We start from the raw sequence: 72089 nt of genomic DNA, 5'->3' as shown, positions 1-72089 counted from the left end.
TTATGAGACTGTCCCCGAAAGCGCTTCACACGCACTTCTGGCACATGACGTACTACCCGTGCTCTCCGAGGGTGGGGCGGTGGTGATTTTGTACGTCATTTTGACGTCATGATCATTCGAAGTGCATAGGATAGGCATCGGATAGCAGAACTCGGCCCGAGCTCTCTAGGTTGAACGTAGCCAATTCAGTTAAACAATACACACACACGCGGGCTCTTGTTAACGAATCGTTAAAGCGGCGTTCACAGCTAAAAACGACATCCAGTGACAAGAAAGGCGGCAAATGTGACGAGACAGCTTACCTGGCAGGAAACGACGCAGAAGAGCCAGCGACGTTCAGGGGTAAGCGCCAAACAAAATTAGCCATCTTTAGGTGGCAAAGTTGTTCTGAAATATTTAAAAGCGAAGTCTAACGCCAAAGACATAACCAAAGACGACAAGCGGAACAATTATTCATGACAACTGCGATTGTTTAACGGCACACCACAGCTCACAATCGACGCCATACGGGACACGGGGCTATTCGAGATAAGTGTTCCCGCCGCGCCGCGGCACGCCGTACTCAGGGTTTCGGCCATTGACATAATGTTGCGTAAACAAATTAAAACAACCTAATAAATAACTGCCTCTTTTACTGAATAAAGCAGTAACTTGAAGTTTTATTATTTATTGTGTGTGTGTTATAATAAAGAAGCTTAGATTTTTAAAGTTTACAAACACAAAACACGAGCGGGCGCTTGATTTGGACGATAAAAAAATCAGCAGATGGCAAGATACCACTGTGCATTTAAATTTGGTAGTGTTTTAGGGTAAGTAATTGTGGTGTTATTTGGCGTCTGTTTATTTAGCGCCCGATTTCATGCTCCCTCTCTCCCCAAATTTTCTTTTCTTTTGATATCTGCCTTGTTATCCAGCTTTGTTTGTGCAGGAGAGACTAAGTGGTCTGTTCCTTAAATTTGTACACATTATTAATGGTCGCTAACAATATTATTGTAATAAAATTGTGATTGCTACTTCTTTATAACTCCACTGAGCGAAGAGAATGACTGTTTTCAGAGGAGGCTATGATTGTGCTGGTGGGGCAGGAGAGGAACAGGGAATGACGGAATGTATATACAAATGTCACAGCTCAATGCTGTGCAGTGGTCCTTGCAAGTCTGTAGAAAAAGTGGGAGACGGAGTGTTATTGTGTCGATGTTCGTAATTTCCTGTTGCAACGTCGGGGCCGCCGCTACTATATATTGAATTTGGCAAAGAGAGATCCCATAGTAAACGCCTTCCTTTTCGGTTGTATACTGTTCCATTTATTTTCTATTTTCCATTGTGAAACAACATTTTCATGAACATTAAAAAAATAATTCGATGGTTGTTTGTTTATCAAAAAATGTGAAACCCTCATTCAAAGAGTGCGCAGATTTGCGTCAGCAGTGTTAGTGCATAATATTACGAGAAAAAATTCTTAGGTAAATTCAATTTCGTGAAAGATATCGATGCCTTGCGTAAAAGTTTTATGTATAGGACTACAAGAGGCATTTAGTAGAGTTCCGTTCCCGTATACCCAGACATCGAAATAAACCTTGTGACGCACTCGAAGAAGTAATGTAGTGCAGAGTGGGACCTAAACATCCCGCATGTTTTGTGCAATTTCGCACCTTCTACTAGCATATTTTCACCCTTTCTTTAATACCCAATCCATAGGGTGCTGTGATTAACAACCTAATCGGCCATAAATACCAATCAGCACCCTTTTCAGCTGCTGGTGCACCCTTTTAAACGGCTATTTACACCCTTTATTTTGAAGCACCCTTATTTTAAGGTACCGGAGCTAAATTAAGGTGCTTAAAAGGTGAAAAAGCGGCGTAAAATGTTGAATGCATCCTTTCTGCGCCATTAAGGGTGCAAAAATGTTTAGTGTGAGGCTGAAAAACGAGAGAGGTCAGTTCCCGTAAAATGGGCCATAATGACAAAATGCGAGTTTGATTCACTAGTAAGAGTGCCTTGTTAGAGTAACACAGACACCAATTTTAACAGGTGCTTCACTCAAAAAAACTAAATAATGAGAAAAACGGAGAATTGGTATGCGCCACCTTAGGTATTTGTTTGCACTGTAACGTTATGTAATGTGGGCAGACGCTTGCGATACGCTGAGGCCGACAAAATCCAACGCTAATCACAGCAAGTATAACCTCAGAGATCGAGACATCAGCGTTAAATTTAGTGGTCATATTTTATAGCCGTAACCAATGGGGGTAAATAATGGAAGTTACAAACAAATACGGAAACATGGCACGAACATTATTGTGGGATTACTAGCGCAAATTCTAGCCTGGAGCCTTAAGGATCTCGCTGTGTCTACGCGGCTATATTCCGTGCAAAAATAAAATTCTGCCCACCTCTCTACATCCTCCTTGTCGATTTTCTAATACATTTTGTAGGACATCAAAACGAGATAGCTTGGCTTGACTGGCCGATGCATGGTTAGTTGACCCTCCGTTAAAATCTGTCGGCCCACCATTTAGTCGGCTCTAAGTCGACGTCGCTCCATTCCAGCGCGCATTCGACTCTGACTGGTACGCCAGTAGAAATATCTAAGGCCACTTGAAGGTGGGAGAAGCGTCAGCGAAGTTATTGTAACTACTAAGGAATTGAAATGTGCAAAAACCTTTATAGTATGGCGTAATGCCGAATTGCGGGAAGCACTTTTTGTGCTGGGGAACTGCAACAGCGGCCAGTGGCACGGCTACACATCTGCGACACCTTTCTGCCAAGGGATGCAGCCGCTAGAGATGAAATATTTGTGTAAAATTGAAGAAGGCTTACTGCATGAGCGTTATGCATGATATAGTCATCTAAGCTGCTTGGAACGCTACAACTAAATCAAAATGTAAAACTGGCTACACATTATATGCTTTGTATTTCCACCCGACACAGCGTCGGCCGAGTGGTCTTGCGCACTAGGTAAATTGTTTTCAAATTCGCAAGATCGAATACCCGATAGCGCATGCTTGCTTTTTCAAAGTTGATTGATTTGTTTTTGGTCAATGTTTTCTATGCAGAATTCACCATTTTTGCACTGTAACAATCATTGCTCAACGAGGGAGTTTGCAGAATGCGTGCAGACTGACACTGACGCGCTGTCGAGTTCTCCTTGCCATGGTGTTAACACGAGCACCGACTGCTGCGGGAATTGCCCGATCGGCCTACCCTTCGCCTGGTGGGAATACACTTCGTACGATAGAAGCACAAGACAGGCAAGTTCCAAAGGTGGGGGAAAAGCGCATCGCATCTGAGCGTCTCCGGCGACGCGGAGGGCTATAATGCGCTGCTTGCGCCTCGGCTATTGATCGCTACGATTCCAAGCCGAGGTGGCAGGTGTAACTGGCTCATTTTAAGCCGACAACATGGCAGATGCGCGGTATGCCGAGTAATAAGATATCGAGTATGCCAAGTCCACGATTCGCGAAACCGAAACCTAAACTGCTTTGAATTTTACTCTTGGACATCGCCCAAGCATATTACGTCAGCGCTTTAGTTGATGGACCGCCACAGCCCGCGCATAATAGTTTTTCTTCTTTCAGATTTTATTAAATGAATATCGCCCTATCGACCGAAACAACAATAAAAATAGTGTTTATTCTAACCTGTGTACACAATGCAACCAAGAACTTAAAAATTGACAAATTTTTTTCAGTGCTCCTTTAAAATAAAATGTTCGTTGAAAAAATTTGGAATTTTGAGTTCGGGTAAACCCTCCGATTTAAATTAAACTTCTTTTGGTTTGCGGGGATTTACAAACCATTTTTACGGTCTACCACATAAGGCGGGGGTTTCGGGGAGTGTCCTAAACCATTTGCATAAAATAATGGTATTTGTTTTGTTTTTTCATATCTGCGTTAAGCTTGTTTCTGATGATTTTAAACATTTTAGAGTCATTTTCTTTCTGGGTGCTCAAAACACTTTGAAGGGCTCATTTAGAGGCTTTATTTGTTCATATATATCACAGGTTACCCGGGGTGTACGGGTCTTTTTATGTTTTTTTCTGAACGTGGAGTTGAAAACATTCTTTATAGGCCGACATAAAACCCAATCGAAAAGCACCGTGTGCCCTATCCGCGTCTGTCTTATTTAAAACCACATGCAATTTTCAGTAAATATATTACTACAAAATTGGCTATATTCTTCATCGAGCAATGTCTCATCAAACTGTCTTGTTTCGATTTGTGTGGTATTCTACGACGTAATAGAAAATATATAGGCAGGTGATCCGTTAAATTACATATAATAACGCTCGCGCTGGTAACATCCGGCAATAAACTTATCAAGAAAGATCCAAAATTGTCTAAGGCTTAAGAGTAGCTCGAGTTGCTTCAGCAATCGCATTAAAACACCCATATAAATGGAATATTTCTTGGAAACGCAAGTACGATAGAGTTTCCGAAGAGGCATGCATGTTCAAGCCACCGATAAGGAGTATTTCTAAATTTGACTGTATGTTCAACTGCAACAGTTTTTCTACACGGTCAGAAAAGCTCTCAACACACTGGTTGGGGAGCGACATAAACAGCCAAAAAGTACGGTAACATCCCACAGCAATTCATTCAAAGTCATCATGAACAAAATTGAATTCAGAAAGTATATTAAGGAAAATCTTCCGGAATGTAAATAGCAATTCCCCCACCAAGTGCATTGAAGTGCCGTATTCATATACAGTCATATCCGGCAATACGAAAACAATCATAGCCAGCTGTGAACCACGTTTCAAAGAACCAACGTTAAATTTTAGGGTAAACATTACTAGAAAAAAGGGTACATCACCCAGCCTGTTTTTCAAACTGTGCGCACATAAGTGAAACATTAAGTGTCGCTAGTCGCTTTTTGCAAACTCAGAAAGGTGGGAGAGAATAGAGGATAAGACCACCATGAAAATATTCACGTCCAATCACATTACTTGGCAAAGAAACAGGAAACACCCCTTAGAAATCAGTTGAGCGTGACCGAAAATATCACGATAATCCTTCCGTTTGATAAGTAAAGGACAAGCAGTTTGGGCATCCAGATTTTCCCTCTATGACAACAGGACACAGAAGAACAAGACCAAGAACATAAAACAATAGGTGGCTTTTTTTTCCTTTTCTTTGCCGACAATCCCTGCGATGAGATTTTGTACGTGATAAAACTGTTCGCATGGACGCTTTCCCTCGGTAGCCTTCGACGGTGCTGTCAACAACTGGCTCCTTGGTGCACTAGTTTTGCCAAAGTGGCAGCTTTGTAGTGTACTGTGATAGGTACGTTTCTCTTATTAAAACGGAGTTGTTTTGTTGGTACTTCAACATTATAAACAGTGCTAAGGAATTTCTCTACTGATCTCCGCTATGGAATAAAGCTACGATAAACCAGCCCATAAGAATCTTTAGAATAGAAACAATATTTCCTTATTAGGTGGTACATCACTTGCTTCAACAGAAAGCTCTCCACAATGATATCGAACTTGTTTAAGCTGAAATTTTATCAAGGTCCCACTTTTCCAAATGAGACAGATTTTCCCCGTCCTTTCTTCGAACGCGAATTAATTTGTTTCTGTACCATGCGTACGCACAATTGTGGTCCTTAGCCCAACGTTTTACCTCAAAGAGGAGTGCCCAAGTGAGCTTTCCTAAATTTCCATGCACAAACCCTTCAGGTACGGCTGTTGTTAGTTCACGTCTCTTCTCAAGCAATTCGTCTGTTGTTTCTAGACTAGCAAAAGCGAACTATGATACCTGGTGCCCTCTCAAGCTTTGAAAGCTACTCTATCACCTTTAGACAGTACTGATTTAGTTAGCGTCTGAACAACATCCTTAACATTGGCCCACAGGTTTTTATTATTGGTACGTTTGACAACTATCAAGTGAAGGTTGAGATCACTGTTTCGCCATTCTATTTCCTCAGCTATTCTTTCACAAAATGTATTTCGGGGCAGTTCATCGACTCAAGATCCCGAGTTCTAGTGTTCATTTACTTAAAGCTTTTTTCATGGCGTGACGTAGCAACAAGCACATCATCGTGTTTATCGGACATAAACCCCTCTGTTTGTTTGGTTTTCTCTACAATGTTATTTGGATTCATTAGGGTATTTATCTTAATCAAAATGTCAAGAGAACGTGCCTAATGTCAATTTCTTGTTCCACATCGTCTCCTTCAGCCGTGTCAGATTTAGGGTTGCCCTTAGAGTCACTTCGACTTCAGCCAGCCCGCAAGTCTGGCACCGCCACGCTTTTCTAGTTTTTTTCGCATAGATAAAAACTCGACTTCGTAATACTAGAACATGTTCCTCCATAGTACAGGTAATTGCAATCGCTACACTCGAGAAACAAGTCATAACTGTCGAACTGCAGGCCACAAACAAGGCATTGCAAGTATTTAGGGTCTGACATATTTTACAGAAGCACTGGCAGTGCAGGACACAAAACGTTTCAACGTCAACGCATAGGTTTTTGAGTCACAAAAAGCCAACCGGCATAGTTTGGGCAGAAAACTGAGGCGCGATGTCGTCGTGTCTCAGCTGCTTCCCAAACAGCCGGATACAGCTGCTGACGCCCCTTTTAAAGACTCTTGGCCGTCAGTGGTTGTGACGTAAGCCAGGATGTTCGCCCGGTGATACAGCAGTTCATTAATAAAATCGCACCTTTATTACATCGCCAGGCGTGCTGTCGCCGAGTTTTCTGCTTTCTCCGAGCAGCAAATGAAGCAGTCCAGCCAAGTTGGTTCACTTGAAGTGGGCAGCAACTGCAAAGTTTGGGCGGCAGACTCAGGCGCGATTTCTTTGTGTCCCCTCTGCTTCCCAAAGCTACATCCTAGTGTGATAGAATTTTATCAGTGTTTGAGACATTTTTTACCTTTTTGGTTCTAATATTCTCTTATGTGGTTTCACCATTACTCTCGTAGTTGCAACACCCCTCGATCTAAATCAAACTGAAGCAAAAACAATGTTGCGGTTGTGCTATCTCAGGACTGAACTGGCCTTTCGAACTCAGGTGCAGCCACCGGAAATAAAGTCTTCTTTATACTAAATTTTTCAAAAACACAAGCGTAACGACTATCCACGTTCGGAGCAAAGTTTGGATTTGGTCTAGCTGGTAGAGGTAATTAATGACTTTGTGTACCGCAAAGAATGGCCAGGGACACGAGGACTTTGTGTAGCGCAAAGAATGGCCAGGGACACACGCAGGCCCAGGGAAGAAGCGCTAACCTACAACTAAGCATGCAACCGACAAACTTAAAGAGGGGCACACAACCGCGATCGCGGTAATGGATGCTAAGTTATTCTTCACAACCTTATGAACGTTACTGTCGTGCAGTTGTACTTTCACTTGTGTTCGACCTCGTGGAGAGCTGTGCCGTCATTGCTCGACACGCCAACCAGAATACTAGGGAAATAACTGAGGCGGCCGAAATAGCACACCTGGGGAACCGTTGCGTGTCGGCACCGGCCATGGCCTCGTCTGATAAGGAGATTGACTGTCTAAAAGAGGGGTGGGTGCCACCTTATTTACTGCCTCGTGCTGCGCTTTGTCGGCGTCACACCATTGTGCGAATAATTTTTGTGCAAATTTCATAATGCGTTCTTCTCTTGTGTTCTTGGTTTATGACAGTGTCTCGCTTCCATGTTTAAATTTGCGCATTTGTTCAATAAAGCTTAGTTAAGGAGTTAGCGCTTGTGTCCGTGCCCTCCTTCTTTCCTTGTCCGTTTTTTGCGCTACACGAAATCATGAATCCCTTTCATTGCCCATAGTTCAAAAAGTAAAATCTGAACCATTACGCATTTTTAACCGCAATTTTGAATTGTAAATTGGAACGCACGCCAATTATTGTTGATAGATACACGTTTTTTGAGGTAGTGGTTTCTTTGGGTTAATAATTCTTTTAGCAAAAAAACATATACCATCATGTTTAATCAAATTTGCACGCTGTTTTTTTTGTAAAAGTATAACGGGCTTTGCATCGTTGCCGAGTGTTGTTTGATGCTAAGGGCCCACCCCTCCCCAACCGAGTCTGCCCTCTGCTAAGGCATTTGCATGTGTTAATCGCAACCGCTGAAATTGCTCGGCTCACTCCTTTGGAAAAAAGTAGGCAAGTTTAAATTCTGTGCCAGTCAGCGTATTTATTATCCCTGTGTCTGTGCCCTATAATAGCTTGCAACATCTAGCTGTACCCTGTTTATATATCATCAGGCGAATCTCTAATTTCGTTTTAGCACAAACCCCAAAAATGTGTTTCTTCGATTATATATTTTACAAAACGTGGAAACGGAGTGAGTTATTGTAGCACATACACTGGCAATACCGCCTCTGTTTGATTTACCCATTTGATGTTTGTTAGGTTTTGCTGATATTCGCCTGTCTTAGAGACTCTTTGTTGCACCCATTCCATTTACCAAAACTTTGAGCAAGCTGTAGGTTGAGCAAGCTGTAGCTATTATGTAAAACAATTTTTTTGTCTCAAATCTATTTTATCCTTGTGCATTAGAGAAAAGCGAAATGCACAGAACAACACCAGTTATTAAAGTGTTATATGATCACAGGGAAAAATTTTACACTGCTGCAGCATCAGACCCATCCACCTACTAAGTTTCTTTCAGGCACTGTATTGTTAATCGACCAATGTCTTCTATTATTTCAATTTACAGTACCCGAAACTTTTTAGCTAAGTGGCGGATTGCTCAATTTCATATGAGATTTTTTTATCTGCTCCAGTAGCTTGCGTGTGAAGGCGTTGAGACAAGAAAGGTTTCGAACAAAGGTTTTCTTCCTGTGTATCCCTCAGTTTCACAGGATCCCCGCTCTTCTTGGATTTCGCAACAGTCTGGCTCAAAAGGCGACTGTGATAGATTGAAAAATCAGGGGTTCTTGATCGTTGAAGTTTTGTTTTGACCCAGTAATATTTGGAGCCATGCATGTAGTGAGTTTAAGTTGTGCAAGCAGATATCATGCAAACCGTGATCGTGACTGCAACATTCGGAACCGATTTTCAATGTTTCTAGCAAACAATAATTGCAATGAATAGAGGTAATCAATATATATGCAATTTTTTTTCATCTGGGTACAATATAACTCTGAAAATTATGAATACATTATCAAAAACGTTTAGAGTCTATTATGTAACTCACCCTTCAGCACGCCTATTGTTCTTTTGTTTTTTTTTGTACTGTTTGTAGGTGTCATATCTATCACTGCCTTCTGGAAGTTGTTTCTATACACCAAATATGCTTTGGCGATAGATCACCTGGGCAGTGTATTTCCTCTGGCAGCAAAGTTACAAATCTTACAGACACAGGCACTCTCAAGGAAATAAAGTTTTCACCAAAGCTACCACTATTCGTTAATGCATTTATGGTACATTGTCTAATGAACTTGAGTCATGCTCTTCAGTTGGCTGCCGTCTACTTTCTATGACTGATTATTTGTGTGCTGAATTTGTCTAGCCCTATTTTCCTTATCCATTCACGATGTCCAATTTGATTCAATCTGCCGCATTAGGCTTTCTACATACTAAGGCTGGAATATTTACCCTACCACGGCCGCTTGATGGAAACAAGGCCCGCCGAGCCGAATGGGCCTCTCCGTCGGTAACGGCGGTAGTTTCTTTTTCTCACCACAGCGTCGGCCCTGGTGCCGGTCCTAGGTGATAGAGCCGCGGCGGCGGCCGGCCGCGGAAGCTGCTTCAAAGCGCCGATACCCGCGTAGACGAACCACCGTAATTAATTAAATCGTATTTTTTTTAAATTATGTGGTGAGTCGTGAGCGTTTCAAAATGACAGATATTTCAAAGTAGTCCCACAGTCAGTTTTTAAGTTCTATCAGTGAGAGCACTTCATTTCATTTTCGTCACAGCGCGACTTAGCAGCATGCGGCGTATTGAAGACGTCCCGTCCGCGGCGGCTCATTTTTCAACATTTGTCAGGGATAATACATGTGATGTTTCGCGCGTCATGGTGTTTTTTTATGAGCACTGCGAGTAACCATTCTTCTCTTGACAATTCACGCACTGCCTGATCATATAACAACGAACAGGGAGTACCACAGCCAATTGGTTACTTGCGAGATATAAAAATCAGAAAAATATTGAATTCTCTGACGTACCGCCAACTTTTTACAGCGCGTTTTACAACTGTGACCACATTATTCCCCTTCTCCCTTCATTCTCGCTTTTAGAAATTTCGCTAATAGTCCGTGGGATTTTTATTTTTAATTTCTCCGGTTGATAACCAAAAATTAAGAAGCAACACTTTTTATTAGCGTTAAATTGCTGCTAATTATTAAGGGGGGGAATATGACAACAATAATAGGACCTCCATGATTGCTTTATTTTTTTATTCAATAATACCTCTTTAAACCCCGTCCGGAGGCATTCGGACGAATTGTTTATCGTGCGGCGCATTGTCTTTATACCGGGCGCACTTGCAAAAAAGTAGTCAACCGTCAAATGAAAGTTTCGGTGTAGCGCAGTTACAGAGCCCTTCGCCAGAAGGTTCACCAGTGGATCTTACAAGCAGTAGATCTGTTTGGGGCAGCATAACAGGAGGCGAGAGAGGAGGAAGAAAAGGAGGAAAAACTTCGCCTAACAGGAGATCTGGTTGCAAGGGTGTTTTGGTTACATCACCAGTCCAGGCTCAAGCAGTGACCTTAGTAGTTTTGTTAGGAACAACTTACATATTTTAAGGCTGGGTTGTGTGTGTTCCTGCTTCTGGCGCACCACTTAAGCTGACAGTCTTCGAGTGGCAAAAGACGGCGTCACAAAAAAAGCCTGCAAATATTCCCTGGCTGCTGTAGGCATGAACTCCAAGATTTCTCCAGAGATGTGCGTACTAGTTTGCACAGCCCGACAGCTAGCGCATGTGGCTATCTAAGCTTGCCTTTCTGAAGTACACTGAAATTAGCACTTCCGGTCATGGTATATATATTCACTGTCAACCGCACCTTGCATTTAGTGCACATCACCGCCAATTTTCGCTCGAAAAGTATATTTTTCAATTGTATATTCTTGCTGCTAGTCATCATCCCCGCTCACAACAATTGGTTCAAATATTAAACAGGCTAATCGGGGTCAACGAAAAGCTTAGAAGCCTCAAGTGTGTCGACAAATAAGAGGCGCATTTAGGGACGTTCAGCGACAGCTCAATACCGATGTAGAACAACTGGTCAATTACACCACCAGGTTTCAAGAAGGAACTGCAGGCTACACTTCCATTGGGTCTTTTTTACGAACGCGGCGCAAGTCGGCGTCGTCGAATACTGTTGCTCTGTGGTCGAGACGCTCGTTTCGGCCATCGAATACCGAAGGCCGCTGAAGACTATCCATCCTATTTCCGTTGAGAAATCTTATTAATTTAAAAATTCATAAATAAATATCAATGAGGAACAGCAACTTTTGTATTTCGATTGATTGTGGCGGTCAACGCGCCGAAACTACACCGGCGACAAGGCGGGCTGAACTGAAGGGCTTCGGGTATTTTTTACCACACGGGCAATGTGTGCCGAAACGTCTAACACAAGCGTGTTCGCTTTTCGACTCCACCAGAAAAGCATCCGACACTGCCGGGAATCGAACCCGTACCCTTGGGCTCAACAACGCCATAGCCACTAAGGCAGAGTGGTGGGTTAACTTTGAACTTCGGTATTTCATATGTGTGTGTGGGGGGGGGGAGGGGGTAGAGGGGTGACTGTATATGTGAGCAAATGAAATAGTATGTGGAACGTTTATACGCGACGAGAATGTATATACTATAGTGAGCGTCGTCTTTATTGCCATGATGATTGCTTCGCGGGTCTTTTTGGTTGGACACTGCATACTAGCCTTGGTTTATGTGTTTCATATGTTCAATGTCAACGTCGATTGACGCAAGCCTCTAGTCGTCACTTTAGGCAAAACACAGTGCATTGTTTTCCGCCCCGCTCTGGTTTTCCACTCTGTCGGGAAGGTCGTGCCACAAGGCAACGTTTTTTTTTTACAAATACAATTTTTGCAAATACAGTATTTTGATTTCTGAGTCACATTAACTTGCACGGCGAGACAGCTTAAGCCTCTAGGCAACTCAAACTACATTGGTCAAGCTTATAATACGTTTGTTTTCAAATTGCGCTTAATAATAGCTTGATATAATTTAGCGTAATAAATGCCAGCAGTCATAGTTTAGTTTTAGAGCATACACCTAAAAGAGATTTTAAAATCAATTCGCATTGCAAAAGGGTGCACAGCCATTTTCCCAAACACCGTGTGGCGGCTGATAGGCTGCTGAAGCGTCGTCGTCATCGCAGCCGTCTTAAACCACGATTGACATTCACTGACAGCATTTCATAACATCACCTTTTTTTAGGGATTGCAGAGTCACCTGTCCCTTCACTGGTAATAGTACTACTTGCCATATGCGCGAAACAGGATGTTAGTTGAAGCCGCTTTCATGCGCGATGATCCCGGCAACTCCGAAGGCTCTCCGATGCATGAGCCGTCACCGATGAGGGGCGCCGCCGCCGAAATTAGCGTCCGCAACTGGAAACTCCGCAGTCACGCGCTCGCCCATTGGCCCATTGCCGATGCACGATTCGGCAGGCGGGACCTTGTTTCCATCGAGAGGCCGTGAGGACAGTTGCCAGGGTGACGTGCTAACCTTGCTGAAAATCACCGCTGCACTGTCCACAGCTTTTCACCTGATTTTGAAACAGCGGTTAATCACGACGGGTTGTAAAAGTTGTCCCGAAGAGGCATTTCTGCAAAATTTCCTGATAGAAGCATGAGTTTGGGATGCGGCGCACGTCCCGCTTTACCAGTCGGATATAAAACATTTGCAACTGAAACATTTTGCAGAACATCTCTAAGCGTATTCGTATTAGATAAAAGCACACGTTTGTGGACTGCTAATAGCCTACCTGCGCGAAAGCATATAGGCTGGGAAACAGTCTAACTGCCATTACTTACTCCAGAATCACAATCGATGCTGCTGCGACACTGCCTCCGCATTAGCCAAAGGCCAACCAAGATTGCTGGCGAGACTTGTGATGAACCAGGTTTTCCCTGTGCGTCATTGTTCTGCTCCACACGCTGAAAACACGTGGAATTTATTACAAGTATGCACGCGCCGAGTGTTATTTTTGTTTTATTTTTTTCGAGTGACGCCATAGAACCAGGGTTAGAAAATGGTTCTTCGTGATTTATTTTTTCATGTGCGTGCCGTGCTGTATGTTTCTTTGCACTCAGTTCTTTGGGTTGCACGACCCATTCCTGCAGCACATCGCAGCCTTGGGGATCTGTTTTAGACATTTTCATAAACACTAGCCTGAAGAGCATTGTGTGGAAGGCGGCCGCTGCTATATCTGGGGTCGAGAGACAAGTGCGTGCTGGCGCCAAGTTAGCCAACTAATGCTTTCGAGTTACAAATAACCGTGAGCTGTACTCAGCTCTGGTGCTTTGCAGTGTTGCCATCGCTGGGCGTCAGACATCCGCTGAAAAGCAATGAGAAATCCGCCAGATTCCCCTAGATTCTAAAACACGTCCTCTAAATTTCCCGCTAGGGCCTATTTAGAAAAAACAGTGCAATTTTGTGTGATAAATACATTCATCATTCTTACAAGCTCCCCAAAACTACGACAGCTGAAATAACTTGTAAAAGAGTCTTCCAAGGAGTCTAACTAGAACATCTGAGGCTTCAGTGCTCCTGTGGTCGTCATCGGTCAACCTCATCACAGATGAGGCTAAAAGTTATCAATGTTCTCACTGATGAAAAAAAAGAACTCACAGGTCAAAGAAAAACCCACCGAGGTCTTCGTCGCCGCTGTCGTCGTCTGACACCATCTCCAGAGGACCGGTGATACTTGTTGAGGGACCAGAAAGGTGACTTGGTTGCATTACGTTGCAGATGTCCCGATTGCACTAACGACTTCCGCGGGAAGTTCGTAATCAAAACAACTTTTCTTGTGTCGCGTCAGCCCCGCTCTTGCGACGAGGATGGCGTTTGTTGTTTCAGGCTTCAGCTTGTTCCTCAGCTTGGATTTTACTATGTTAAGCTGAATAAACGTCCTCTCTACTTCGGAATTTCAATACGGCAGCACGAGCATCGACATGGCAAATTCGGCCAGCTCGGCGAACGAATTTTGGCCGCAGGCGTCCTTATACGAGTGAACATCACACCAGAACGACTGCGTGGACGATATTTGCTTTCAGTCCAGGAGGGTGATTTTGCTCCTCTGGTTTGAAAGTTTTTCGATTGTCGAAGGGGGCACTGCTATTCTTCCAGCAGAGCCATCAATGGCTCCTTCACGACGCACAAAGCGTTATCGACCGATAAGTGTGATGTTTTCTTGAGAACTGTGATGTTGTCGGGAAGTCACTGTCTGATTAGATCTACTAGCGTGGTAATAAACCTTATGCAGCTTTCTCGCATCACAGCTTCATCTGCGAGAGAGATAATGGGTAAATTTTACTAGCGCGAAAGACGCACCACACGAGTAAGAAAAACACAGGACGAACGCTAAACATCAACTGGATTTATTAGAAAATACACATACACACCATGACAGCGGTGCACGCGCAGGGGAAAACACAGAGAGAGAGAGAGAGAGAGAGAGAGAGAGAGAGAGAGAGAGAGAGAGAGAGAGAGAGAGAGAGAGAAAGGGACACTTATTAATCAACACGTTGGTGGGTTAATCTTTGCTGCAGGAACCTCAGTTCTTTAGTGGACAATGCATGGGAAGGGGTGCTGATACACTCGTCGCCTTCTTGATGGATAGAATATGCCTCATAGATTTCACGTTCACGTTGGGAGCGTGCCCTGCGCAGGACCTGTGTTTTTTTACTCCAAATTTTTTACTCCAAAATGTACTCCAGAATTCGAAAGGCGGATAAGGACGTTCTTAATCACGGAAGCGCACCTGTAGCGGCGAATTTGATACGCTCTTGCAGCTTCGCTGTCAGGAAATGACTTCTTATAGAGTTGGCACAAGTGATCGGCAGTCATAATTGAAGAATGTTCGGCGATAAATAGAGCAGTTCTGCCCTCACTGGCATTCCCTGGTTGGCATTGCCTTTTTGTAGTGAAGCCCAGTTGCTTCTGGATTGAAGAACTGCCAGCAGTTCCCTATGCTTCTTGCTGTTCGCATGATCTTTCACGTCTGCATATCTGCTGCCTAGTTGACAGCCGCAGTGCTTGCACGCCGCAACTTGTTTTCGTCCGCTTTGCATTGCAGCCATTTGCTAAGCAAGAGATCTTTCAACCACTCCGTCCTTAACTTGTGCGAAAATACCACTTTCGGCATATCTCAAGAGGAAGGGGAGTCAGGTTACACGGAGAGTAAACAGAGCCGTTTTTCTACACAAAGCAGTCGGACGTCTTCCTTTGTTTTCTGCAACTTCAAACGCAAAACACAAAAAGTCGGCGGCTGCTTCGCCAATCGCCTCGCTTCCCGCCGGGACTGCAGGCGCCTTCTGCCGCTTGCGGTGCAAACAGCGAGCCCGCTCTCTGCACGATAGGAAAATGAGGAGGAGGAAATGAAGAGGAGGAATAGACTTTATTCAAGCCATAAAGAACTTCGGGGGATAAATTTGGGCTTGTCCCTACGCCCAGCGGACTCACTGTTTGCACGGCAAGCGGCAGGGGGGGCGCAGAGTCCACGGATTGGTGCATCGCAGCTGCTTAGAAAGCCATCAGCGCTTTGAAACCTCACGGATTTGTTCGTCTCAGATTGGAGGAGCAAGTGAACGGGAGCTCTCGCACCCACTAAAGTTAAACAATTTCTGCATTTTTAGAGGTCACGGAAATAATTTCTGGCAGGTGATTTTGAATCGGTGCACTGCGTGAGGAATCCACCAGAAATCCGCTATGTATGAAAATGGCCCGTCAAAAAATCCACTAGCCGCTACGCTAATTTTTTCCCCGTCAGAATAAAGTGAAATCCGGCAGATTTAACAGAAAATCGGCTAAATTGGCATTACTTGGGATGTGTTTCGTATTGCACGTTGGCTACGTCTTATCAGGCTTTTTACCAAAAAGTATTTCACTTAGGAGATGTGTATGGCTAGGGTTCCACCTGTTTTTGGGCTCGTGCACAAATCTGAGGTGACAAATACGCCTTGTGTCAAAGCCATCGTTATAGTGAAGGCTCACGACAAGGCGGCTATAACTCATTTTAAAATGTTTCGCAAAAACACTGACATACAAAATTCGCCGCTGTGATGACCGTGTGATTACCATGAGCCTCATTTACTTGTCATAATTGCTTTTTTGCGATGAAGTTGTGAGCTTTATCAAATTCTAGTTTGGCGTCAACAGAGGCTCTTCCCCGGAAGTAGAACGAATAGCGAAAATTATCAGAAATATTTCAACAAATTGTGCAGTTAAGAAATGTTACAAATGGTTGCTAAAGCGACTCTATTATTACGTTGTGTTTTTTTGTTTGCAATGGATTGTTAGTGCTTAATCAAGTTGTGAATGTTACAAGTTCTCGTCCGCGGTCAACACCTGGGAATCAACTGGGGTAGTATGGCTAGAAAAAACCTCTCTATCTCTTGTTTTATGTACAACTTCCACACAACTGCGTTCGCGTTGTCTAAACAAAACTTTCTCATACAAAATGTTACAATTGGTTGCTAAGGCGATTCTATCATTACGTCGAATGTTTTCTTTGCAATGAATTGCTAGTACTCAATGAAGTTGTGAGCGTTACAGATTCCCGTCTGCGGTCAATACCCGGGATTCTACTGGAGTTGTATTGCTAGAGAAAACGCTATATACCTTGTTCTAAGTAAAGTTTCCTCACAAATTGGCGGCTGGGTTTCCTCTATCTTTATTTATTTATTTCAAAACAACCCTCAATGCCATTTCGCCAGGGTATTAAATAGGGTAATGGGGGTTACACTGGTGTCAAAAAACTAAAAAAAGATCAATATAAACACTAGAACTAAAAAAGGCAAAAATAAGATACATGCCTAGGGTGGAAAGAAATAGGAAAAATTCAGTAGAAACAATATAAACCTCAATTGGTAAAGTAACTAAAATGAACTAAGCAGAGTATAACTACGCGGAATAATAACACACGTCATTTGACAGCGCAAGAACTAAGTGAAAGGAGACAGAGCAATGATACCCATTATACATTGGTATTTTTGGTCAAGGCATTAGTATATTTCATGGTAATCGGTTCAGTAACAATGTTTGATGGTAGATTATGCCAGTCTATTGTGGTACGAGGAACAAATGATTCGGAAAAAGCAATCATACGACACGGGATGCGTTTGATTTTTCATGAATGATTTCGCGGTGGAAAAATGGCAGCGGGTTCGCAGATAAATTTGTTACGAAGGAACACATGGTAGCATAGTTTATTAAATAATGTAAAGCGAGATATGTTGCGACGATGCGATAAGGCTTCGAGTTCAGCCCAATTTTTAGTGCTGTTACGCTAGTATAGGGTGCGTAATCAGAAAATATGAAGCGGACAGCGTGGTTTTGGAAGGCTTCTAGGTCATTTATTAGATATGCCTGATGAGGGCCACAAATGGCTGATGCGTACTCTAGTTTAGGGCGTATAAGAGTAATGTACAATAACTTACGTAAACACGCGGGATGTTCTGTTTGAGGAAACCAAGTGAACGCTTAGCAGACGCGAGGATATTTTTAATGTGAGCATTCCACGTCAACTGGTTATATGCACGCCAAGGTATTTATAGATTGAAATTCTCTCCACGAGGCTGTCGTTTAATATATAAGATGCTGAATTTTGGGAGCCTTGTTTAGTAACGGACGCTAGTTTTGTTTTAGCAAGGTTTAGAGGCATTAGTCAGGTTGAGCGCCAAGTGTTTATAGCGTTTAGGTCAGGTTGAGGAACGTCGTGGTCATGGTTAGATTCAATTTTACGGTATAATGCGCAGTCATCCGCAAAACGTCTCACATTAGATTTAACGCCGTCTGGTAGATCATTAACATAAACTAGAAAAAGCAAGGGCCTGAGTACGCTTCCCTGAGGGACACCAGTTGTTACGGGGACTAGAGATTAACTGATGTAAATTGCACCCGGTTAGAAAGAACGTCTCTTATCCACGTGACAACAGTAGCGCCGATGTTCAGTTGCGTACGTTTCTGAATAAGTCGATGGTGAGGGACACGATCAAATGCTTTTGAGAAGTCTCGAAAAATTGCGTCACCTCTAATTCTAGCGTCGACAGATGAATGTAATTCGTGACTGAAGCCAGCTTGTTGGGTGTCACATGAAAAGCCTTTACGGAACCCGTGCTGATGCCGAAAAATAAGGTTCTGCTTTTATAGGCAGGTAAAGACCTGGGAGTGTATATTTTGATTCATGACTTTGCATATATTACTGTTTAAGGAAATGGGGCGATAGTTTGGGTGAGGTACGATCACCCGATTTCAAAAACGAAACAACCTTCGCCACCTTCCAGTCATGAGTTATAGCGCCACATGATATAGATTGCTGGAATGGGACAGATAATACTGGGAAGATGCTTTGTGCTATATTTTTTCAAATAGTATTGTTCAAACCATTGTTGTCAGCGGAATAAAAAGTCTTCAGATTAGTCAGAAGAGAATCAATGTCAGGCTCGGTTGTTGTTATTTCTGGCATGAACGCATCAGTGCGACTGCGTATGGTTGCCTCTGGGGGGAAGGATTCAACTGTAAATACCAAGGAAAATGTTTTGTTCAGCAGTTCCGAACAGTCACTGCCAGTTATTTTTACGCCGTTCTGATCAGTAAAGACAATGTCAGGATTATGCTTGGGATTAAATACATGCCACATACACCAGGGTTATTTGTTTGCATCGATAAGTCATGTTGGAAAAACTGTAAGCGCGTGGTTTTCATCAATTTTTGATATTCTCTGTCACATGCCTTGTACCGAAGCCGGGAAACAGATACTTTATTTTTGTCAGCTTGCCCGAATAATCTTTTCTTCTGGTTGTTTAGGTGAGGAAGTTTTTGTGAGAATCACGTGGCAGTTATCATTACGCTAATGTTCATTCACTTGTCATAGTTATGTAGTTCACAGTAAAATTGCAAGCTTCAAACAATTTCCAACAACACCACAAAGCAGGTGCACGACGACAACCCAGACACTTAACCAGGCGCTAATATCCAAATAGTTTATTTTTTAGCGTACAACCTATTTGGTACGGCAGACACAACAAAATATCCTAAGAAGATGTAAAACTTAAAACACTTGACAGTGGCAGTTGAGCATAGTTACAAGATTAGGAACTTTTCTTCTTCACAACCACTGACACCGACCATGTGCTGATACATTTCTCACGTTTTGTATTTATGTTGTTCATTCGATAGTATCTCTCTGGGAGTTATCAAAGGCTTTGCTTTAAAACATTTGCTTTATTAAGTTGCGGCATGCATTCAGATATTGCCCACTGATGGCCCCAGTGACCTCCTTTGTCGCTGCGCGCTGCACTTTTGAACTCGCGGAGCAGGTAATTAAACCACTATCCTTTCTGCCTTATTTAGGATAACCCGTAACTCTGCGGCATTTTGCAAACAACGTTACGTGTTCGGTGAAGCCGGCTGTATGTTGTTTTTTCAACAAACCACACCGGCGTTTTTTTTACCACGTCGCCGATATTTTTGCTAGCTACCGCGGTGCACAAAACCGCGTGTCCACGAAACACCATTGTCGGGAGCATGATCTGGTTATTAAAGCTAGCGTCTACTCTACAATATGCAACGAGTGCAGCCTAAAAACACCTTTTATAGCTCCGGTGTGAAATATGCACTGGGGAAACAACGAAGACATTTTCATTGCTCACTACTGGCACCAGACTCCTTTCATGTACAAGTACTTCATAAACATACATAATTTGCGAGTGATAAGCATGGCATGCGAATATACCAGGTAGCAAGGGTCTTTTTTTCTTTTCTTTCTTTTTCTTTTCTTTTCTTTCTTTTTATTCTTTTCTTTTATTTCTTTTATTTCTATCTATTTCTTTCTATTATTTCTTCTATATCTATTTTCTATTATTTCTTTTAGCGAATCCTGCTCCACATCTGCTGAACTCCGTCTCAAGAAGAGGTAATCACCTTCAAGGGAAGTAAATGGCGCGGAACCTAGGTTCGCGCTGTTCCCTGCCCGTAGAAAAATGTAAAATAATCCGCACATTTTCCTGATTTTTAACAGTTGCCCTGTGTATGCTTTCATTTCCGCAGTGGAGCGTTCAAACAAAACTATCATCGCCGGCGAAGTGGAATGGGTAATAATGCTAGAGCAAGAAGTGCGAGGGAAATGGCGAGTACGCAAGGAGCCCACGAGCAAGTGTTGGGAGTGTGAGCCTCAAGAAAAAAAATGTGGTTAGTGATGTCCCGCGAAGTGAACCTCGGGACTTTACGACGTGATTCCGGTAACCTCACCCCTGGGCCACCGCAAAGGCCCTAGGGTGCGGGTTTAACAGCGGCGGGAAACCGTAATATGTGCAGCCAATGGGAAAGAAAAAAAAGGTGTCTGCACGCAATGGGCAGCCCCTACAAAGAAAACCAGGACCGATAAAACTTTTCACAGCGATTAGAGCAAAATGGGTTAAATTTAAAGTGAAAAATAAAAACATATACCAAGGAATTTATGGCCACGAGATCGTCCTATAGGTGGCGCCGCTTAAGTTAGGGGGCGCCACGGTCAAATTTCTATAGAGGGAAAACAAACGATAAAAATACATGGGTTTCTATAGGGCACTGCTCGGTCAAACAAGATTCATTTAATGTACGGGGAAATTATGCGCAGTGGGGCAGTGGAAATCTACGAAATACACATCAGGCATTAGCCTGCAATGCTTTCCGCAGGCGGAAACCTAACGCAAGCTCTCGATATCACAGCTGAAATTTTGAAGGAACGTTGGACTCGGTCTGTACTACACTTCAGCGCAGAGTGTTTCAGGCACATCTCAGACGGAAATGATAATAACAGCGCAGAAATCGCCACAGACACGAAAAGCCGACACAGAAGGCTTAGCAATCATTCGCGGCGGTGAGAAGACAGTGGCTTTTTTAAAAGAACAGCTGTTCCGTTGGACGGTGAACACCACAAGCCGCCGAAAGTTGCATGTTTTTCGATAATTCCCATTGAACGTTCCGCCTTAATGGGCACAAAAGAAGTTTGGCTCTAAGTAACTTTTGATGAACCCTGTGTGTTCGCAGTTAGTTCCATACCTACGAATTGAGTCGCTTGTCAGTGCGGCAATTTATAAGGCCCCGCTTGCGAAAATGATTGATACCCCACACTCCACGCTACGCCGAAATGAAACTTGAACACGCCAAAAGCTGCTCTAATAATATTTTTTTTTTTTGCTAGCAACCTTCACTTCACAACAAGGGCCGCGAGAGTGGTCTAAAAACGCGTTCATTTTATTAAACACGCGTACAAGTAACATCAGCGCCGGTCACCTGCAACGCTCACGCCGCAGGCCACCGTTAAAACAAGCTGACGTTTCCAAGATCAAAGCGCTGATGAAGAAATGCCAGTATACGGCTCCGCGAACAAAAAAAAAAAAAACGAGCACTGCACAATAACACAGAACGATTTCTTTTCAATTTTGCACCTGTTGCGCAAGTCAAGACCGAGGTACTTACAGGTAGCAACGCAAAACACGCTCCTTGCGCGGACGACCCGTAATCCGCACGAAATAGGCAGCGCTACACGTACCACACACTGTTGTGTGAGTCGGTATCCATTGGTCATTAGACGTCGTCGCACGGAGAGCCGGCAGCGCATATCAGACGGGCGAGCTGACACGCAGACAGTGATGGAACAAGCACAGGAAATTTAAGGCAAACCACGAGATGTATTTTCACAACTCCATGGGACACACTGCACACCGACACAGACGAGCTAACTCAACGAGCGATAAGCGCCCATTTCCCGCTCAGCCTTAGCACGTCGAGAAAACCAGTACTTTGAAACAGAAGCTGTCGCTGCGACACGAACACTCATTGGTCTAAACAATCACGCCACCCGTGGCTGTCTGCAAATAAATGCCTGCAAAGAATGACAAGTTGACGTTGAGGCAGACGATACGGAGGGGGAATCTGAACGCCACCTCCACCCCCCCCCCTCTATTCTTTCCCCAGCACTCTGCGCTTATTGGGTGGTCGGAATCAATACAAACACACAAAAATGCGGGAGGTCACTGCTCTTTTTGTTCCCCTCTCCTGAACGACCGCATGCGAAGAAAGCGCGGGCAGCCGTTAGGGCAGTTCGGTGGCTCTTACATCCGCGCGCGATTAGCGAACTTAGCGGAGCTTTTCATGCAAATATAACTAGGTCAGTGTCGCGCGTATTTGCACGTGTATAGCGTGTGAAAGCCTGTGAAGGTATTATAACTCTGCCGCCTTCAGCGTCTACTGTGTGGGACGATGTTCAATGGGGGAGACAAATTTTTGCACCTGTCGGGATACCAGTACACCGACGCGAATGCAGTTTCTTACCAAACTGGAATTTCATTCGAACGCCGAAAACTAAACAACGTTGGAGACTTCGCTCCTCTGTTTCTTCTTTTAGTAACTTTTCTCGTGCAACTGTTGTACGGATTCTCATAGCCATGGTAAGAATGACTGAGTGCGGCAGCTCTCGTAGAGGGACGGCTGAATGTTAGTTAAGTTGGGTGGACAAAACGCTGTAAAACAGCCAGCAAAATCTTTGCGGGATATGTGTACAGTTTGAGTAATTCTTTCAGATCAACATATACTCCAAAGTGCTCCCTAGAATTGGATAAATGGGTAAATATCGTTCTCCTGAAATATACGGTACGACTTCGGCCATGTGAAAAAGCCTGTGTCGTCTGCTTTGTTTCCCCTCTATTCAGTTTCTCGTTGGCGCCGCTAGGGGCGCCACTCTAAAATCTCTTCCGTGCCGAAGCTATTCCATCTCGACTTCCCAGGCTGGGCTGCCTCATCCCCAGACGGTAAATCAAGGGCACACGTTGGGGTCCAGGTTGAACACAAATAGTAAAAGAAAGAAAGCGATTACCTAACCCCGCAAAATTAAGCGCTACAGAAAACATATTAGTAACCATCTCCGCATAAACCAAAAAGATACTAAACACCGGAAAAAATTTGCGCCAATCTACCGTGTGAAGGTGGTTGGAAAGCGAAGCTGTGAACGACACCCACAACGATTACCCATGCGAAGTCACTTGATTTAACACACGTGACTCTGCAAAGAGTGCATCCAGCGACAAGATAAATGCGCTTAACCACACCATTTATTACTCCAAAGAGGTATTTTTGCTAAAGTTAAATCAATGCATGATTCTTGAACGGTGGTTGACTGACTTTTTGCAAAAGCACATCAGTGGACTCTTTCTTTTTAAAATTAAAGGAATCTCCAACGCGGTGTTAGACGATCCGTCTCTTCCGCCGATCTCGTCGCCTCCATCAGCGGCGGCACAGACGAAGAAGTGAGATGTCATGCGTTGGTGTGAACTTCCTTTATTTTTCTAACTCCTAGCGGATGCTCAAGGGGCGCACATGGCCGCTACTATTACCGTGGGCGTAGCGAACAGTGGCACGAGAGGTGGCGTGATGCTATCACGTGGCATTTAGGATAACGCAGGGGAAAAACCCGAAGCTGTGCTCGGTAAGTGCACCCCCGCCCCCAAGAGGGATCGTAGCGCAATCGGTACGACAACGGGCTATCGCTACGTTTATTTATTCCTTCGAGTTTCGTTTCCTGGCGGCAGCAACTTCTTTTATGTGTTAGCTGGAGTTTCCTGTTGACACCAACGGTCGCAACAGAACCCTTGGTGGGTAGAGGTAAATAGCTTTGCTTTACAAGTGATTCCCTGACCGGAATCTACCTGGGTCTCTCAAGTTATGAAACCGGCTTCTATAGGAATGCGTTCGTGGCGTGATTTGTCGCTTGCTTTTCTTCTGGTCAGTTCTTGTGCGTTGTACCTTAACTGGGTAGGAGAGACACCCAGTTTCAAAAGCCGGTTGCTGCGGGTTATAGCGCGTGCTAACGCAGTCCACTTTGGGAGAGGTGTGATATTGTGCGGATAGAACGCCCCGTATCGGCCAGTCCTGCAGAAAGTTCAGCGGAAAGTTTGTAAATCCATGTGAGATGCAAAAGTCGGCTCTCTCACCAAGGGGTAGGAGCCACCAGCTATGCTGCTTCTCCTGATTTGCGCCACTAATGCAAGCTGCGCCAAATTTTTCCTTATTCGATCATGACGTTTCCTCTTACTCAACACCAAACGACTCATCATCGGCTACGCAACACGAGTAGCAACAATTCCAAACTACAATTGGTAGAAAAAACTACATGTAACTGGAAAGCTGAAAACACTTTAAACGGCAGAGGTGATTGAACTAGTAAAGTCATCGCATAAGGCAACCTTTACCGCATAGATGCGATTTGATATATTCAAAGCATGGACACAAAACGTTCATTTTCCGAAAAAATTACTAATGACCTTCTCATTACCAACAGCGAGAGAACACAGTGACTTTGCTTCTCTTAGTGAAGTTTTCAAGTGCGTATACTGTACGCCAGAATCCCAGTTCTGCACAACTTGTTACTTTTATTAATCGGCCTTTGAGAACGCCCCTAAACTGAGGTCTCTGACCCTATACAGGGTAAAAACACCGCGAGGTTAGAAAAGAGCTCTACACAAGGTTCAATGTGAGCCACCATCTTCTTGTTGATAAACGTCACCTACGATCATTGTTCTTTATTTGAGGCCTATCTGTGCCGCGAAAAGTTTCACCATACGGCCGATATTTTGATTTTCGTGGAATGTAAAATTCATTTGCAAGAGCGATGACAGTTTTTTGGGTATAAAGTCGACGGCCTGGTCAAGAGATACTTCATACGCTTCTACAGATACTGAGGGCGCCAACAACACTGAGGTATTGTGCATTTGCTGATCCTTGCCTGTTAGTAGCACCAGAATAATATGATAAAAAAGAAGTACGGAAAGTTAACAGGACGAATAAGAAAATCCGGAACACGCCTCTATACAGGTATAAAAAATAAACCACCAACTAAAGGTGGTAAAAAATTGGGTGTTTAGCTATACTAAGTGCTGCATTGTATTATGCTTCTCAGAATATTTTTATGGGTTATCCAAAATGCACGTTTGGTGAAGGACTGTAAATAAAGCAAGCGTAGCAAGTTTATATTTTCGACACTAATTCACGTCCCTCACAAAGAGGCCTTGTACATCAAAACTTCGCAGGATTGAAGCTTTTGCCCACCTGCATCAGGAAGCTGATATTCCCAGAAAATGTATGCTGAAGAAAACAAACGCACCCCAGAAACTATATCACGCAATAACTACAGCGCCAACATACTAAAAAATCGAGCTAGCTATACATTTTGCGCAAACTAAGAGCCTACGTTGGGAATGTTACAAGCCACTGGTGGGCTCCAACAATGCCCAACGCTAGAAGATAGTAACGCCGTTTAGCGCTCCCCTTACAAAAATGGTTATTGAGATTGAACTGAAAGTTCACTGACTTTACTAAGTAAATTGTGTTGACCGTCAATTGACTGAATAGAAGTTTCGTATGGAGTTCTCGTTTAAAATTGGCCGCCATGTTTCAATAGCAACTCAACGCTGTGTTGCTCAATTGAAAGTCTTTTGACTATAGTCAACATGTCTGTTGATTTCTAGTTGACTTTCTGTTCCCTCTCAACACACTTTTCCTGTTGAGTTCCTGTTGTGACGTATCAATTGAAAGTCTATTGAGAAAGGTCTGTTGAGTTCCAGTTAAGTCTGTGTTGACTCGTTATTGATTTTCCTATTGAGAAATGTCAAATGGATACCTCTTGAGCATAGTCAAGACAGCCTGTCTGATTTCATTTTAGTTTTTAACAAGGTATTTAAAAAATTGCATAGTAAAGTTCAGTTGACTGTACCGAATATATACGGAGTCTGCTTCAATAACGCAAAAATATTTAAAAACTATCAGCAAGGTGTGCATTGAGCAGGTGAAATAGTGAGGTGTTTCATGGCAAAGCTTTCTTTATTGCTCACGAAAGCATCACGGGAGGGTTGGGAGCCTCGCAGGGTCCACATGGCTACTTGACTGAGTAGTCTGCAAAATACAAGAAACAAACTTCTTTGTTTGCCTGAGTACAGAACGAAATAATGATTGCATCCCTTCATTAAGCATGCTAGTCTAACTAGCGTACTTTGATAAGTTAGATGGTTTGTAATTTTGCAAACAAGGCAAGAAGACAGCAGTTCAACAAATGTATAAGCTTTTCTCAAATTTTATTACCTTAAAACAAGCTACCCACATCAATTATTTCTACAATGGGTAGGGAGTCGAATTCCTTTACTTGAATGCCTTCCGCATTAGAGCGCCTGAAATCTAGAGGAACGACTACGTTTCAAGGCCGGCAGTGAGCCGCAAAATTACCCGAACGGGTTCGTTATCGTGTCTTCCACATCTTTCAGGCCCAAAGGAAATCCACATAGGCCTATAAAGACTGGTTCAGCCACTACCTGACAGGCAAAACCCCAAATCTGTACAAAAGAATACCTGTCCACCTGCGTATTTTGTTTATAAAATTTTAAGTCTTGAAATTTCATAAAACAAAATTAGAAAATTGTCAACTTGCATGAACTGGTTCACAAAATTGTAGCCTTAATAAAAAAAACTAGTGTCCGATAGTACTGCAAACTAAAGTAATTACAACAAGCAAGCATTTCAAGTGGCTTTTTGAATGGGTGAGCGCATAATGCTTTGTGCTTGCTAACTAGTGCAAATAAATACGCGAACGTTACCAAAAAAACGTACCACAAATAACGTGACAGACAAAAAATACGCTGTAACTTGATTTTGCAGTCTTTCACACTCTTGTAATGCTGAAGTAATGTGTGCCTTCCAGTACGTTTAACGAACAAGCAGCACCATGCAGCAGTTTGAAGGGATCACACGAGACATGGGTTCATCCACATTTTTTCCTTAATTGTAACAATGTCAGAACAGTGTTCCTGTATAACAAGGTCATCTGATGCCAGTTTACACACAAGGAGAACACGAAACAGTCTTTGTTTGGTGAGAGAGAAAACAGCAGAGTTCCTGTAAATGAGAAATAATTTGACAGATTTTTTTCTTTTGCTTGGGGAGATTTTCTATACAGTAGTAGCACTAAAACAGTATAGTGATACCGTGCCGACAGTCGTTTCCGTAATTCCTAGAGGGAGAACATCTGTCACAACAGATTGACTAAGCCCTCACTCAATGACGGCCTAGCATCAGTCAGTGGCACTTCTAATTCCAGTTCAGCCAACATATTATTCAGGGATTTTGCTATTACTTACACCCCATTCAGCCCAACTTATTCAAAATTGCGCTGAGAAAGGCAGTCAGCGCGTTGTGATTAGAAGCAGTAGAAGAGTTCAATTTATGCTAGCAAGTCGAGCCTAATTCAAAACCGGTATTCAACAGTTTCAAAGCTTGACACCTGTGCATGTTCTAGCCCAAGTTGCCTAGTAACCGAGACAAAAATTAGCAATTACGAAATTCACAGAAAGATACGTGCAGAGGATTGGCACTTAGTGGTAAAAGGCTAATATATGACAACAGTGCGCAGTCTGTTTCCAACTACTACACTTAAGCGGCACGTTTTTTTCTGCATTGGTTTTAAAGCAAAAGTGTCTGCTTGCCAAGATGTCAAGGTAACGCATCAGACTTGTGTAAAGATACTTTAGGTTCAATCTCTAGCTTCGTCGGATGCATAGTCCTCTCTATTTTCCAAAAGCAATCAATGAATTTGTTATATTCTTGGGCTATATTTTTCTTAGCTGAAATGATGTACGTTTTAGGCCACATTTGGCACCCGAGTCACTGCTCTGCGCTCGGGTAACGTTCTTTCTCCAAGCAATCATTCAAATTAGGAAGCAGCCAGCACTTTAGCTTGTAAGGATATTTTGCCACCATGTCTCCTAACTGGCTGAACACACTATCCTGTTTGTGACTGGTAGTTCTGCCTCTCAGCCTAGCGCTGTTAGGTGTGCTTGCATGGCGCAGTGTTCGTGCACCTGTTATTGATCTGAAAGGAACTTGTTCGATTCGACCTCCTTCAATGTTTTTTTTCATTTTCGTTAACTTCCTTCGTCAAGCATTTTATTTACCCTAATCATGGTGTTTCTTTTTAATGAAACTACTGTTTTAATATTTCTGAGGTTTTATGCATTAGTCACTTGCCTTCACAGGTTTTATTAGATCTTTACGTTACGATACATACAAATAGCACACGCAAAAGCAATACAGCAGCGTGAAGACAGTAAAATACTCATTGATGTTAAAATGTTACATTCCGGTACAATAGCCTCCCCCTTCAATTTGTTACTCTTAAGTACAGTATTTTTGAAAGACTAAAGTGAAATCATGTTTGAGGTCGCTCTCGAGACGGCATGCGTAAAAACACTGTTTATATAGCAACAAATAACCAAGTCGGGAGTATAGCCATTCCGGTAGCACTGCACAACGTCTGTCATGATGAAATGTACAGGAGCGCTCGGAAATAATAAACTCACCTTGTGTATATATAACAACGTCGCTCCAAGTGGGGCTCCTAGCGTGGTGAATTTGGCTGATTCCAAAGCGTTGCTAACAAATTTCGCCAAGGTGTGGTAACACCACACTTCCCAAGCTTCTTTGCCGTACGATCACAGCCCACAGACACAACACGGACACACAAAATATATCACCGGCGGTAAAAGAGAACATATGATGGCTTTTCTTTCAATACATTCGATGTATCGCCAGATTCACTGCAATGTCTGACTTTCGATGCGCGGTGAAACTATTCGCACACGGTACATAAATCACCAACAACACGAAAAAAGCTGTAAATTTGTACAGAAAACTGAGAACGCCCGGACCACGCTGGGCGCCACACAACCGGGATTGAGAACAACCGACTTTGGCTTCGTTTCGAGTCGGTTTGCGATGGCTATGCTATAGCTATGCATTCTTTGGAAAATTGAGCATGAAAATACTGACACGTAATATTAAAAAAAACGACGGGGGCTTGTTAGTCCTATGTTAACATTAAGGATAATTTTATGGAATTTTTACCAATCCTTCTAGCAGCAGTAATATTATATTGCAGGTAGCCGAACACCGGCCAGGTTGCGAGGTTGGCTGTTAGCGCCACTGGTGACCATGGCGGCGCCGCGTACTAGAGATTCGCGACAGCGCGGCCACTTTACCCACCGCCTCCTCTATTTTACAATGCCAAATGTGTCGCGCGCTTCCCTGTGGGAGTGAGTGGTACGCCTGCAGTTCCAACATGTCGTAAGGTGGCACCACGATGAGAACCGGGATCAGCCAACCGTAACTGAATTCGAGAGAGGCTTGTGCCTGGTTGCCAAAGCAACCAATGTCTGATATTGCCAGGTGATGGCGCTCTCGCCAGCGTTAGAAAACTCCGAGCCGCGGCGGAGCACGCTTTGTCAACGTTACTGCTTTCCACCACGCGTCGCCCAAGATGAACTGGTCACGTGACTGAAGCACTGGGAAGGCAACTGATTAGAGGAGAGTGGCCGGTGTAGAAGGAGGGCTTGGATGGCCAGTCCAGGCTGATCAGTTTGGCATTGTAAAAATACAGGAGGCGATGCTTCCGCTTAGCATGGGAGGGTGCCCGAGGCGCCAAAAGAACTGGTTATCGTCGGATGAGCAGGTAGATGGCACATGTCTTTTGTGTAGGCGCGCCCGTGTCCTTCCCCGCTTCGGCAAAGGGCAGCCGATAAGAGGGCGGAAGAATTCTGGGAAGTCCAATCCTTTAAAACTGTTTCGAAGTTCGGGATCTGCTTGCGGGCGCAGGATATTTGCGAGGCGCTTGCGTTTGAGAAACACGGACTGCGAATGCGTTGACATCGTTAAAAGAAATATGTACTTTTGTTAGCGAGAGAGTGCTTCGGAGTGTAACAAGCGGCACGCCAACTCAATAATATGTGAGGCTTCTCTTTTTTTCTCGTTTTTTTTGTAATTCCGTGAAGCAGTGTCAGGCTCGTTCTTTAATTCTGTGTGCCTGTGCAGTAATGATAAGTTGTTATTCAGCGCTTCAGTTTGTCTTTCTTCCTTTTTTTGTTTGCTCATTTAGCTAGGGTGAGCGGCGGCACCTTGGAGTGAGGGCTTCTTCCACTTACGAGTACGGAGTTGTTTTCTCTTGAAAGAACTTTCACCTGTTTTAGATAGGACGTAGATTCGCGTTTGCTCATCGCGGGTTTCTCTATTCCACACTGCAGTTCTACAGCTATCGTAGACAGTTCACGGTATCCTCAACAAAAGTTATGTATCCCAGGCGTATTGATTTGTTTGATTACGAAGTTTAAGGCGCCGACGCTACACAAGCGATGCGGCGCGCAGTAGTGCAGGGCTCCTGATTGACCGCCCGAGGCCAGTATCTTTAAAGTGCGGCGAAATCTCAAACAGATTGGCGTATTTGCTTTTTGACTTCATCAGAAAAGCGGCCTTAGAACTCGTGTCCTTGGACTCACCAGCACCACACTTTAGCCACTGATCGACCGCGGCAGGGTATCCGAGGGATAACTGGAGTTTTGGTTACTCTAATGAAGTTCACGAACGAACGACAATAAGGCCAAGCTTGTGTTGTCTTGATTGGAAATCTTGTTTTCAAAGTTCGCTGTATATAAACATTTAATAGGTGTTCTTCTTTTCGACGTGTAGTGGTTTACACCCCATTTTTGCTCTTTTTTTCTGAGTATGTATAAGCGTATTTTCGTCATTTGGATATTCTTGATGCGTTTGGGCTTGTGAGATAAATAGGCATTTCTGCATAACAGCGCTGTTAGTAGCGTGCCTCCTCAAAGGAACACTGAATCGTCGAACTAGGATGCGATGGCACATATGCCTTTTGTAAATATAGCAGATGCAATCGCTTTTTAAATCTACCCCAACCCCCACCCACCGGAAGACAACCCAAGCACCCAAATGTGTTTGGCCCAACCGAGGGCCATCAGGCGTTGGCCAACCTGGCCGACGTTGGGCTGGAATCGGCAAAATAGGTTCGGCCAACCATGGGGATTGACATTGGCATCATGGCAGGACAACCTATGGTTCCAAACGTTGGGCCTACGTCATTGGCCAATCCAGCCAACCTCGGGCCACAGCAGGGCCGCATTTGGTCCGATGGCGGATAGCCGTCGGTTTCTTTTTGCTGGCCAGTATAATATACTACCAATAAAAAATTCTTTTTTTCTTTTTTTAAAAAGACTGGACTGGTAGCTGGTGAATGAAATCATGCAGTGGTCCCAAGTAAATGATGAACAAAAGGTTCCGTTTACCATTTTTATTTGTGCAAATGGGGCCACGTCCGCCAAGCCGGGACTTCACGAAGGCGCAGCAGATCTGTCTTGTTCTTGCTCCTTTTGTTGGTGCCTCTGGCTGCGACTTCCCACCCGGTCTTGTCCCCAAAGGGCCATTGCTTGATCACAAGGTTGGTTGCATGGCGCGACACTTCGCGGTGGTTGGCCCTCAGGCAACCTGCAGGTTCAAGACATTTCACAGCAAGCATTTTTCTTTGGTGTCTGGGAAAGGAAAAATATTTTATGTACCCTACCTTTAGCCAGAAGTAAGACGTAATCCGAAACTAGCTTGCTCCGGCAAAAGAATCGATTTTTGGGCAAGTTGGTATATCGCTGCTGAACATTTCCAGGTGCAGTGCAGAAAATATAAACACAACAAAAAAGGCAGAAGATTTGTCTTCACATTTACTAAAAACCCACATAAATTATTGTGTCCGCCGAACTCCAACCTGAATAAAACGATATAAACGAAGCAACAGTCACACTTACAATTTCCTTGAAGCCAAGCATGGATAACAACGGCAATGTGTGAAGCAACGCTTAGCTAATATGCCTGCCCCCGTGCTGCAAGCGTTAGGAGACTGCTGGCGACTGCATGCATTATTTGCGGTGCTATACAGGTGCAACAGCCCGTAGCTAACATCATCCCTTACAGGCCTTAAAAGGTATGTAGTTTGTTTTTGGATAGAACACAACGTGATATTTTGAGGGGGAAAGGCTAAGTGGCTGAGGAATACCAATGCATAATAGTGGACGAATATACTGTATTGGATCACGACCAAAAAGTCTTAACAACTTAGTCGCTCTTACTGTACGGCTTCCTGTGCGAACCATGCACGTGAAATGCACAAATGCTAGTGGCATCGCGATTATGTGCCGTTCGGTTTTACGATGACAACGTGCAAACAAATATTCCGTAGCTAACGCCAGACCGTCTGCATAAGTTAAAAAGTTTAACAAAACGCAATAGACTTGCTCTGAGGAGTTTTACAAGTAATTTAACAAATAGTTGGCGCCAAAAGCCTTTGTACATAGTGCGAATTTTGCCAGCGAATTCACAACTGCGGCGCCGTTCGTGTGACAAAACGATCTATTCTCGTTGTTTCGGCAAATTGCCAAATGTTTGAAACAGTCAAACTTCTACCGTGAATGCCGCTTGGCATTTCGAAATTTGTCGAAGCACTGAAAATATAAATATAGTTCATTTCACGAGTTCATTTCATTTCATTTCAAATATAGTTCATTTCACAAAATATAAATATAGTTCACGAGCGGCGCCGCAGTTGTGAATTCGCTGGCGACACACCGCCCCATGTAGAACGGGCTAAACGTGACACCAACAAATGCCAGAAAATGTGAACCCGGTGAATCTAAGGCACGTCAAGAAAAAAAAGCAAGCAGACGTCAAACACTTAAGGTCTGTCAATGAGGTAAACAGAGCTCTCCTCTTGTGTCTCATGATGTAATAAAGTTTATCCCTCTAAGCAACTTTTGTTGTAAAGGAAAAAAACATCGTAAGGCTCAACCGGGTTACAACGCAATCAATCGTAACCAATCCGCAGAAAATGTAACTCTACGGAACCACCTAAGCTTCCACAGCCTTCGCCTCCGTGCATTGTTAATATGTGCGGTTACTTTAGGCGAAAATGAATAGAAACTTACCGCAGCAGCAGTAAAGAAGGACCCGGAAAGAACTTGCTCCCGCGACCGCGGATAGCTAATGCGGAAAAGCCAGTGGCGCCAGCGATCGGCGTGGGAAAGAGTTGTAGCAGATAGAGGCCGTTGCTACAGCCACTATTTCTACCGATGTCCTCATTTTTTACAAAAAATAACAATAACAATATCAGGTTTTTTTGCTGCTACTAACTATTGGACATGTATGATGTCTGCAGGATGTATATCTAACTTTTAAAGCGTATGTTTACACCATAAAATATGGCGTCGGATTCTGCACGGATTAAAACAGCAAAAAATTCGCTTTTTAAACGTTTCTTCCCGATACCACCAGTATTTGAAGCGTGCTACGATTTCGAAAGAACGAAATAAAGCCTGAATGCTAGTGAATATTTAGTGGTGTGCTTCTGGCGGTTGTACATGTGGTTGGACGTGTAGCGTGGCCCGAGGTACGGCTAACGTTTCGCTCTTACACGTTACGCGCCATGGAAAAACTGAATAGAAACGGCCTTCCCCAAACGTCGTTGCCAAACCTAAGACCGAGTGGTTGGCTGCAGACCGCAGCCCAACGTATAACCGGGTCTTGGAAAAACGTCGTCGGCCAAACTAAAGCCCGATTGGTTGGCCACAGACCACAGCCCAACATTTGACCAAGACCGGCAGGCCGACTCCATTGACCACAGACCAGCACCCGCTGTGCTGCCAATGGTTTGTAGTCGGCCTAGGCTGCTTGGGAACGTATCAAAGCACTGTATGTTGGAAAAGAGGTAGGGGGAATTATGATATTTTTTAAGGCCCCAAAACTGGGGCCCCATATCAGCCTCCCCCAGCCTTTCTGTTTTTTTTCTGGCCGAGATCTTCATGCTTCCGTTCCAACTTTTCCGGAAGACTGACTTTCAATATCTCTACTGCCGCTGAATCGCGCCAAAGTGCAGCTTAGCAGTAGTTAAGATTTTACTCACCCATTATGCAATTGCGTGCTATGGTATAATGAAGAAAACCAGCTGCTACAGCAAGGAAACGATTCTGCGGGAGTCACGTGCCAGAAGAGATGAGACGATAGAGTTTTGTCAATATTTACCTCCTCCGTTGTTTTGTGCAAGCCATGCTGCGGAAGTATTTGAGAAAATGAATTCAAAAATTGTCGAATATAATTTATTAAATTCTCCACTTAGCCAGGTATAATTAATATTTGCGCAAAGACGCTGCTGGTAAAGGCTCCTGGATTACCCTAAGGAGTTTTAGCATTGTTGAAAATTATGCGCGTAACATAAAACACGGAAAAGAAATTAAGCAGGACACTGGTATAATTTTCAACAATGTATGTTCACCAACTAGATCGACTCTGAATTTTACTTGAGTTTCATCCGTAGAAACACGATTGAGTTTCAAATAAACGAAGTCATTTGATATTCTGTTGAGTTTTTTCTATTGAAACTTTGTTGACTTTTGATTGACTGCACTCAGTAGAAATATAAAAGTAAAATCAAAGTGCATATAAGTAACCTAGTAGGCTTAATATTATAGAATTGCGTAGATACAGTGGGAAGCGCTGAAAAAAAACCGTCCTTCAAAGGTATATGTTTCAGCCCGATGGGTGTTGTCAAATGGTTCTCGAAAGAGTTTTACTAGACTGCTGTCAATTGGTTTTTGTGTTGCGTGTTCTCAATAGGAATCCTTTTGACTTTCTACTGACACATCTCAATAGCCAATTGAGTTTGAATTATTTTCTATTGAATCAATAAAATTCAACAGGAACTGAATTGAAGCCCGATATCTATTTTTGAAGGGTCACGCTGGTTATCGAGCCCTCTCACATTTCGTGACACCGCGTATATGTGTGGCTTACTGTAAAAGTCGTGTAAGAAATGTTCAGCACTTATTAACGTGACACATGAACAATATATCTAACGCGAACTCCCACTAACCTGTCAGGAATTCATGCGGACATTTGCTATACACTAAAATGGTGCACTTTTGAATGGCAGGAGATAAATACAGTAGAATCCCGCTGTTACGTTCCTCACTGTTGCGTTTTCGTGGCTGTTACGTTGTTTGTCATCGGCCCCGGCATAGCTCCCCTAGGATATAATGTGTTGCGAACGCCGCTGTAACGTCGCAACTGTGGGCCCGTTCCCGTGTGATGCGTAGCAACCTGACACTCCGGTGCAGCTTGGGAACCCCCATTTTGGCTTATGATGAGTCTTGGCCAGGCTTTGGTACTGAACTGGCTACAAGAAGCCGCAAGCGAGTTGGAGGGCCATCACTAGATGGCCATCCGTCAAAAGTGCTATCACTATCATCACTGTGCTTACAACAGAAGTTTCACTTCGGAACGCCAAAAGTGCATGATGTTGTAATGCTGCCCCTGCCGACCAGGTGGTGGCACTGCGGAACCGTTGAGATCGGTCTCAGCACGTCATCTGCTGCTCCTTTCTTGCTACCTTTGCCGTTTTCTTCGCCACCCATGCCATCACTTGCGCCAGTTTTGTCGCACAAAGGCCCATCATTTCGGCAGGACGCAACACTACCTTCGCGTGGTTTTTTGCATGACTTTGGGGCCGTTGTTTCGACAATTGCTCAGGTATTTATTTATGTATTTATTTATTTATTTTTATTTACAATACTGCCCATCTCCAAAGGGACCATACAAGGTGGGCACTACAATATACAATTACAAAGAACACTTAACACTTTAAGGATAGTACATAGGTAAAGAGGCAAATAATACGTAAAAAATAAAAATCAGCAACTTTGAAGTTTACAAACGGCAATTATGCACACCATACACAAAGTACTACAAGTACAAGCTAATTTTCATGAACAAATACCAATGGTAGTTTTACATTATGCACTATATGCACAACTACCCACCCCAAGCACAAGTAAGTGCATGCTGGTTTCCATGTCACAGAAAAGCAAAGACATATCAAAGATACTAAGGGACGTTATTTTCAATTCTGTATAAAAAATCGCACAATGACTGGGCAATAATGATGGAAGCGGTTAACAAATTCCATTCGTGGATTGCAACTTGAAAAAGGGAGTATTTAAACGCATCATTGTTACGTTTATATTCTTAAAGAGTATTTGTATGTTTGTGCCGGGTAGCTCGTGTTTCCGAATATCAACGTACTTTGAAACGTCTATTTTGTAACAATTATGTAAGAGTTGACAAACAAATTTTAAACGTGCCTGCTTCGCCCATGTTCCGAGCGTGGGAAGCCCAAAAAGAGCTAGAAGGGCAGTGGGTGAATCATCCTGTTTAAACTTGTTATGTATGATTCGTATGACCTTCCTTTGTACCTTTTCTATTTTCTTTATGTTAGACACGGCATGAGGGAACCATACAGTATTTCCATATTCAAGGATTGGCCTAATGAATGTTTTTTAGGTTAGAAGTTTTGTTGATGTGGGTGCCAGACGGAGGGATCTGCGAATAAAAAATAGTTTTTGCATGGCAGAAGAAGTAACATTATCAATGTGCGCGTCACACCTTAGATATGATGTTATTATTAAGCCTAGATATTTATATCTCTGTACATTTGTGAGAGCAGCGCCATTTATGTTATAGCGAATGTTGGAGGGTTCTTTTTGCTCTGTTATCGTCATGCATGCACATTTTTTTACTTTGATTGTCATCTGCCAATGAGAGCACCATTCTGAAACAGTGTTAAGAGACTTGTTAAGGGAGCGGTGATCTTGTTAATTGTTAATTTCTGAATAATTTTAATATCATCTGCAAATAACTTTATTTTACAATCTATATTAGTATTTATGTCTTTTATATACACGAGAGATAACAAGGGTCTAAGGACGGAGCCCTGAGGCACTCCTGATGTCACTGGTACGCGTCTGATGCAAAATGTTCGAAAATATAACAAACTGGGATCACGTAAACAGGAAATCTCGAACCCAAGCAATACTTTCTCCGTCTCCGATAAGGCTCTTAATTTAGTTATTAGCTTTGTATGACAAACGCAATCAAATGCTTTCGATAGGTCGAGTAGAATTATGTCGGTTTGGCGGTGTTTGTTAATGCCTAGCGCGCGGTCGTGTATTACTTCTGTTAACGGTGTTATGGTGGATAAACCCCAGCGAAAACCATGCTGGTTATTGGACAGAATGCCTTCTTGTTAAAGAAAAACGGTTAAATGTTTTAGAATGATATGTTCGAGCAGTTTACATGCTGTGCTGGTTAGCGATATTGGTCTAAAGTTTGATTCAATGGATTTATCTCCTGATTTGTGGATCGGGTTAATTTTTGCTATTTTCCAATGCTCGGGTAGTTTGGATGTTGAGAGGGATCTCCGAAAAATAAGGCCCAGGCATCTGCTGCACCACTGTGTGTATCTTTTAAAAAAATTGATTTGGTATATTGTCCGGGCCAGAGGCTTTTTTAGTGTCTAGGCCAAGCAGAAGATTAAGAACACCGGCGTCTGTGATGACGACTGGCGCGACAGTGGAACAAGGCCGCGGATGTAGGTCCGGCATGGCACCATTTTTAGTAAATACAGAACGGAGGAATTGGTTGTATCTGTTGGCTTTATCTTTTTTTTCTTCACTGGACGAAAGCTTAGTTGTGAGTGTGTTTTTTTTTTGGCGGAAGTGGTTCCAAAACCTATGTGGGTTGTTTTTTAAGAAGCTGGGGAGTACAGTGTTGAAATAATGGCTTTTCGCTTCTCTGGATTTCTGATAAAAATTTTTTGCTGCAAGCGCTAGCCTAGAAGCGTTAAATGGGTTGGTGCCTGCTGCCTTGTTTACCTTCCGAATCGTTTTGAGTTGGAGTTTTGCATGTATTTCTCCACGTGTTTTTCATGGGTTATTTTTCAACGGTTTTGTTAACTGCACAGGAATAAAATTTGTTACACAGTCCGACACTATGGCTTTGAAACCTAACCAGACATCGTTTACATCAGATAAGGGTACTGAGACAAATTCCACAAACACTGCGAATTCATGAGCCAAGTAGGTTTGTATAGAAGCGTCATTCGCTCTATCGAAATTGATTATGGTTTGCAGTACGGTTTGCATCGGCATTGAGCAATTTCGTGGTAATACACGCATCGGTATTCCGTGATCTGATATTCCTTCTATTATTTCTAGCTGCGTTTGTTCTAGAAGAAAGTTATTACTCAGCAAGGTTCAGTCGAGTACACTGCGACAATCGCCTTGCACCCTTGTGGGGCATTCCACAATTTGGCGCAGGTCAAAACTTAGCAACATATCGGCAAGTGCTTCTGAAGCCTTTGTCTTGTACTGCATGGTAGCCCAGTTAATGTCGGCAAGGTTCAAATCACCCATAAGAATAATCCGACACTTTCGAGCATGTTGCTGCAAATATTCTTGTATGGCGGTTATGCATTCCTGCCCACATCCGGGAATTCGATAGATGCAGCCAACAACTATACTTGTGCGGTTGGTATTATTTTACAAAAAAAACTGCCTCAGCATGTGCTACTTCGGGAAGAATGATTAGTGGGATTGATTTCTTTATTACTAACGCCTCGCCTCCACCATGTGACTGGCGGTCTTTCCTAACAAGTACATAATTTCGGGGAGCAACTTCATGAATCGAGATGGGGTCCGATAACCATGTTTCGGTAACTGTCACTATATCGGGTTCTCGATCGAGTAGTAGGCTTTCAAACGGCTGTACCTTATTTAAGATACTGTGGGCGTTTATGTTCAATGAAGTTATTTTTTCTTGCACTGGCTTTGGCACGTTGCGGGCCGGTTTCCTTTGTTTTTTCTTTGTTCCACTTTGTCGTACTTCTCTATTTCTACCCTTTCGTTCTTTTTATCATCCCAGATGAACACACGGCTGTTAATGAACAGCTTATTATAGGCTAATGACACTTTGTTTTTATTTTCGCGGTTTTGCTTAGCACTATCCCAGAGTTTTTTTCAGGTTTCTCTGAGTTTTCGAGAAAAATCCTCTCAAATCTGTGCCCTTCAGTTTGAAGCCGTTTTTCAGTACCACAGTTTTTTTTCTTCCATCAAGTAATTTAAGTATGACTGGCCTTGCCATGTTTGGTCCAACTCTTCCTAAGCGAAGAATGCGCTCAATGGCCACAGGGTCAATTTCAAGGATTTTTGTAATGATTCCCTTATTTACTTCCTCTTCTAGGGTTTCACTTGTTTCTCCTTCCGGTTCTGGTATTCCATAAACGATTATATTTGACCTCGTGCTGCGGTTTTCCAAGTCGTCTATTCTTGCTTGAAGGCCCCTGATTACCCAATTCATACAAGCCATTTCTTTATGGCATGCCGGGACTTCAGCCTCAAGTTTTGTAATTACGTCAAGCTTGTTATCAATGTCCGTTAGTCGCTTTTGTTTGATATCCTTAATATCTGCAGCGATTTCCTTCAGTTTTTTGGCGATCTTTTCTAGCTCGGGGCCGGGATTGCTTTCGATATCTCCACACATCAACAGTAGTTTCTTGAAATATGTCATGCATGATTCACACACAGCGCCATACTGCCATGGGCACGACAACACCACCAAGAAAGGGTCACTTGTGCGGATGCATTTTCCATATTGCTTTCTCACCTGAAAAATGTAGACGAACGGGCGATTTGTGAGCCGCATGTCGACGGTGCCACCGTGCCCAGTAACAGGGGGTAACCTTAAGGACGCATATATAGAGTCGGACCGCGCTGAAGGTGGGTGGCGCCCTAGAGCAGATGGGTGGATGAATGTGCCGGTAAGCAGATGCAGCCGATCCGTGTCGGCAGCGTCGGCACGCGGTGGCTCTTTGCACGTCGGTCCAGCGCAGTCGCAGTCGCCCCGGTTGTTCCGAGGCCCACATCACCTGCGTTGAGCAGCAGGCTGAAGACGAACTGAAAAATGTGGACGAACGGGCAATTTCTGAGCGGCATGCGGACGGTGCCACTGTGCCCTGTTAGGAGAAATACGGGGCACGGCGCCGCACTCTCCCTATGGGTCCACCTGCCTCGCGGTATCCTTAGTTTGACCGTTCACGATGCGTTCGTAGAGGAGGAGGTTTACTAAGACGGTTGAACTTAAGTTGAGGACGACTCAGCGGGCAATGGGGAGGAAGATGATAGGTGTAACATTGAGGGACAAGAGGAGAGCGGAGTGGGTCAGGGAACAAACCCCTGTTAAGGACATGTTAGTAGAAATTAAGATGAAGAAATGGACGTGAGCTGGGCTTGTAATGCGAAGGCAAGATAGCCGTTGGCCATTAAGAGTAACCGAGTGGATCCCTAGAGAAGCCAAGCGTAGTAGGGGGCGGCAGAAAGTTAGATGGGCAGAGGAGATTAAGAAGTTTGCGGGTAATAATATGTCGCAGTTAGCACAGGACCGGGGTAATTGGAGAATAATGGGAAAGGCCTTTGCCCTGCAGTGGGCGTAGATAGGCTGGTGATGATGATTTGTTCGTAACAGTTGACGATGTCTAAAGGCTCACAATGTATATCACAGCCGTATGTTTATGACGTAACCTTGAAGCTTTATCGCGGAATCGCGCTTTCGCACTCATTCAACACATCAGGATTCTAGGGAGCCTCGAAGAAATGCCGCGGCACGGATTGTGCCGCGGCCGCAGCAACCCCTAACGGTAGCCCCGTGCGCCGCACGTCGACAGACCGCTCCGACACTTCAGAGATCCACTAAATAATGTATGCACAATGACAGCGCAGAGTTAATACGTTAATACAGGTGTGATGACAACAATGGAGCTCTAGATGGGGGGTGATTTAACAACGGCAGTTAGACGCGGGCCCATTTTGGTGGCTTTCCCCCTATTACGTTTTCCCAACTGTTATTGTTTTCCCCCGGTCTACTGTAAAACGTATTAACGGGGCTCCACTGCAGCTCGTGTTGTATACTTGTGTACAGAATCCACGCTGAAATTTCTACGCGTCCTGTTCATCATAGTCATTAGTGCAATATTGTCGTTTTGGGTTGTGAGACGAAGCATTACGAAAGCATTACCTTAACTTTAGTTTTTTCAACAATCAGCGGTGTCTTTTACTACGAAATATAAAACGGCTAGAAAATGTAGGGACCTCCGAAGGCGGTGACCAGCGTAATCAATGCTGCCTCGTAAACAATATTCGCAATCTTTTGGAGAGAACAACTCTTAATGAATTTTCGGCATCAGCCTAGTTCCGCGACTCTCAGTTGCGTTCGTGCCGGGTCATACCTTTTAGCGTCATGCATTTCCAATGTTGCAAAATTGAAAAGAAAAAATACCATCTCCACCCAGTGTGAAATCTGCTGAAACAGCAAAGCTGCGACACTTTTCTGTCAGCTCAAATATCAACGGCCATTTTCCGGAGAACGGCAGCGTCGTCACCGCGCAAATTCAACAGTTCCCATTAAAGGCCAACTACACTAAACTTTGCTCTGTCCACATTTTAACCAAATAAGCAGTCAAAGCTTTTAAAACTACTTGGAAAAATCATATGCTTCTAAATCCGCATAGTACACTAGGTGCCGTCGTTCAAAGTAGCTCCGTGCCGGCGACGTTTGCACGTAGTGAATAGTCGCCGAAACAATTTCCCAGCCGCCTGTGACGGAGGTTTGGCAACACCGCCCGTGGAGCTCGCGCTTCTCAGACGACTTGCACGGCGCTCCACCGGGCGCAGGGACCCGTTCGCCCAGGGATTCTCTGCAACACCACCACGCTGTACCGCCATCGCCATCACGTTTCAAAATAATCGTATAGGTTGCAATATCTGCTTTTATTTCAGTGCAATAGAATAGATAGAAGCCTGCAGACTATATGCGTGCTTGCGAACGTTCTTCGGCTAGCAAATCTGTTTTTACGTTGAAATAATATTTCTACAAAAAATAGCACGACACGCATACTTGATTACATTTGTCATTGCTATTGCATCCATCTATTGTGCATCCATCTATTGAAGTGAGAATTTTCGCTGACGACTGTTTGCTGCTTTGTCGCGTAAAGAGCGTTCGGGATCAGGAACTGTTGAATGATTTTTTGAAAGTTGTACATGATTGGTGTGTGCAGTGGAATATGCAGATAAATTATGGAAAAAGTGCTTGTATAACAGTTACACAGAAGAAGTCCCCTTTGAATTTTATCTATTCCATGAATGACACAGATATATTAAGCGAACGAGTAAGCTAAAATACCTTGGTCTCACAATTGCTGCAAATTTGAATTGGAATGAACATATTGATAATATATGTGGTACTGCCCAAAAAAACCTAAGTTTTCTGAGACGAAGGCTCAGAGATGCAACTGCGGAGGTTAAGCTGATGGCATACAAAACGTTTGTGCGGCCAACTCTCGAATATGGAAGTATAATTTGGGACCCGTATCAGCAGTATCAAATAAATAAGCAGGAGCGAGTTCAACGAATTGCTGCCAGGTTTATTTATGCATCATATCGCAGACATAAAACGGAGATGGCCTTACTTGCCAAGGCAGAACTTCCGTTATTGGCCTGGCGTATAAAAATGGCAAGACTTAAATTCTTTCAAGAACTGTACAACGGGAAACTAAACTTACGTCCTGAGTTATATCTGCAAATTCCAACACGAGTCTCTCCTCACATCAATCATCCATATGCTGTTTTGCCTTATTCTCCAAGGGCTGATATTTTTAAGCATTCTTTTCTTGTCAAAACTATTGTAGACTGGAATAACCTTGACCCGCGAGTGTTTGTGGAACCAAATACCACTGATAGCTTTGTGAAACACTTGGAAATATTTCTAAAATAACATGAGTTCTTTTTTTGTCCTTCGTTTGCACTGTGACTTGGGCAGTTTTTGTGCGTGTGAGTGTTGTTTATGATGTACTTGCCCACTCCTGTAACAGCCCGTAAGAGCTAACAGTATCTGAAATAAATAAATAAATAAATAAATAAATAAAATCACATTAAAAAGGATCTTTCATAAATTTGTGACCACTTGCACTTCCGCGTCAAATATTTGCAATATTTAGGCAAGGCCAACGCCCCCTACATACTTTAGATCTGTCAAAAGTTTCGCAACCTAACAAGGGTTGTTGTGCACGCTGGTATAAATATTTGTGCGACTTTTGTCTCACTCGTTATGTGAACCAAAATCAGCCATGCTCGCGGTAACAAATACATCCGCACAAACATCTGACATCCTCTTCGCGATGTGTGAAAGCTAAAAAAACTGCTTCTCTCATAAAAAATAAACTTGATTTTTGTTCAATACCCAAATGAAAATTTTACCCTTGTACAGCGCAGGATTTAGTTTACTTGAAAGTAAATATTTTCAACACCACATGATTCTAGTGAATGTAGAAAACAGCGATAGTAGGTAACTTTTTTCGTGTTTTAGTGCATCATTTAGCTGTGAAGGTGGCCTAAAGTTTTAGATCCTTTTATAATGCGATTTTCGTTGTGCAGCAAGGTAAAAGATACTGGGCTGATGTTCACGAAGCTGCTTGCACGTAATGCATAGTAAAAGTAGTCAGTAAACTCCCCCCGCCTGCGGTTTATTGCCTTCAAAGAGAGCGATTTGATAGCCGAGGCACCGGCCTACCCGAGCTGATTTTCAATATCGCACTAGTGTTGTACGGAATGGCGTTCCAAGGAACAGCCTTCCTGGAACTAGTTCTATTTGGGAGGAACGGAGAAACGCCACCGTTCCATTACGAGTGTGCGGAACTGTAACGGTAACTCGTTACGTTTACGGGCAGAGGGAACCATGTTCCTTGTGTAAACGTTCCATCGCTAGGTTTTCACTGTTTTTGATGCCAAGGCTCTAGGGCTGAAGCTAGTTAAAAAGCCACAGGCCAGTACTGTGTTTCTCTTCCGAAAGAGGCCCAATTTTCCCGCCCTGCTGCAGAACGTTTTTCCTCGGAAGTCGAACTCAGAAAAATAAGCACGCAGCGGACCGTAGGCTGTCGGATAGGCTGCATGGTGTACGCGAGGCCATGTCACTACGTTGTCTGCAGATGCACATGAGACAAGTGCTTCGGTGCCTCTTCGATTCGTCTTCCCCTGTGACGTATTCTTTTTGTACATAAGAGTGGAACGAGAAAGTTGAGCAGGAGAATACACGTCTGCATCGCGTCTGTCACACGCTTGTTCTCTACAGTACAGGCAGCTGAGCCAGCCGAACTGGCCGTACGAAAGTTCTCTGCTGGGTCGCCAGCGTTGCGCTCACCGCGTGTAAAAACAAGGCGTGATGTTCTTGGTCTCGGATTCTCGAAATATTGCCGCTGCCGCCCAAAGCTAGGTAGGAGCTTTCTGATCTCATGCAAAACAACAACCATCCCCGATAGCTGCAAGCGAAATCTGACCTCGGACGTTCTATCGCCCCACGCCACTTACATGGCGCTCGAACGTACCACCGCAAAATTTCTCACGCACAGAGCGGACTGACGGTTTTTTGATGTGCCTGGTTTGCTATGACTACTTTTTTCGAATTTTGATGGGGGTTATTGGGCCGGCTTTCCTTAGCATAATAGTTGTGCGACGATTGTGGTGTATTGTTGCGGAGCGGTTCCGTCCAGGGCGTCCGCCGGGCTCTAATGGCGAGCGGAATCGTGGTAGCGTAGCCGATGGCTGCTGCGGTGCGCAGAGTTCCCCCATTCCGACGCCGAGAAGACGGAGGCAAACTTAAAAACTGTTTATTGCATGGCTAATGTATTAGCATAAAGTTGCAATACACAAAGCTGCGCCAAAAAGGTAGACACAAATTCTCATTCGGCACAGTAGTATTTATAAGCTTCGTTTTTGATGCACAGATTCTCGCGCTTGGGAAAATTTAAGGATCAAACCACAGCGGTCAAACTTATGCGCACGGCACGAAATAGTTTTTTAACGGCCGTTAAGAAAATATGCACAAAACAATCACTGTCCGTGAAGAAGAAGCTTGCATGCTTGCACACGCCTATGAGCACAAGCGGAGGCGTTCTCCTCAGCCTGAGGGGCTGAACCAACTTATCCTCTATTAGTGGAAGCACCCTTAAGAGTTTTGGTGGAACGGCTCTTCAACATTGCCTATGACGTGTTGACTCAAAAACGAGTTCGTCTGTCCGACACCAGCATCGAGATGCAACTTTTGCTGAATTCAGCCAAAGGACCCTTCGAAGTTCCGAAAATGTGTTCTGAACACTGTTTCACCATTTTCGTTCATACAAGGCAGTTTTAGTACAGCCTTTGCTGCCTTTGCGTACGGTAAACGCTAAATGTTTGCGTCACGCTACGTAAGCACCACGAGAGGCGTTTTAGTACAGCGTCTCACCAGTTTTGCGTAGCGACACGCTAATGCTTACGGCGCCATCTGTCAAACATTTTGCTTAATGAATCGGAGTGCATGGACATTTTACAACTATCCAAATAATTGTAAACAAACGCTTTCCCGTTAGTATTGAATGCAACACGGCCATAAAACAACATGAATATTCTCTTACCTGAGTACGTTCCATAAAGAAAGCGTTGAAGTCCCGTGGCACTCCTTTCCTGCAATCTCAGAGAACGGCCTCAAACGAATGCCCGGGTTTGATGCATAAATTTTATTTATCTTCAAGAACATCCAGAGATACGTTTCGAACGGACACAACGTCACAACATGCTTTGCAAGTTAGAATCGCGATTGACAGGCGATTGGTTGCCTCTTGCTGCCCGTCGTACATTCGGCACTCACCTCGCACGCGGTTTGCGGGGACAAACAGCAAGTCACTTAACTCTGGCGCGAAAGCCGAGAAGGCTTTTAGCCACTCCCACTGCACATACCTGATGCGAGGTTGAGTCGTTCGTCGCCTGTGAAAAATAATCCAGGGCATGGGAAGCACTATCCACCAGCAGAAGCACAACGTCGCATTTCATTGCGAAGCGAACACGTTTACAACACACACAAAGCTTCGGTCGCTGGCTTGGCTGAAAGCTTCATTCGGACAGTCAGCGATGTCACGACGATACAGAGCGGCGCGAGGGCGACGTGCTAACCACTCGACGTATTTAAAAACAGAGGAGCAAATAACTAGTCCATCGTAAGCATATTACTGCCCATAGAAGAGCGTAACCGCGGATGGTTGTCGCGCTACTGGCCATGTTCGAAACGCAAGCGGCCTCATGTACGTAACGTATTTTGCTGAAATAGCGTCCGCTATTCTTCCGTCCGGTAATCCAAAAAGCGCCTTAACGAACGGCGCATGCGCAGTGCGAACGACGCAAAAAATAGCGTTCGCTAACTGTCTGGGTACGTCTGGGTACGTACTCTAAAACTCTCTACTGTTATATTTATTCTGCATTCATTAAACGCGTATGTATTGTTCCCTTCGATGCAGCTTTTTGTGAAAGACATTTACGTTCGTGCATGTGAGACAATTTCTTTTTGCACATCTGAAACGCAGTATCATGACTGCGCATTTGAAGACACAAGTGAAAAGCGCCATTCATGTTGCACTTGTTATAGACGAGCACCACAGTTGCACCTAAGCATGTCTGCGCCCTGAAAAAAATCAGTCTATGAGCGTTTCATTATATTTTTTGATCTCCAGAGAATTTGTTGCCGGTGGTGTTGATATTCGTATAGTATGCGTTGTTAGATGTCAGTGTAAGATTGCTCACGTTATTTCGTATCAGGATTATCCGACACTACATTTTTACTTAGAAAATCAGAACGACTCTTTACAATGTTCGACGTGTAACTGGAACGTGTTCCTTTCTCAGTATATTAACTTGTAACGGGAAGTCGTTTCAAAAGTGGGAAGGCACGAGGAACGAGCTTTCGTTCCTATTTTAGAGGAACCTGTGCAACACTGTATTGTACAAGCAACCAGCTTTGTTAATTAGGGCCCGCTTTTTTACTCGCAATGCCAAGGATTGCTGAAACGGCAGTTATTCTTATGAGAAAATAACTGTCGCATGGTCTACTTCATTTCGATTGATAGCAAAGTAATGTCGGAATTGCACCTAACGCCATTATACTGGGCCAACATTAGTGTGAGTTCTTCCGTGGAAATAATAGTGCAAACCCCGACGCGGCCACGCGCATTTTAAGGCTGGTCTCCGTTTCTGCTAAGGCGGCCACTTCTGTTCCACCACCTACGCCGGTAATGGCCATCTTTTTTTTCAGTTTTATTACTGTAAACGCCAATTCCCTGAGCCATTCGCGTCAGGCGCGTTCATATTTAAAACGTAGTATTTTGCAATCGACGCTTTGACGGACGCCCGTCTGGTTGGGAATGACATTGAAGTACATTATAAAGAATACGCTGACCACAAGAGAAAATAAAATAATGACGTTTCGGCACCCCGAACGGGAGCTTTGAACGGGGAGCTTACGGGAGCGTTGAACAAGGCTCCCGTTCGGGGTGCCGAAATGTCGTTGTTTTATTTTTACTTGTGGTCGGCGTATTCTTTATTATGTACTTCAGTAGTATTTTGCATTTCGCACTCCTTTAATATGTACTATAAGGTGTCAGTATTTTTACGTTGTCGAGAATTTGAGCGCAGTTGGCCTTTAAGGAATCGGCAGCAAAGTCCCAGGAGCGGAAGGCTCTCTTCCCTCTGGTCCGCCTGCCGAGAGGACGTGGAACCCCCGCTTGCGAGACAGCTGCGCTTTCCGTTCGCAGGTCTAAAAACAGCCACCGAAGCGGTTCCCAGACCAACCAATAGAGGCCACCCACTCGTCTGGGAACATGCTTCTATCCCTACCGTTCGCACGGCCTCCAGCAGGCGGACGAAGAGGCTCGAGCTACAACCCTTCCGCTGTTAACAGAATGGTCGGCTTGCTGTCTCTAACTACCGTCTCTAATGCTGTCTCTAATGGCACAAACTACCCTAGGTGGCCGTAGATTATTGGCTAATATGATAAATTGCCATTCCCAAAGAAACCCGTTGAGGATTAAGAATAAAACAATCATTGTGTTGTCGCATACAACCAACCACCCGAGGAAAGGGAAGCAACTCGGCTAGAAATGAAAACATTGTGGTTATTTACTCGCATTTTTCAGGGGCGAAGCTCCTCTTGCTCGGGCCAGGTCCCGCCCCTCGTTGCTGCCGTGTACGTACCGCTGATGATGAATGTGGCTGAATTCTCCTAGGGATTGGCCAACCAAACATTAGCCGAAGGAGAAGGAAGGGGAGGAGGAGTGAAACTTTATTTTTGATCAGAATAAAAGAGAGTTAGGGCCTGTGGCCCTCCGCACAGGCGCAGTCCCTATTCCGGGACCCCATTGGTCAAGGCCGCCACTCTCGCCCGTCGAACTAGAGCCCTTTGAGACTCCAGTCCGAGCAATTTAGCAGGGCTGCCTCCCATGCCTCTCTGGTAGGGGAAGGGTTGGGGATAACGCAGGGTTGCGCTGGCATGCCCACACCATGTGGAAGGTGTCTGACACCTCCCCACAGTGCAGACACCGCCCATGTGTTTTATGGTCGAAATGATTTGCTACTGCAGGGCACATAAATGTGTTGGTCTCCAGGCGCCGCAGTATTCGCTCATCGGCCTTGCTCAGACCCTTTGAAGGGGCTCGGTAAAGCCGGCGCTTATCGCAGTAATGGTTTACGATTTCTCTAAACCGCAGAAGTGGTTTGCTAATCTCCGAGCCCGGAGAGCATGGGTGAGGCGCCCGGGTAAGCGCTCGGGTAGCCGCGTGCGCGGCCTCGTTACCTCTCAGACCCTGATGCCCCGGAGACCACACGATTTCTTTAGGTGCAGGGTCTACGAACCGCACCACTCGTTTTAAAATTCTGTAGGCCAAAAGTGGTACCATACCCGCTAAATAGCTTTCACAAGCTCGGCAAGAGTCCGTGATTATTGTCCTTGACTTCGGGTCCGAGGCGGCGAGCGCTATGGCAATCGCCTCGGCTTGCGTGGAGTTAGGAGCCCGGTAAGAGAGCCCATCGTCTTGCTGGTCCCTGTGAATTAGAGCAGCAGTGAAGAACCCTAGAGGCGACGATCCCGCAACATCAACGTGGAACACACCTCGCCCATTTCCGTATTTCCTTTCCATGGTGTTAGCGCGTTTTTCCCTCCTGCCTTCGTGAGCGTGCTTTTCCATGTTACGCGGAAGTGGATTCACCCAGAGCCTGTGCCGCCACAACTATGGGAGTTTGCACGTCTCCTCTGGGATGCACTCATGTTTGATTTATAGGTGATTAAGCAAGTGGCGCCCGGACGCCGTTTGTGCGAGTCTAGTGTACTGATTTGTGAGATGAGCCTCTTTCAGCTCTTGATAAGAATTGAGCACTCCCAGCGCCGATAACCTGGTGTTGGAGGTAGCCACCGGGAGGTCAAGGGCTTGTTTTGTGGCCTTTTTAATGATGACGTCAATGCGATTTTCGTGTTGTTTGTTCGTACGGAGGTAGGGTACGGAAAAGAGGATCCTACTGGTTACAAAGGCATGGGCGAGCCGGAGCGCGTCCCTGCCCCGTAACCCGCCGCGCTTGTTGGATACGCGTTGTATTATCCGTCCGACCTGTTCACCTGTTCGCTTTAGTTTGGCAATGGTGGTCTCTGGACTAAGTTTGTTGTGAATAAGCAGGCCCAGGATCCTAATTTCTTCCACTTCTCTGCTAGAACCACCAGTTAAAGAGATGCAAAGCCTTGTGTTCTCTTTAGGATTGGGTTTAATGTGCAAAAGTTCTGATTTTGTTGGGGCACATTGGAGGCCGCAGTCATTAACATAGCGTTCGACAATGCTGGCAGCCCTTTGAAGGCGGTCCTCCATTTCCCCAAGGCTGCCTTCTGTGCTCCAGACTGTTATGTCATCGGCGTTAAGGGCATGTTGTATACCCTCTACCCGAGCTAATTTGTGCGGCAGCTGCATCATAGCGATGTTAAAGACTAGCGGTGATAGGACCGCTCCTTGTGGAGTACCCCTTGTACCCATGTAATATGGACCGTACTCCTCAACCTCGATCGTCAGGAATGCTTGACGTTTGGAGAGGAAATATCTGACGTACGCGAAGGCTTTCTGACCACAATCCGTTCTACTTACGTTTCTAGTATGCTGCTGTGCCGGACGTTGTCAAATGCCCCCTTGAGATCTAGGGCAAGGATGGCTTTATCGTTTTGTCGCATTGTAGTTGGCCGGATTACGTCGCAGTGTAGCTGGAGAAGGACGTCCTGTGCTGACATATGTGGACGGAACCCGAACATCGTGACAGCAAAGAGGCCCGTGGACTCAATGTGTGGAGAGAGACGATCCCGGACCATCGCCTCAATGAGCTTACCCGCGCATGAGGTGAGCGAAATTGGCCTCAGATTATCAATATTAACAATTTTTCCTGCTTGGGTATAAAAGTGATAAGGAGGTCTTCCATTCTGGGGGGAGTGGACGGCCGTCCCAGATTTGATTTATGTAATCTAACAGTTGCAAGCAGGCCGAGTCCGAGAGGTTCGCCAATAGTTGGACTATTATACGGTCTCTTCCTGGCCCGTACTTCGGCGCATCTTAGCTAAAGCTGCCCGAAGATCTTGTAGTGTAAAGGGGGCATCCATGTCTGGGTTCTGCTTGCCTGCGTATTGATACTCAGGTCCATTGGGGTCTTCCGTGCGGCCGAGATATCTGTCACATAGAGTGTCCGCGAGTTGGGTCGTCGTACCTTGGTACCCGTGTAGGGCTCTTCGGAGTTGACGTTGTGTTTCCCCTCTCGTCTGAGTTGGGTCAATGAGACTGCGAAAAAGGCGCCATGTCCCCTTGGATCCCATTTGACGCGCAGCTGAATTGCATTTCTATATCCAATTTGCGTCGCTAAGTTGGACAGCGTATTCTGCCGCTTTTTCAGTCAGTTCAATGATGCGGGCTCGAAGCTTGCGATTAAGTTTCTGTTTGTTCTATCTTTTAGTTAGGCTCCGGCATGCCTCCCATATATTGATCAGATGGTTGTCCACAGTTGGGTTCTTTTCGGTGGTCTGAATTGTTGCAACGTGTTGATGTTGTAAGGCGGTGATCTGTTTCGCCCACTCCGTATAGCTGCCTGTGAGGAGAACAGGTGGAACTTCTTGCAGCCTAAATTCATGCCAGTTGGTTAGTTCGGCCTGGCCCCACTTTCTTCTAGCAGCCTTCGCCAAGAGGGTGATCCTAAGGAGGCAGTGATCGCTACCGAGTGTCTCCTCCAGGTTTTCCCAAGTAGCGTCTCTACTATTTTTAACTGTGGATAGGTCAGGACACGTGTCGCGAGTTACCGGGTTTCCGATACGCGTGGTACATGCCGAGTCCGTGAGCAGCGTACGTCGAAGCGTGGAGATTAACTCCGCTAACTTGCGTTCACTGGCCTGCTTGAAGAGATATCCCCAATGAAGGCTCGGGGCGTTAAAATCCCCAGCACGAGGGGGGCTTTGTCGGCCGATTTAAGTGCTCGATAGGAAACTTCGTTAAAAGTTATGCGGGGCTTGTGCGGGGGGCTGTAAATGTTCATTACATGTATTGGAGGATCACAACGTCTAAGTGGAAGAACCTTTAACACGCTGTATTCCTGTTCATTTTCCAGACCTAGATCGACTTGGAGCGCCGTATACGCCTTGTTGACCAGGATGCAAGTCGTAGGGCCCCCTGGAATGAGCTATACCCTGGAAGTTTAGCATCTGCTCCAGGCTCTTGAAGAGCCACAATAGCTGGTGCGGGGCCGATGGACTGGAGATATAATTGGAGATGCGACCTTTTTTTGCTATTCCAAAATCCTCTACAGTTCTATTGTATGATCACGAATTTCTCATCTGGAATTTTGCTTCGGTATTTCCGCTGCGGTCGGTTAGCCATGATTGAAGATTATTGAGATTTAAGAAACATGACCTCCTCCCTGGATTAACGGTGTCTCTAACGGAGGCACCAGTGGTTCCATGGGGGTAGTGGCCGAACTGAATTCCTGCAAGCCTGTGGCCGGGCGAGGCACCACCTTACGACTACGCGAATCCGATCGCGGGGATCGTGAGCGGGAGCGATTGTCTCTGAGTTGTGTGCTAACCCAATCCTGAACTGTGTCCATGACTGAGTCAGTTACCGCTAGAATTATCTGCGAAAGTTCCTGCTGCCAGAGCTCTCCAAAGGATGCCCTGACTCCTTCTAGAATTTTTTTGGCAGTTCCTCTATGGTGTGTTCTAGTTTTGTCGGCCGCTGTTCCCCTGTGGCACACGTTGTACAAATGTTCAGTCTGAGCATCAGGAAGCGCTAGACATGACCGAGGCGCTCTCATCCCGTTCTGATGGCTCGGACTGCTGTATTGGCTGCGAAGTCCCAGCTGTTGTTTGGGACTCCGTGAGCCCAGCTAGCCTCGTTTCTAACTCTTGAATTTTGTTCGCAAGAATTTTGCTCTGGTGCCTTGGCTCCGCATTTTGTTGCTGTAGGGCTACTTCGGTTGTGGCTGTGAGGAGGGAAGGGGAACAGAGAGGCCGAGAGGCAGCCCTAACCCAATCGCTCACCTCGTTTGGGGCGTTTGGCAGGGTTGGAAAGTCCTCAGCGCTGACAATCTGCGTCCTTGCCACGGTCCCAGATCCGGTGTTGTTCATGACCGGAGCAGGTCTGCCCGACGCTGGGGTCGAAGTCTTGTGGCTTGCATTGCTTGCTTGAATTTTCTTGAAGTCGTCTTTCCGTTTGTCGGTGGTTGGTGAGGTTCCCGGCTTGATCGGTTTCCGGTACTTGCCGTTACATCCAGAGGTACCGGCGAGATGTTCGCCCCCGCAGATGAGGCAACGGGGAGTGCATTTGTGTTTGACAGGGCCCTCGGGAGTGGTAGCCACCTCGGAGCCGCATTGGTCGCAGCGTCCCGGCTTGGGTCTCGGGCAGATATCCGCCCTGTGTCCCACCGTGTGGCAACGATGACAGGCGGGGATCGTTTTCTTGTACAATCTCACGGGGATGCCGTGGTCGTTGTAGTAGATTTGGCGGGGAACAAATTTCCCCTCGAAGATGACCACAGCGACGTTGCTGCTGCCAAGTCTTCTCACGGAAAGAATTTCGCCGTTTTTCCATCGCAGCTTGGGTTTGAGAGAGGCTCACGGAAAGAATTTCGCCGTTTTTCTATCGCAGCTTGGGTTTGAGAGAGGCCGACGTATCATTGGGATCGATGGTGATGACCCCTTTGCAGACGTCGCCTGTGGCTTTGGCATGTCCCCGGAAGGGGAGCTGGCGGCCGCCGATTGTCAGCGTGACATCAACGAGCAGTCGTCGGGCGGCAGGCTCTGAATTGAGTCCACACACTATCACGTTTTGTTCCCACACCGGCCACACAGACAGTTCCACGTTCCCGCATTCGCGTAGGAGATTGCGCACTGCGGATCCGACTTGGCCTGGAGCAAAAGTTGCCTTCAAATCCAGCTTTGTGCTCGGCTTGAGAACCACGATGAGTTCGTCGCGCCCAATGTGGGGCGTGTGCTTCGGTTGCCACTGGGGCTTGCTGGATCTGTGAGTGGAGGACTTGCTAGCCGCACCCCCTTGAGGACCATGACCAGAGCGAGCCGCCGTCTGTTGTTCGCCAGGAGCGTCGTTGCCCTTGGGAGCTTTCGAACTGTGTTTGCGTCGCCGTATGCGAATCATGTCTTCTAAATATTCTTCCTCGGATGGTGGACAGTCCTCGTGTTGGGCGGTGTCCATGCATACGACTTGCATTGAGACAGGGTCGTATCCCGTGATGGTCTTGGACGCCGCCACCGCCGGGGAGGCCCCGTCCTGCGCTAGCGGCAGCATGTTCGCCGCTACGCTTAGTGGCGTGGCAGCCGGTGAATTATTCAGTAACTCTGACCTTGCTGAAAAATGGGCCCACCTTGATAAGAGTGGTATCCACTTGTGCCGCTGAGCTTCGCGAAGACGCTGACGCCAAAATTTTCGACGTCCGAGTTTAATTTTGGCCACAAAAAGGAAAAATTTGCGGAGCCCACCGAACAGGCGAGTGTTCCATGCACGTGCCTGCGAGGAAGGCTAGGCCAAAACGTTCAACACGTTGTTGGTACCCAACAAGAAGGAGAGGAAGAAGAAGAGGTTTTCGTTCGTCGTCTCCGAGCTCAAGACACGTACTGGGAGAACGCGACACAAGACGCTCTGCAGAATGCGACCACCAAAGTGGCTCAAATGTCATACACCGAATTTACCAACTTACCCATCGTCCCAAACAAGCCCTACATGATCACCACAAACATCGACGTCGTCGACGGGCTTGTCAACGGAGCGGTGAGAAGTTTCAAGCTTTGCGAGCGAGGAGTGGTGGTCTTGACGCAGCGGCGCCCGGTTTCGGCCTGGTTTCGATCCCACGACTCTCTGGCCGCGACGGGAGGTACGTGGCTCTCTTCCCACTGCGCTACAAAACAAGGCGCGAGCATGGCTACGAACGCGCCTTATGTCCTTCACTCATTCAGATGGTGCGCGCCGTCAAAAAGACCTATAACAACGAGTCGAGTGCCATTGACGCGGCGGCGCCCGGTTTCGATCCCACGACTCCCTGGCCGTGACGGGAGGTACGTGGCGCTCTTTCCACTGCGCTACAAACCGAGACGCGAGCATGGATACGAACGCTCCTGATGTCCTTCAGTCATTCAGATGGTGCGCGCCGTCAAGAAGACCTATAACAACGTGTCGAGTCTTTATATGATGTGTGGGGGGATGTTTCACGATTTTACCGATAAGCATTTTAGCTTCGCCCATCTCATCATCATTCACTTCGTGGAGATGGCAGGATTTTTTTACGCGTATTTTTTTATAACCGCTACTTTGGGGGGTTTCTCTACATGTGCGCATTTAAGGTTATTTTAGAGATACCAATACGGTGCGGCATTTTTAGATGCGAAGCATCTAATGCTTGGGTCTGTGTCCCTTTCTCCCTTGTTGTCGTTGTTGTCCGCCGTCCGCACTCTACTGCGCATTCGCGTCTCTTCAGCCCCGTCAGCGATTGGCCTGACGTCCGCGCAGTCCACTATAAAAAGAAATTGTTAGGCGGCGCCCGGTATTGATCTCATGACTCTGGCCCCCATGGGAGGTACGTCGCGCTCTTCCAACTGCGCTAAAACCTAGACGGGAGCATGTGCTACGAACGCGCCTTATGTTCTTTACTCATTCAAACTACGTCAAGATGCTACTGATACAACGAATGCACGCGAGGCCGAGCGTCAACGGAAACGACGAACTGAAAACTTTAGAGGAGGATGTTGAATTTCCCGTGAGAAAGCTGTGGCGGGAAGCGCCCCGCACCTTGAAGATCAACCAGAGACGAGGGCGAAGAGGGCGGGCAGCGGGGTACGAGCGTGAGCACGCCATAAAGGAAGACGAGAACCAGGAGGTGTTTGATCACGTAACGCGGGTGTCTACATTTCTCTGTCCCTACAGGGGGGTTCACACTACGCTCCTATTCGTGCTCGGATAAATAAAACAACATAACGGCAACACAATGGAACCTAATCGGAACCCCCATGATGCTTTGCATCCTCTTCATGGTTTCCCACGGGAATATGGTGTTATTTTTTTGTATTGAAGAATACTGGCCGATAGAGGGTGACCCGCGTATTTACCAATATTGCTTTTTCTTGTTTCTTCTTCGCCTTTAACGCGAATGTTTGGCTTAAAGCATACCTGAAGATATAAAAATTCCCGAATCGTCGAGGAAAGAAAAAGCAGGCCAGGGGTGACACTTTCCAATAAAAGAACTGCAGTCCGGTGCGGGTCTGCGTAGGCGTCTGCATTGCAGGAGGTACTTCCGCAAGTCTTTGAGAAGGCAGGGCAGGCTTGAATAAAATGCTCCACAGTAGCGCAAGCAACTGGGGCTTGGCAAGACCTGCCTGAGTTAGAAAAAGGATCATATTAGAGTATACACCAGGTGCAGGTCTCTGCCAGTGAAATGTGCACACCTAGATGAACTAGTAGAATTTCCCCCTAGTGCAATTTCGGCCCTTGTCCCTCTTGCAGTGAAATCCTCGCCAGCCCCCCACTCATCATACCGAGGCTGACTGAAAAACACTTCGCTGAATTTTTCAACAAGGTCTGCAACAGGCTTGATTGTTTTCACCTTCAACGGCTTGCAGATGCTAATACCAAATGCCCCCATTAAGCCACTTCCGATACGCGTTGGGCATGTTCCCCTCGGAACTTACAAAAGCCACGTTGCGTCCTGCGTGCCCGCCGTCACAGCTGCCGTCTTCTATACCAACAGGGCTGACGGTTTGCCGCTGCAGCTTTTGGGTTGTGCACCAGTTTGTTTTGAGAACTCCACATTAAATAGGGCGTCAGATGTTGTCGTCGGTTTTAATTCATACACAGGCCGCACGGTGACGTTCCATCACTAGAGCACCATATTAACGACAGCAGAAATGTTGTGGGTTTCGGTTCAGTAGTAGGAGGGGACAACGAGGTGTATTCCTTAGCTTCTCTAGGCTCCGTTTCAGGAACGTAATTCATGTTGTGTGTGGAGGAAGTATGCCCCATCCTTTGAGTTAGATGCAGTTGCTTTGCATGCCCTAGAGAGGTGGCTTCTGGCTCTATCTGAAACGGTGGTTTTGCGGTGGCGGCTACGCAACGTTTGGGCTATCCACTGCACCTGGCGCGCCTTTGTTCCATCAGATCCCTTTCTGGCTGTTCTGAAATGTTTGCGACTACACCTTATCTATAAAAATGAGTGGGCGCATAGTATTTACGATTTTGTCTGGCCTATATAGCTATTAAAAGCTTTTCACTCTTTCCAGGTCCAATTGGGCGCTTTCTCAGAGGCGGGTCTGCGTTACTCACAATCTGATAGCGCATAATGCTCTTGCGCACGGCGCAAAATTTGCAATAACGTTCGTTAGGGCAGCTTTAACTGACGCCATCTACTCCTGCCTCTCCTACAAAAAAAAGAAGCTGGCGACCTATTGGTGAACTTTAAGTTTGAACTGTGTGCCAATGGTCGCGAAAAGTCTTGCGATGGCCACCTACGCCGGATTGCTAGGCGAAAGAACATTCCGTAGCAGCTAGTATTTATCGGCTTCTTTTTATCCAGAGACACATCGTTCGCAGCAATGTAAACCAAAATAAGCTCGGGTAATATGCGCAGTACATTGAACTTCTGATGAAAGCTTCCAGCCTCCCCGCGGACGACATTATTTTTAGGTTCAGTGCAAAGCTGTTTTTGAAGCACGCCGTTTGCAGGTTTTATCTCTCGCCCACAGTCGCCATTTTCAGCAAAGATAGAGAACGAACGAGGTTTGGTCGAAATACTGGCTGCCTTGCTCATGCGGCAGATCAATTGTTTTAATGTTTAGAATAGCGCCCCCTAGCGGCGCTACAGACGATTGCACAGGTCGATAGCAACTACAGCAGCAAATATCCCACTCATATGTGAACGAACGCGCGCTGAATCTTTTGTTTTGATACAGTTTTTTTAATACTCTTTAGTGATATCTCCCCGTCGTTGCTATTCATCTAAATGGTCCATGAAACTGAACTGTGACAAATCTGTATTGCTCCAGGTAACTAACATAAAAAATGCATTCACTTTTTCTTACATGCTTAATAACCGCACGCTGAAACAAGTAGACGAATATAAATATCCAGGAGTGATTATAACAAGCCGGATAACTTGGTCCAGTCACATTAACAAAATTTGCGCATCGGCCTCCAGACAACTCGGGTTACTCATGCGCAATCTAAAACCCGCACCTTCATATGTTAAATTGCTAGCTTATAATTCCATTGTTAGGCCGCAGCTCGAGTACGCAGGCGCAGCATGGGACCCATTCCTTAAAAAAGACATTCACAGATGGAAATGGTGCAAAGAAAAGCAGTCCGGTTCATTTTCAACAGCTATCATAGCCGAGCTTTTCCATCGCTTCTCATGGCCAACAGCAGTATAATGACCCTGGAAAACAGGAGGCAGCTTGCACGACTAAGGTTTCTGTTTTTGCTTAATTCCTAACAATTTATTGTTAATCCAGGACTTTATATTCAGCGCCACTTATCTCGTTCAACTCGAAGCACCCATGAGCACAATCTAACTCCAATTTTTGCACGCACTAATCTTTTTAAGCACTCCTTTCCCCCCACAATCGAGAAGAGGAATAGATTGCCTGTTGATGTGTTTTCGGCTCGTGGTGTGTCGGATTTTGAAAAGCGTGCACTTTCTGCAATATTTTAAACATTTACTGGGCCGCTACTTTTGTGTGTACTGCTATCATTTCTGTTTTTTGTCAGTTTCTTATTTTCTCGTTCTATTTTTTCACACTTGTCTGACTGTTTTCAGAAATATGTACCAATTTACCATGCGGATTGATGCTTTTTTATGTAATTAATTCCTGCCCACCTGCTTGTTCTTAGGGCTGAATTATGTCCCAAATAAATAAAAAAATAATTCATACACACCCACATCAATATTTTCAAATCGCCAATAGTTTCTTCGCTAGCAAAAGTAGCTAAGAAGTGCACACATACATTTTGTAGAGCCTATTGTATTCACTGTTTTAGAACTGTTCACTGTTAGTGCATACATGGTGTATTCTCTTCAAAGCTACTTTGTGCCTCCAAAGGTGCCGCCCATATATTATTTCTAATAATATCTGCAGGCACTAAAATACCCAACATTCATTTGGTCAACTGTTTCTTTCATCTTGCATCGTTGTTTGGTATTTGGACGACAGAAGACTACGTTTCATGACTGCGCTGCTAAAAGAGAACTTTGCCTTGTTTCTATGCATACTTTCCGAAATTCGGCCGTGCGACAGTCTTCTGCTGAGCTGGAGCGCACGGGCCACTCTAGCAGCTGTGATACAGAACGTCAGATCCCGAACAACGATCGTGGGATTTTCGTACATGTAGCGCTACGTTTCTCACCTGTAATAATGTGCGCATCGCCGCAGAGTGTAGCAGTGAAAATGTTTGAATGTTTGATTTTGTTCTCCGTGCTGGCCTCCAAAACATTCCAGCAACGGCGACTATCTCCTACTCATGTGAGTGGCAAGTGCTTGCGAAATGCGTTGAGAAGAGTAATTCCTATTCCGGCTGTCGAGCAATGGATAGCTGAGTTTCGAGGCTTGGCGCAATGCGTAATTACAATAAGACCGTGTACGTGGATAAAATGATTTGTTTGGTGGGCGAATCGCATGGCAATTTATGAATAACAAAAAATGGCGCAGCTTGCACTAGTGTTGCAAGGCTGGAGAAGCGACAGAGGTGGCAGCCCCCTGCCTTCCTCAAAGACCGGGCTGTTTTACCTCACATGGATATGCAAGCTTGCCGCTGAATATTCTCCATGACTGGCAGGCCCGGATCGCTTTTTACACAGCCTTTCACGTCTCTCTCAAAGTAAACGGCGTTAGTACGCGCTAGACCCCGCGCAGACTGGCTTCGCAAACTCTTCTAGTGTAGCGTGAACTCGGCTTTTGTTCTTTTGTTGCGCTCCCCAGTACAGGAACAAACGCACGTGAATTGGCGGGGACAACAGCACGCGAGAGATCACCCCGCGAACGCTGGGCCGAGTGCTCTCGAAGGTCGACGTCGCCGACGAGGGGGCGCTTTTCACGACACGCATGCGCACATTCACTCAGTATTTTTTGTATTTCTGCAAGCTCACCACGTGAAGCAATTACACGCGGAAGACAGGACGACGCCGGGTGCTCTTCACGATGCCCACTCTCATTTGTGCTCGGCTAGGCTTAGTTTTCTGGTAACGCTCCATGGCGGAACTGAAAGTTTTAACAGCTCTGCTGCTAATAGCTAAGAATCCTAAACCAAGTTCGTCGTCGCAAGCCAAACAATCAGGCATCACATATTTTGCACAGGATAACTAAGAGTCAAGTCTACTGATAAATTCGCCGTACGGACAGTGGGGCTCACCTCCTCTAGGCGCCTGCCGAGCTGTGTAGCGGTAAGGCTGCAGCCGGCGTATATATGACTTCTCTAGCTCGTAGAGTTTCGTTCTGCTTTGTGTATGGGTTATATTAGCTTCAGCGTTCCTGAGCCTCACCGATGCCAATACAAGGATATAGAACACTGTGCGTCATGTGGACGCATCGCTATAGAGTTTGCACCTTCTCTATGTTTTCAAACCTAGAACACCAGGCAGCAGCGACCTTAATATGGAGCAACAGCAACCTTAAAAACCGAGCTGTTCCGCATAGCTAAAGCAAAATGGCCTCGTTTCCTATTCCAGTCCCTGTGGAAGTTCGCACTTACGTTTCACTCGTTTATAGCTATCCACGTTTCAATCGAAAAATCAGTAGGGGGAGCCACAAGTTTCTGTTGTATATTTTTCTTAACAAGGGCGGTACACCCGGTTTAAACAATTTATAACGAGTCGTATCCCCCATAAAGCATGCTGGACAGTGGGACCTTTATGCGAGTGATTTCTTTTCTAACCTGACTGAAACTGGTGCGTAAGAGGTTGAGGAAAAGCTTTTACGAATACTTGGCTTGGCCCCCAACAAGCCGGCTATATGACCCTGACGGCAGCAACCTCCGGAATCACTTAAGCAGGCTCCCCTCGTGACCGAATCTGCAGCATCCCCGGGTAAGAATAACATTGGGAATCCTCCCAATTCTTCAAGGATGTATTCTTGCATTCGTTTCTTTAACTGCGTGTCCAGTTCGTTTGTCTAACGCTATAAAGTGGCAACGTCCGTTTTTGGATACATACCAACCGAAAACTATCATTTCTGTTAAACGGAGCGCGTTCTAATGCGCCTGTGAGTCTTGTAAGCAGGGTGACAAACAAGACAGCACAATCCTGCTCTTTCCATCGAGAGGTTCTCACTAGAAAACGCTTCCTGTTAGCGTGTGTACAGCGGCGGCATGGGCTACACTTGAACTTCGCTCTCGGTTACGGATAAAACGCGGATGTGCAGGCATCTGGAAATAAAATAGGATACACATGTTGTTAATGCGGGAATCAATACCAACTGCGATAGTGGCGAGTATCCCAAACCTGTCTTTTCGTCGGCGTGTCGCCGCGTTGATTTGCTTTTTCCTGACTAAAACTCTTGTCAGAATTATTGCAGTTACTCGTGTGGAAGCTATTGGTATGCTTCACTAGGAGATATTTATATTTGAATCATCTTGATTGATGGTCCCGCTTCTGCCACAAGACTCTGATGAAACGTTAATCAAAAGGTTGACTTTTTCATGCAAAACCTAGAAGCGACAGCCCACAGCCATGACAGCCTAGTGTCAAGAGCACTTCTCTTCCTCGATTCCTAAAATGTCAATGACAAGCTTGGCTACTTCCGGTAGACGAGTCCCAAAAGAAAAATCAGTGCTTCAAGAAAAACGTAAACAGCCGAACGAGTACCTATCAATCATGCCCTTAAGTGGAGAGCTACAAAGCGCATGTAAGACTTGGGTCTTCGAACTATTATGATTCTTTTTATAGGCCAACTTTCGCCGTGTAAATAAAAGCTCCTAATCACTTAAGCAAAATATCCTCACAAACGTTTTTCGCTCCGTAAAAAAGAATCCACATATACTTATTGTAAAGCCACACAAAAAAGTTCTTGCTTCGGTTGGCTTCTTTGTGATCCTCATCCATTGTGGCTGAGTTCAAAACGTAAAGGACCACGAATGACCGCTTGTTTGAACTACGCTGAAAGCACGTGCTGATAATTACCATCGCAGCTCCTGCTGGGACGAAGACACCACGAGGGAATCTAAACCGTCACCAGAATCTGTAGAGCGATAAACAATTCTTTATTAAACAGAATGTAAAGATCATTATTTAAAATGTTGTGACGAAGCCGTCCCCACTGGGAGGCAGAGACAGGTGACGATAGTTTTGTTTTGAAAAACGAATGTTTTGTTTCTGGATGCGACTTTGTGTAGACATAAAGTGGGCTTGCTTCGCCTGGTAAATTTCTGACACTTCTATGAAAGCGGGCGATTTCAAAGTATTCAGGTAACGTGAGTTGTTAAATACTTCTTATTCTCGGGAAAAGTTTTTTAGGAACAAGTCGGAAAGTCAACAATAGCCATAAAGTCAGATTCTTGCTTTGATACTAAAATATTCAATGAGGCTCTTTCTGAAAGTGGGAAATATCAGGACTTTCACCTAGTTTACTACCATATTTAAGGGTCCTAAATATTGTTACGGGACGACCAAACCTTACGGAGGGAGGAAAATATGGCCGCGGTCATCGCCACTTGTTCGTTTAGCAGTTATAAAGCCAGTGTAGAAACCGCATGTTTTGCAGCTTCGAAAATGCTTCTATGAAAGTGGTTTGAGGGTTTAAACTATTGTCAGACTCCGGGCTAGACTTTTTTAAGGCACTATAAATGGCTGATGACCCTAAAATATATACAGCAGTATATCAGCGCGACCGGTAATTAAATTAGGGGGACAGTGACGAATCCCCCATAGAAACCTATTTCAGCCGACTCTGTACTACCGGGTGTAGCCCGAAAACCCCCGTTCCCGTTTGAAGCCGTACTGTTTCAACCCATTCTCGAAAAGCCATTCCAGTTTACCACGCCCCGGGACTCCCGTTCCCGAAACCGACCTACCCTCTTGGCTTTAACTTTTTCCACCCGTTCCGGTAAAGCATTTCTTGTTTCAACCCAATCCTAAAACACCCGTACCATTTGAACCCGTATCAGTTCAACCCATTCCAATTCTTTAAAAATTTATAAAATGCCGTTTTTGAGCGTGTTTTTTTAACTGTACCTCCGCCGGAAAGGCCACGTACTACTGTACAAAAGTTTGACTTCTTGCCTGCAATTTGTCGCGAATTGAGAATACGACGCATATTTCCGGCCGATTAGGGTTTGCGATTGCCTGAGGCAGATTTCGTGCCCTTGAATCAGAATGTTCGTCTGACGAAGTGTAGTGAAAGACATTCAGAAGGGATGTGACTTAGGTATTTTTGCACTAAGGGTCCGTAGGTGCGGATGAAAGGAACAGCTTCTCATGCTTTTATTGGTTAGGCTGCAACTTTGTATTCGTCGCTGAATGATCTAGCACAGTGGCGCAACTTCTCGTTACCGCTATTTTTACTACCATGTTTTCTTATCATTAGCCCCACACTTTGTTTTATGTTATTGTTTTATACCTCTCCTTTGTTTAATTTCGTAAATTATGTACATTTCCGCTGTTACAACGATTGTAGGGATACCTCCGCCAATTATGAATTTTTCTGCATGGGCAGGGCGGTAAAGGGTTGGTCTGTTTTTGCAATACAAGATAACCATTAACGTTTCCACTCGCCAATTGCGTAAATTTTTGGGAAAACACAGGGCGTTAGTGGCAGGGGCTGTAAGGATACAGTGAACAGAATGAGAATGTTACACATTAAAAAATGTTTCTTCACTGCACTAAGACATGTGTTGAGAGGAAGGGTGATATAGAGTCATCACGGAGGCAGCAGCTGATAACTTCCTGCAGAAGAGCAAGGGGCCAGCAGGCCTGAATATCGCAAAGGGGGTGCAAGAGGGAGGAAGGACATGCTCTCGAAATATTTCTGGCTCGTTCCTCTTGCCCAGTAGTTTCATTGTAAGTACAACAGCCTCCCTTAGTCATGTCCACTCAACAAGGTCAAGAAGAACTGCCGGCCAAAAGCACCGTCATTTTGCGTGCGACTCGTTACCGTGGTAATAAAGTGCCTCAAATCGCGCCCCCTTTATTGTCTGCTGATCTTTTTGTGATAATAACTGCTTTACTAGTTGAGAGCATCACCGGGCGACGTCGTTTTCGCTGGTGCCGCTAATGCTTTCTTACATGTTATCGCATTTCCTGTTCGTATTATCTTTTTTTTACTTCGAGTTTTTGCTGCGCGGTTATGAGAGGCGGTTTAGAGATGGGAGGAGAGAAGGGGCTGCCAAAAGCACAGATGGTCACGAAGCCGAGAGGTTTTCGAGTCTACAGGCATGCATGCAGTCCAGTGGCGTGCAGAAAGTCCATCAGCGACCTGCAGTATTTATCTTCTAGCACCCAGCGGTTGTAGTAATACGGTTTATCCCAGCGGAGACCAACCTTTTTGAGCGCATCGTCTCCAGCTGTAATTGTTCCCGCGCCCGTCCACAAAATATGCTTGGCATCAGCTTCAACGGCCGGAGACGGACACTTGGGACACGAACCTGGGTCGTCTTGTGAGTGCCCCCAATTCCAAGTGACAGAAGGTGTGAGGGCAACCCCAGCCTGAAGCCTCCTGGTAGAAACTTTCTCCACCCGGGAAAGATGAGGAGGCAGGGAGCAGACACACGGGGGAATTAGGGCACGTGTGTCCCTTCTCAAGGGAGATTTCCGGGCTAAAAGACGGGAGCGCGGATCACAAGGAAGGGGGCTAGAAGAGGCATCCGGGTGGGAAGAAGAGTAGGGAATATGATCCGCTAATTGATTAAGTATATTCTGACCGTGCCCCTGTACCCAATGTACACGGATCGTTAGCTCTGATGTTCTGTGGAGGCTGTGAATCTGCTGGCAGATCAGAGGTGTCTTCTTTACTTGCTTCAGATGCTTCACAGCACTGAGCGAGTCTGTGTATATATACACCTCGGTGATGTTATGGAGTGCACTTGCAGCATTTATTGCGTCATGTACAGCCTGGAGCTCCAGTAGCACCGGGTCCGTAGTGTCGGTAGTGTAACAACGAGAGCCTTAGATTACCGGCTGCGTGGCACTGATGAAAGCACTTGTCCTCATCCGGCAGAAGAGCGGCATCTGTGTGCAGTCTGCAGTAGCCTTAAGTGAGTGTGCTATCAGAGGTTGCCGCTGGCTGGCCACGACGACGAAGCTTCGTCGTCTTATTGGCTGTCATTTTCGTGTACCGCCACGGTGGAAGATCGTCTAAGGTTGAAGTGACGGGGGCTCATGACAAATATGAATGAAGCGCTGAGACTTTTGGAATATACAAACGCATGAGCTTCCTTCCTTCTTCGCGCTGGTTTATAAGCTCCGTTAAAGTATTGAGCAGGGCGTGATCCTGTAAGATGGGTATCGGGGTAAGACGACCTAGTGCCATGATGGTGCGCATGGCTTTTCTGTTTATAGTCTCACGTTTCGCCCATTGTTGCATTGTAAGTCTGTGAAGTTGTGTCTGGTAGAGTAGGCGTGGCTGGAGAACAGCACATACGACTCTTCTAGCCACCTCCGTGTGGGCTTCTCCACTACACGTTGCAATCCGGCGGATGAAGTGCAAGGTTGTCGAGGAGTCCTTCCGTGCCTTTCGGAGCCAGTGAATACCGGAACCCGGCGGGTGGATCATAAGTCCGAGCACCCGCAGCTCTTCTTTGGCTGGTATGACAGCTGAACCAATTTTAAGTTGAAAGTTAGCCATGGAGGCTAACTTACTTCCTGACTTATTAGCCACTTGTACGTAGCACGACTTTTCGGCTCAAATTTCTAAACCGGCTGATTTCGCAAAGGCGTGAAAAACATCTAGGGCATGCTGGAGATGACGGCACTGTAAACCAAGGTCGCGGTTTGTGGATCACAGTGTTACATCATCCGAGTAGATCAGAAATCTTACGAAAGGTATGCCTCGTAATTTCCAAGCCAATGGTGCAAATGCGGTGTTAAAGACCAGCGGTGCTAGCACAGAACATAGCGGTACCCCACGATTCGATGTAAACAGGCCGACCCGCTTCCCATCCACTCGTACAGAAAACGCCCTTGACCAAAGGAAGTAGTGTACCACTTTGGATACATGAAGTGGAATCTCTAAGGACTCCATGTTTCTGAGTATTTTCCTGTGGACCACGTTGTCACAGGCCTTGGAAATGTCGGTGGCCACCACAGTCTGCACAAAATGGCTGTGGGGTGAAACATAAAAGATATCATCTGCCAGAATAGAGAGTCCATCCTCTGTACCTAGGTGCGGTCTAAAGCCAATCTGAGCAGGATGGCACTTCCTTGTGCTCCAGCCACCAGGATAATCGAGTTGTCACCATTCGCTCAAATATCGTGTATATTGTCGGTGTCAAAGAAATAGGTCTTAGTCCATTAATACCCGCGGGTGGTTTTCCCGGTTTCGGGATAGGCACTACCACGGAGTGTTTCCACTCGGTTGGAATGACACCTTTCGCCCGCACATTATTCAACGAACGGAGTAGGTGCGTCCAAGGCCTCCCCCTCCAAGTTCTTGAACAGCTCATCAGGGATTTCATCATAACCTGCAGAAGTGTGGGCTTTTGATTCTTCAATGGCCGCGATGAACTCTGCTATAGTAAACGGTATAGTTATTCCTATTTCGTCCAGTTCCAGAGCCGACGGAGAGGTGGCCGGAGGTTGTTGGTGGTTGGGAAAGAACTTCACGGCCGCTTTGTCCGCAAACCCCTCTGGCTAATGTTAAGAGCCAAGCGAATACTAGCTGATGGGTCAGCCAGGCTGCCACTCCTCTCCGTGGCATGGAAGGTCCATCACAAGACCTTGGTTCCAGTGGCAGATCCAACGCCAGAGCACCAGTCATTCCAACGTTGACGTGACAACTGCTTGTCATAGCGTCGCGCTTGTACCGCAATACGGTTTGCCGTGACACGAGCGTTGAATTGCATCGGGTGGCGATTAGCAAAACTCTGCTCGGCGACACTCTGCCCAAAGTTTAAGGAGGCGCATATTGGGCTTCCGTTGATCCTCGTTCACGGTAGTATGTATAGTGACATCGGTAATTACGGACTACAGCGTAGAAATTAGGTTCTCTGCAGTTAGTGAAGAAGCTCGTTCGTCAGGGTGGACTTTGTTCCAGTGAACAATTCTGACCTGGCGACGATATTTTTGTGACTTCTTCGTCTGCAAGCCAATCAAAATTAGAGAATGGTCACTCGCCCAAGCGTCTCGCTCCGGATTCCCGGAGGGATTCCCGTGGCCAAGCCACAATGTAAGTTCCGGAGCATGAGACCGATGTAAGGAATGGTAGGTGCGGTGAGAATGTCCAGTAAGGAAAAGTTTATGCTCGTGAAGGTGTCATGAACCTGTACCCCTCTCTTGGAGACTTGCTCGTAGCACGATAAAGAGTGTGGGGCGTTGAAGTCTCCCCCTACAAGTATGGGAGTGCCTGGGTTCATAGCCCTGAGGTGGTGGTGCCAACCCAGGTTAAGACGTACTGTGCATAGCCTCCCATAAAATGACACTAAAAGAAGTGGTATTTTGGTTGGGCGCGTTAAAATTGCGACCACCTCTTGCTGCCGGTTACACCATTTCTGAAGATCGATTGGTGTTTCAGGAACACTTATGACAATGTACATTGCCGCTTTTCCAGGTGAATTGCCAGTGCGATTATCCAGGATGGAAGGACTATGGTAACCAATGAAGTGAGGGCTTGCGCAGAACTTGTTTGACTCCTGGAAAAAGAGGGCCGACACATGAAGCATACCAGAGTTAATTTCGGTTTTTAGTTCTCCTAATTTGTTCGAAAGGCCTCTGCAGTTCCATTGCAGGATGACAGGTTGATGGCTTGAAGGACATTTAGCCATGGTATAAGCTAGCTTGTATAAGTTGGGTCAGCTTTGATAGGGTTTCAGTTATAACTGTCCCAATGGCTGTATCACTGGGGTTAGTATTTTGAGCATTGTCTTGCATCCGTAAACGCACGTTTTGCTGAACTTGCAGTGCATGAGTTGCAGCCCGTTCTTTACGGAGACCAGCTACGCGTGCCTTCCTTTGGCGGAGTGTTTCAAGCTGTTTTGATAGTTGAGCTATTTGAGCATCCAGGTCTTCATCTACCAAGGCAGATTCAGTCAACTCCCAGTTATCATTGGGCGTATGTTTAGGAGGTCTGTGCTTTTTAGGATCGGGCTTCTTACCTCTGCACGAAATCACTAATATTTGAACTTGATGACTCTCTTCTGGAAGAAAAAAACCGCACCAAAAACAAAAGTTCCATGGGAAGCATTAGGAAAATCATTTGAAAGCATCATCGGCAGCATCAAAATAAACAAGCAAAGAAATCAATGACCAGAAAAACAGTGCAGTCCAGAATCAGCCACAAATCATCCCCCCGCCTGCCGAACCCATAGCATTCTTTACCGAGCGCCCCTATCCCCAGGCGGCACAATCGTGTAATGCCCTACATTTGAACATAAAATTGCTAAGTGCGAGATTTAACTCAGTAAAACGTTATAGTAGTGTAAACGGAGATGGTTTCGAAGGGAATTTAAAAAACACAAAAAGTCAAAAAATCAATATACAGAATTTCAAAAATGAGCAAATAAAATTAAAAATTTTTATTTTATACAGTGCCCCGAAACAAGGACAAACAATAAAAAGGTCTAAAAGGAACGCCGGAAACAGAATTAAAAATGGAATAAATACACAAACAGCACTACGCCTTGCGTCTGCACGAAAGTAAATTAACTGCAATGTTAAGACAATTAATCACTAATTAGGTCTAAATGTACATCGTTGACGGACGGATCTAAGAAAAACAATGAAACAATAAAATCAGCCAGCGTATTTGGCCGCTCAAAGCCAATTCTCCATATAAGAAACACACATTGATGACAAGTGGCGGAAGAACGATTACGCATGAATAGACTATTCTCCGAATTCCTGCAAAATAATGTGTGGTGGATGATGGGCCACGCTGGGTTTATATTGTCACTTCTCCGTAACAGGATGGTAGGCTAGGTAAGCAGGTACGGTGTCAACTTGGCAAACGGTAGGCCCGTAATATGTGACTGAAATTACACAGCTGAAGTGCAGGTAATTCCGAGGTACACAGCATTCGGAAAAGTGAGTTAATTCGCACCCCTCAGTCCGAGTAATCCGAATGGTACTGGGTAGGTTATTCCGAGAAGCAGTTAAACTTGGAAAGAGGAAACAGAAGGGTCATTTTGGGCCGGGTTGAAACGGGAGGGAATGGACGAAAACGTTCAAATGAAAATTGGTTAGAAACGTAACCGGTGAAAAGGCAACAGGCGAAAGGAGAAGGTCGTGTTGCGCCGCGATTCTGAAACGGGAGCGAACAAACCGGAAGGTGTAAATGCGATTGGGTTGAAATGAAAACCAGCCCTACTACGAGGGAAGTCATTATAACATTGAAAACGGATACCACCACCTGACACAGTGTCACTCAAGGCTGCTGCCTAATGTCAATACTGTTTAGTTGTGAAGCAATTTAACGCTCACGCTGGTACTGCAGGAACGTACCACAAACCATAAATCTTGATATTTAAAAGAGTGACTGTAAAATGTAGGCAAAGAACCCTAGAACTCGAATAATCAATCTTCTATATTTTTATTCCTGGTACGATGCCACCGTTGTAGTAGGATTTGTCTCGAAAATACAATTTCGGGTTCGTAGATTCCCTACATTCCAAGTGAATGTGCTACCGACTGATTAGATGCAGAACCTTCGCCCTGTATAAGACACTCGCAATAAAACTTCGAGACGTCATGCCTAACGAAATGAAAGCCGGAACCACAAAGCGAAAAAAATTACATCTTCCCGTGGGGAACCCTGATGAGGATGCGAAGCATCGTGACGGTTCCGTGTGGTTCCATTGTGTTGCCGTTATGTTGAGTGATCTGGTTTTTACTAGCGCCAGAGGGAATTCCGCGTCCGGGTCCACACCGGCGGCAAAGTCCATGATGTTCCTGTCGATGTTGTCTCTGTGGTAGAATCGGTAGTCTCGTCAGCTTTGGTGAGGTTAAGGTTGCTGACATTGGTGCACCGGCTGAGAGCAATGTACACGCCCTCCTCTTCGCAGCTTTGTCTTCTCGTTCTTCTTCTTCTTCGGAGGTTCCCCTACGGGAAGATGACGACGGTGGTTGAACGCGAACCTATCTCGTGATGGATTCTTTGGTTGGCCAATACCTAGGGGCATCCTGCCACAATCAGCATCAGAGGCGCTGCGGACGGGGCTGGTTGAGCTGCAAGGCGCGTGGCACTTCCCGCCGCAGCTTTCCCACGGGAAATTCAGCATCCCCCTCTAAAGTTTTCAGTTCGTCGTTTCCGTTGACGTTCAGCTTCGTCTGCCTTCGTTGTACCAGTAGCTTCTCGACATAGTTTGAATGAGTCAAGGACATAAGGCGCGTTCGTAGCACTTGCTCCTGTCCCGGATTTGTAGCGTAGTGGGAAGAGCACAGCGTGTCTCCCGTTGCGGCAAGAGAGTCGTGGGATCGAAACCGGGCGCCGCTAACTATTTCTTTTTTTATAGTGTAGTGTCGCGGAACTGTGGGTGTAAGGAGGAGAGTTGCGCATGCGCAGTGAGTGTGTGGACGGCGCCGCCATCAACGACGCAGGACCAGGTGAGCCTAAGAAATGCTCCGCATTTAAAAAACGATATTTTTGGCCGGAACGAAAACATAACCGAAACGCCATTATTATTTCGTTGAGAAGCAAATGCGAAAAAATTGGTTTCGGTTTTCGGATTAAGTAGAAAGCTAACGATTTCAACATTCATTAAACTGCCGCGCAGCAAGGAGGGAGATGCCGCCGGTTTGCTGGTATATAAATTCGCCATTCGTTTCGCTGGCGACATCTTGCCTTCGGAAGGCTTTCGGCGCGCTTCCCTGCTCTCTCTCTCTGTCACCATGTTCTAAACCGCTAGAGAATGCTATACGTCTGCCCTAACGGTTAGTGTTCAGCTCTGCGTGTGATCGCCTCCCGCAGTTGGTTGCGAAGCAGACGTCCCGGCCGTGTTTGTGTATTGTTAAATTATTTGAATATTGTTTTCGTTATTTATTCATTCATTCTTTCATTTATTTATTATGTGTTTCAATCATTTATTTTCTTGCATAACCTACATTCTCCTAAGGCATTGTTGTAAAGGGGTACTATAAATGTATACGCAAAATTTGAGATAAACGAAATAATAATCAAGAAAAAGACTATATGATGTTTGGCGTGATTCAAGCGTCATGCACTGATTGCAACCAAGGCCTTTTAAACCTCAATTTGCAGTGTTTTTGCCGGCTACCGCGAACCGTTATGTGCCAGTGCGAACAATTATTTTTTTTCTCTCTGGACCCGTAACATGACGGGACTCTTAAGTTATGGACCAAAACGGAAACCGGAACGAAAAACATTTGGTTTGTGCGCTGTAGCATGGTTAATAAGTAAATCCGTTCGGGTAACCTGTAAATCACCAAAAAAGCCCTCTTTGTAATTTGTTTGACAATGAGAAGTGGGTTCTGTGTTTCGGAGTACAATAAATTACATGGGGTATGTTTGTTGACGGGAGCAGCGGCAAACATCAGACCCTTGCTTATAGGGAAGACCCACTGCTAATTTGCGTAAACAATGCACGCTGTATATTTCGCAATAAGACCTGCTCTGCAACAGTCAGTCTAGTGCGCCTTGTGCAGGCAATTGCAGCAGCAATTCGGTGAAAAATTGTCGATGCAGGATAACAATAATGACTTGTTCCTTACGCGAAACAAGCCAGCCTTGGTACGCACTCTTGGGTTAGAATGTAATATAAAAAAGATCCTTTCAAAAAATCAAGTGCAATTAGTACTTAAACGTGCATGTTGTTTAATCCCTCACCTCACAATAAATCATATTGTTACGTTCCGGCAGGAAAGAGGTGAGAGGAACCATGACGTATGATGCATGATCTATTAACATTATGTACAAGCGGCGATAGCAGAGCGCGGGTAGGATGACCACCAGTGACTTGTTCATCGTCGTCGTCATTATCGTGAATGGTGGGCTATGACCTCATGGGGCATTGTCCGCCATGTCCTGTGACATATAACTTCCCAGGTCGAGGACGGCCGTCACGGTCGAGGCTGCAGTCAATGGGTGGGTGGGGTGCATATGCTAATGAGAGAGAGGAGAATAAGGGTGGAAAAGTTTTTGCCAGCACGAATCCTGATGGACAGTTTCGTGAGCAGCGGGCTCCGAACATCGGTGCTCGCCGATGCAACAAGGCAGCGCACCAAAGCCCTCCGAGTTACGCCGGAAAACTGGGCAGAAAATTGTCATCGGCTTGTTTGGTCGCGGCCTTTCACGTCGGCAGGTCTCGGCGGATCATTGGCTGGGGAAACAGGGCTGGAAATAATCACATTCAGGGCTCACTGGGCTGCGGATGGTCCGACGTGATCCAAGAGGCTTGGTGTGTTCGCTTCGGGACGCGAGGCCAGGCGAGTCAAGGGTCACGATGGGAATCGAAACTCAGCAATGCCTCCCAAATGCTACGCGGCTTCAGGACACTGGTGAGAGGTACCATACCATATGACGGATGATATTTTTACACTATCTACAGCGACGATGACAAAGTGCGCGTCGGCGGCGTAACAGCCACGTTGTTGTTGCAAACTTTATTAGATAGGATGGCCAAAGGCCAGGTGGGGGTGGG

This window comes from Haemaphysalis longicornis, unplaced genomic scaffold, assembly GCF_048455015.1.
Source record: "Haemaphysalis longicornis isolate Haplotype H1 unplaced genomic scaffold, Haemaphysalis longicornis Haplotype H1 scaffold_2, whole genome shotgun sequence".
In the NCBI taxonomy this organism is placed as follows: Eukaryota; Metazoa; Arthropoda; class Arachnida; order Ixodida; family Ixodidae; genus Haemaphysalis; species Haemaphysalis longicornis.
This window is presented reverse-complemented; position numbering follows the sequence as displayed.